Source organism: Corylus avellana, chromosome 6, assembly GCF_965113065.1.
Source record: "Corylus avellana chromosome 6, dhCorAvel1.hap1.2, whole genome shotgun sequence".
In the NCBI taxonomy this organism is placed as follows: Eukaryota; Viridiplantae; Streptophyta; class Magnoliopsida; order Fagales; family Betulaceae; genus Corylus; species Corylus avellana.
This window is the reverse complement of record NC_142495.1, coordinates 22,147,517-22,219,605: the sequence shown is the minus strand read 5'-3', so window position 1 is coordinate 22,219,605 and position 72,089 is coordinate 22,147,517. Positions and strand designations below refer to the sequence as shown.

The window sequence follows — 72,089 nt, the reverse complement described above, 5'->3', positions numbered from 1 at the left end:
CTTTTTTATATTTTTTCCCAATTTTTTTTTTTTTTCATAAAAGGGCATTGTAGTAACTTACCCATAACAAAACGACGTCGTTTTGCAGTTTCGGTCCAAACTAACGGTTTTGACTAAGGGAGTGGCCAAAATGCAATAGTTTGGTAGTTTGGAGGGCAACTTTATCACTTTTGGAATATTAGGGGGCTAAATCGAAAACGGTTGATAGTTTGAGGAGCTTTTTTATATTTTTCCCTAAAATAAAATAAAATAAAATAAGAAATTAAGTGGGTCATGTCATGTTTTAGTTTGTAATATTTTAATTAAGATTTTAAATATGCTACATCACTTTTTTTTTTTTAAAAAAAAAAAAAAAAAAAAAAAACGGCCTCCTGATCTCATTTCATTTTCTTGGAGTGGAATTTTTCCAAGCACTATCAAATTCACAGACAACAACATGAGTAAAATGTGATGCTTAACCATTCTGATCGACAATGTGTATACTCCAAGGCTGTAGAAGGTCCACCGCTGTAATTCTTAATTCAGAATCAAGCGGAACAACCGTGATTCAACAGAAAATACCAATTATAAAACTTTATAAATTGGAAAAAATGTAATTTAGCCCCTAAACTACCTGTCATTTCTATTTTAACCTCTTAATGTTCAAAAAGTGATAAAGTAGCCCCCAAATTATCAAGCAGTTGCAATTTGGCCACTCCGTTAGTTGTTACCGTTAATTAGAATGAAAAATTCAAAACTACGTCATTTTGGCAAGGTTAAGATACTAAAATACCCTTTTAGAAAAAAAGAAAAAAAAAATCAATTTAAAAAATGGCCCCCAAAACGACGTCATTTTGAGGAAAAAAAAAAAAAAGAAACGGTGGTTTAGGGGTGGCTCGCTGGCCACCCCCATGGCCTATGGGGTGGCCGGGAAGCCACCCCTGACCACCGTTTTTTTATTTTTTTTTTCTCCCTCAAAACGACGTCGGGCATTTTTTAGATTGATTTTTTTTTTTTTCAAAATGACATTTTAGTAACTTAACCTCAAAAACGACGTCGTTTTACATTTTCCATCCAATTTGACGGTGTTGACTAACAGAGTGGCCAAATTACAACTTTTTGATAGTTTGAGAGGCTATTTTATCACTTTTTGAACATTAGGGAGCTAAAATAGAAATGGCTGATAGTTTGGGGAGCTAAATTATATTTTTTTCTTATTATAAATTAATATTTGTAAGGGAAAAATATAAAAAAGCCTTCCAAACTACTGGCCGTTTTCGATTTAGCCACCTAATGTTTCAAAAGTGATAAAGTAGCCCCCCAAACTACCAAACTATTGCATTTTGGCCACTCCGTTAGTCAAAATCGTCAGTTTAGACGGAAACTGCAAAACGACGTCGTTTTGTTATGGCTAAGTTACTACAATGCCCTTTTATGAAAAATTTTTTTTTGAGAAAAATATAAAAAAGCCCCCCAAACTACCAGCCGTTTTCATTTTAGCCACCTAATGTTCAAAAAGTGATAAAGTAACCCCAACAAAACGACGTCGTTTTACAGTTTCCGTCCAAACTGATAGTTTTGACTAATGGAGTGGCCAAAATGCAATAGTTTGATAGTTTGGAGGGCTACTTTATCACTTTTGAAATATTAGAGAGCTAAATCGAAAACGGCTAGTAGTTTGGGGGGCTTTTTAATATTTTTCCCTATTTGATTATCTTATCATTGTAATTTGTAAGTTCCGCTTTTCAACATAGCATTATATAATTCCCCTTCCTTGTTTTTTGTTTTAAGAGGGATTCGGTATGAGAAAGGAAAGGAGGGTGAGGACATACCTTGATTTGGTAGGCAACCACCAATTACATTGCCGGACAGATTCAGACTTGTTAGCTCCTTGAAAGGCGCCAACAGTGACACGTTTAGCAACCAATGCTTCTTCTCTTTATATTCTATGTAGGGAACAACTTCACTTCGGTCGTGGCAAACAAGGAGGGTTTTTTGCCCTCCAATAGCTGAATGCCAAATCAGCTAGGAGCAAGAAAATAAAATGAGAACACATGCACCTGATTTTTATCCCCTCACAGCCCCAACCAACCCTGCCTCCGCCAGAGCCGCCGTCGCCTCTCTCCCTCTATCTCTTCGTCGGCCACGTGGGGTGGCGCGGGCCACCCCAGAACATTTTGGGGGTGGCCGGCGAGCCACCCCCGGCCCATGGGGTGGCCCGCGCCACCCCAAAATGTTGTTGGTTGAGCCACCCCTTGGCCTAGGGGTGGCGTGACAGCCACCCCCAAGCCATGGGAATGGCTCGCCGGCCATCCCAGATGGCCTAGGGGTGGCCGCGCCGGCCACCCCTTGGCCTAGGATGGTCAGCGCAGCCACCCCGTGGCCTGAGGGTGGCCGGATGGGGCTGACGGTCCTCCTCTACCTCCTCTGATGGTCCTCCTTTGTTCTTTGTTTTGGTGTTTTGTTTCCATTTTAAGTTTTTGCATTTTTCTTAAAATGCTGATGTGTCATGTGGTGAGTGGTGGGCAGAAAACCCATGTTTTCTGCCCCAACCGTATAGCAGCAGCTCTCTTCTCTTTCTTGTGTTTAGGAAAAATTTTTAAAAAATCACAAAAACTCACCCACATCATTTTTCCTAAATTTAACTAACATCCTTGACTAGCTAGAGTGTTTTGCAATGTGTAGGGAACCAAAAGTGGTTCCTATATATTATTTTAATATAAATATTTCTCTTTCCTCTTCTCTTTTATCTTTTTGTCCTTCATTAGAGATTGTGTTGAAATTTTGTTGAAATGTGAGGGTAGGTAGGGAACTTATATTTTGTAAAGAAATAATATTTTAATAGTATACGAAAATGTAAAGGAAGATATTGTGAAATATATTTTGATAGGAAAGCAAAAAATAGTTTTGTTTCCTAAACTTAGGAAAAATAAAAAAGAAGACGTTGCTAGTGCTGCAAACCGTATTTGCTTTGGGCCTCATTCTGGGAACTTGTAGCTTATATGGGCTTAGCCCAACTATAAGATGAGTGATCATGTCATCTCTTTTAAGCATATGATCCAAAATGAAATGAAAGATAATGTTCTTTCTTAGGGGGGTCAAGTTTTTCCTTTAACTATGACCAAGCTTAATATTGCAGTAGGAGTACTGTTTTTATTATCTAGAAATTGATGTGGCTTTTAAATTATTATTGAATTTTGGATAAATAACTATAAATTTTGATCTAATGGTAATTTTAAAACTCACATCAACTATGGAAAGTTAAAAAACGCATAAAATAATGATCCATAACATTACTTGTTGAAGTATATGATGTAGAGAAGAAACTAAGCCATCAGTAAAAATAAGACTGAAGAATATAAAGGAAAGATGAGGACAGCATGGGCAACAATTATTGAAAAGATAGTAAGACAGGGAAAGTATATTTGGAGCATTCTCATTGGGGCTAGCCCTTCAAGAAATTTCCTACAATCCAATTTGTAGAGAATTTCTATTGGTAGTACAATTGAGCAAAAAATAAGCGGCTATTCATTTTAACTAAGAAAATCGTTTAATTAGCAAATAGATTGAGTACTATGAGGGCGCAAGATCAACCCAACATAAATAGTCTACGAATACATACTTGCATATAAACCTCCAAATAAATCAAGTCAAAACTCTTACAAATAAACTAGTTACCCACTTGTATCCATGCCTCTTAGAAAGGAATAGTGCATAATATTCAACAAAGTAAAAGTAATTTTACAGTTAACATATATAAACTTGAGGCAGAGAGCAACACATATCTGAGATGCATGAATTATGTAAAAAGTATCGAATCAAAAACAAACTATGGGTACTAATTATCATATGCCCAAAGCATCATATCTGTATATGGATGATTGCAATATTTTACCTAATATACTAATTATCTAAACGTATCAAATACATGTTTTTAACAGTTATAGTCCTGATTCATCTGTTTCCTCATTCTCAATAAAATTAATTTGTCAAATATGAATTATATAATGCTAATCTTACATATGCGGTTTAAGACCACTCAAGAATATCATGCATTGTGCTCATAATATGTGATCTCACCCAATACATTACAAAGAGACATAATAGGGGATAAAGGATATCTTCAATGCATGGCAACCACAACCAAGATAAAGTTAAATAAACATATTAAGATTGCACCATTCCGAGTTAAAATATTGGAGCTCCATTTAATCAAAGAAGGATATTGAGAGAGTGATCAATCAGTATTTTATTCATAAATTTGAGTAAAAAAAGCCACATATTACAACTCTTATCTTAATAATTATAATAAACTTGCAAGTCATAACATCTATATGGACAAAATATCCCAGCATAATTTGAGAAGGATGTTGTACATTAATATACATATATGGATGCTACTCTAGTCTAAAAGCCTAAGCTAATGAGCTTGGATTTACTTAAGTATATTAACTACTATTTTTCTTTATATTTTATCAATATAAGAGTACATGTTCTTTTTCTGGATGAATTGGAGTACCTTATTTGGATTTTTGTGGTTTTAATTGTACAGAAAATTGGAGAAGGAATTGCGAGGGGGAAGGACTCATTTTGTGGAGGTGTGTGGTCTGCCCATAAGCACCTATTTCAGTGCAGTGAATTAGCTGCTCTGGTTGAAGGAAAATGTGGAAGCTGTTAAGGAAGCTGTGAAAGCAGGGGATGCTCTTTTTGATACCATAGACACTTGGTTAATCTGGAACTTAACAGGTGGCATAAATGGAGGAATGCATGTGTTTCCAAGTCAAAGTTGTGTTGGATTCAATGCAGAAAGATGCAGGGGAGGGAGGTGCTACTTTTAATAGTCTTTTGATGCAGATTCAGGTTTGGGCTTTCTTGTTTCTTTTGTCATATTTTTTTTCCCTTTTAGCTTAATATTGTTTATGTTTGTTAAATTTATTAAGAAAATATCAGAATGTCTTAATGTTGGTCTATAATCTCCGTGTTTGTTATTAGCTGTGACACAAAAGGAGTTGATATCGTAGTTCCATTTTCACACTGAAAAGTTGTCCTCACAGAGAAAAAAGAAGACAACAGATCGGGGAGGATGGTTCACCATTCTTCTTTTCGGCCATTTTCCGAACTACTTCAGATTTACAAAATGATCGGACGGGGATTTAGAAAGGAGAAATGCGAGAGGTCAATATTTTCTCTATATTTAGTCAATCTCATCTTACAAATCAACCATTAGATTTATGAACTTACGTGAACTCCACATAAGTCAATAGTGGACCCCACAAACTTATCTCATGTTTGAGACAATATTTCTTTTGTAGCAAGAAGACACTACCATTTTTAATTGAAAGTCTTTTGATGAGGAATTGCATATTCCTATTCCTAGGTAATCAGCATTTCCACACACCAACGTAACCTAAATAATGAATTTTAACATTTGTTTAGCAGTCTAGGCTAAGATTTCTACTTCTTCTTTTTACTTCTTGGGTAATTAATTCTCAACTATGAATTTTAGTCACTCCATGGAAATGAGAAAACAAATTGTAAATAGGATAAAAATTAGATTATGGAAGGTGTATTATTTAGGGGATTTCGCTTTGGTGCAATTTTGATTTTAGTAAAGTTTTATATCTCTTATGTCTTATTTTATATGTATTAATTTAGATACCACAAATTTATTAATTTCACATTCCTATGCGTTTAATTTGATTATGCTAGAGAGAAGTGATTTTTTAGTTAGCTACCGGTTAACTAAATTTGGACAATTGCCAGTAATCCTATTAAACTAATTAAGGCCATTTTTGGAGGCATGACACTAACAAACACTAACAACAATAGTGGTAGAAAAGCACTTGAAAACCCAAATTATCCATCCATTGTAGAAAGAAGTAATAGAGACTTAGCTCCACGTGCAATCCTTTGCTTAGCTTATGACACTAATGAACCCAAAATGTTTTGAAAGTCATGGCGGCCAAATGTCATCAATAGTTGATTCAAATAAAAATTTTTTAAAAAAAGGAGAAATTTTCTTATGGATTTTGTAAATGAGTAAATAATTCTCAAGCTCGTCATTTATTTCAACTTTCTTCTACCTATTGTGAACTAACATCCACCGAAAAAAATGGTGAAATATTATACTGACGATAAATAATAATATATAATTAAATATCAGTTATAAAAATAAATTTTATTTTTACCTTTAAAAGTATAAGAGTTGTTGCATTTATGCCTAATAACCCTTACCCACCGTTGGGAGCCTTATTTATATATTTAAGGGATCTTGCTCTCAAACATTTGGACTACTCAATTAGTTTTCTCACAAAGCCATTCCTCCTTAGCTAATTTTGATTTTTTTTTTATTGAATGAAAATAGAGTAATTTTTATTTTTTATTTTTTATTTTTATATTTTAACTAAGTTTCTATCTCAAGTTTGTTGTTTCCACTTGCCAATATAGTCACCTCAAGCTTAGAGTGATTAGCCAATAAGCTGAATGAGAATAGACCCTCAAAAAGATTATAACTAAGATCAATGTATCCAAGTGATATAGGGCTGGCTATTAGAGATGAAGAGATATTTCCAGCGAATTGGTTCCATGATATATCTAACAATCGAAGATACGTCATATTGTTTAGGCATGGTGGAAGGATTCCTTCAAATAAATTATCATAAAAGTCTAACTCTTCAAGCTTCTTTAGTGCGCACAACTCTGTCAAAAAGAATAATATTATAGCAATGCCCACCTTAATCATGTTCCACTTTAAGAATTAGCAAGACAAATAAGCTTTTTATTTATCGGGACTTTTTTTTAAAAATAAAAAATTGTGAACTGTGAATTGTTGTGCTTCCTAGCGCATTCAACTAGTTAAATAAACCATGATCCCCCTTAAAAAAAAAAAAAAAAAAAATAGATAAACCATGATCCTTCACCTTTTCTTACATTATTAATCAATTGAAGGTCATTAATTATAGGTAAGACTAACAAATTGTAAACAATTGGTTCTAAAATCGATTCTTACCTTTAGGTAAAGTGCCATTGAGCTTATAGCCAGCTAATGATATAGCCTTTAGAGAAGATAGTGCCCTGATATATGGAGAAATACTTCCAGTGAAAGAATTTTCACTCAGCTCTAAAATCTCCAGCCTATTGAAATTAGACAAACCTACCACAAGCGATGAGAGATATTGTAAATAAAATCTTTAAGATGGCATATTCCCTGATATTAAATAAACTTTATCTTTCAATTGCAATTTATATTAGTCTTGAAACAACATGATGGAATTTTTTACTCGAGGTTGGTAGCCGTCCATTAAGTTGATTATCTCACAAGACTAGGACCACATGATAGATAGAAATTGTAATACAAATAAGTATTCATGAGGATAAATAATGCTTATCAGATTCCAATTTCGTATAACTAATAAATCAATTTCATCTAGCTTTCCTTGAAATAACTTCATGGTAAAGTTCCTAGAATAATATATAATAAGTTTTTCTTAAAAAAATAAATAAATATTCTACATTTTGTTATATTAACATTTACCATATTTAAGATACAATTAAGAATTCTCTAAATATGATAAAAATAATGAGAGAAGATTTGAGAAAAAAGGGAAGTCACAAAAGGCCTTCCTATTAAGGAACATCCAACAGTTGAAGTACAACAAATCTCTTCAATCAGGCACAGTTGCATCCAAATGCAACTCTTGTAATTATTTTTTGTAATTATCTTTAGAGTAGTTTTATCTCTTCTAATTATCTTTAGAGTAGGTTTATCTCTTCTTATTAAGTTCTTTAGTTGTATTAGATCTACTAATTATTATTGTAATAGTTCTCATCATTGCAATTGTAACTCTTCTTCCTATATATACAATGAGAATGAAGTTGGAAATTTATTTTGCTAAAAGCAAGTTTATTTGGTTTCTTTCCCTTCATTCGTATGAGTGTTACTTTCAAGACTATTATGCCAAAACAAAGTCTCAATTAAAAAAAATGATTAGATTTGAATAATTAAAAAAAAAAAAAACATACTTCTTAATTAAAAATATAAAAACTTCTTAGAAAAAACTTGAATAATGGGAGAACGCGTGAAAGATTTAGAAAAATGAAAAATTGGACTTTGAAAGTTGGATTTTAGTGTTAGGAATTCCACGTGGACATAGATTGATTAGATTAGACATACAATTTTTCCGCAAAGTCATCGGCCAACATGTTCAATACCCCTTAATTTCCACTCTGACATGGATTGGCGGCCTCAATTTCCACATTACAGTGATGTGCCTCCATTTTGATAGTTAAATTACCTACAAAATCACAAGATAAATAAAAAGAAATTGAGAATTAATATGATGGATATTATTATGTTACCGAGGAAGCATCTTTGCTACCATTTCAACGTATGGGACAAGCACCTCCACACTTTGTTTTAAATAATATTTGTCACCTTATATGGAAAAATAACTTCTACTGGTCTTGAGCAAAGTCAAGGTAAATTGTCCCCTACCAGTAACCGAGGGTTAAATAACAATTGGAGCATTTTAATTGGGTCTAACTTTTTTTAGGAAATTTCTTACAACCTTGTTTGCAAAGAATTTATGTTCGCAGTCCAATTGAGCCAAAAATAAGGTTCACTAGGCTATTCATTTTATGTAAGAAAATGGTTTAATTAGCCGACTGAGTACTACGAGGGCACAAGATCAACCCAACATAAATAGTCTATGAGTTTAACTTTGGTCCGGATGAGCCTTAAAACCCAACATTTACAGCATCCAATCAAAAGCTAACACAATAGCAAAAACTAAAAAAAAATGCACAGAGTCAAGACGAAACGCAATACATTGAATTTTTTCTTTCTTCTTCTCTCTTCTTCACCGGATCTTCGATCTTCTCTCTTTCTCTGGTTCACCGAAAATTTCTTTCCTCCTCTTTCTCTCCCACTTTCTCTTCTTCTCTTTCTCTCCCACCATGCACCAACCACATCTCACGGCAAGCAATAGCAACATCCACGGTAGCGTTAGGCGGCATCCGTAAAGTGTTAACATTCCCCTCTAGGTTTTAGTTTTGAATCCAAAAACGAATTTTGAGACATTAAAAACAAGTTTTGAAGCTAGGTTTTGCAGAAAAGTGGCCGACGGTGTGGGTCACGCCACACCTACGTTGTGGGTCTGGCCAAACCCACGTCGTGGGTCTGGCCAGCTGCACGGCTCACCGGCCACCCAGCCCATCCGGCGACCAATTTTTTTAGATACCTTCTTCTTTGTTGGTCTTTTCTCACTTTGATCTGGTACTTTTGTTCTCATTTTAATGTTATTGCATTTTTCTTAAATGGATGAAGTGTCGCATGCTGATTGGAGGCTGTAAAAGGCATAGTTTGCAGAATTTCCAAACCATAGTGGCTCTGGGGCTCTCATAGTCTATCAATACATACTTGCACATAAAATCTCTAAATAAATTAAGTCACAAACTCTTACAAACAGTTTACCCATGGGTAAAATGCTTCTCAGAAAGGAATAGTGCATAAATATTCAACAAATTAAAGGCTGAGTAATTTTACGATAAACATATATAATTCATAATAATAAGTAATTTCATAATATATATATATATATATATATATATATATATATATATATATATTAAGTAAAAAGTATCGGGTAAAAAGTATTGGGTAAAAAACAAATGGGTACAAAGCACCATGGCCATCTAAGCAAATATATGCTTTTAACGATTACGGTCCTGATTCCTTTGTTCCCTCTTTCTCAATGAAATCACTTGTTTGATTTCGCCAAGTATCAAAATCAAAAGTTTTACAAACAGCCACTACGGTGAGAAATGAGAGGATTTTGTAGAATTCCATTGCATCTCCCAATTGCCCATAAACCACTTTTTTTTAAAAAAATTCTCTTTTTAAAATATGAAAACTCGTCGTTGAATTGTAAGATTTATTTCATTAGTTATTTTTTTTTAGTATTTTTAATTAATTGTTTTTTACCAATTGTTTTATCTTGCCACCTATGAACCAACCTTTGCCACGATCGTAACAAACACTTGACTTATATATATATATATATATATATATATATATATATATATATATATATATGAAATACACGTTACTCTGTTTTGGTGTGCTAACCAAAACAATTCTTACAATCTTGAAAGTCCCTCAAAACCTTTTTGAGATTGTATTTAGTATTAGTTCAGCTTGACTTAGAGCATGTTTGGGATTGCGTTTGAGAAATAGAGTTTTTAAATAAAAAATCACTTTTTGGCAAATGATTTATTTTTAAGATTTTGCCAAAAATGCGTTTTGGCCATTTTTAGACTTTTTGGATCCTTAAAAACACTTTCAATCTTTTTTACCAAACGGATACTTTTTTCTTCAAACGGGTACTTTTTTCTTCAAACGGGTACTTTTTTCTTCAAACTGACTTTTTGAGTGTTACACGCACTTTTAATTAGGTCCTTCAAACATACACCTAAACAAGCCCTCAGATGATCTAAAGTCATTCTAGGCCTACAATGTATGAAGTAAAATGAATCGGGTAAAAAACAAAATGGCTACAGTACTATCAACTTATAAGAGTAGTCGAGTACAAAGCGTGATGGCTCTGTAAGAGCATTCACAATGGAGAAGCAGGAGCCAAATGATACTTTTATCTAAAATGACTAATCATATTTGTAAAAAAACCCTACATTGGATTAGCAAAAAAAAAAGCAAAATGAATATTTGATTGGATTAGCCAAATAAAACGCTACATGTATCAGCACTTTTCAATGGAGTTATTTTTTTTATTTTTTTTTCTCACATATTTTCTTTTTTTCCCAAAACTTTTCACACTTTTCAAGGGATCATTATGAGAATATTCTTTCACAAATATTTCATAAATATGATTGACATTACTATGAGAATATGGTGTTCATACTTAATGTTGGCAAATACGACATTTGAAAAATATAACTGTTAAAAATATAATTATTATAAAATACAACTGTTTCTAAAATATTATAGTTACAAAACTGATTATTTGAAAAATAATAATCGTTAAAAAATTATTGTGCTAAACAAATTACGATTGAAAAACTAAAGAGTAAAATACAAATTTTAGAAAAAAAATAATAATAAGAATCTTAATCTACAATAATATTAACAAACACCAACAATGGTAGAAAGACACCCGATATCGCTATAATTCATTGTAGAAAGAAGTAATTGAGACTTAGCTCTATAAGCAATCCTTTTTGCTTAGCTTATGATACTAATGAACCCAAAATGTCAGCCCATTGTCATCAATAGTTAATTGGAATTATAAAAAATAAAATAAAATAAAATAAAAGGTGAAATTGTGTTAATTATGACTTTTCCAGACAATTTTTCCCCATAATCTTGAAAGCAATTAATAACACAATATTTTTTTATTCTGTATGTCAATTACGAACAACAATTATTAAATTCATCGTTATCCTTCAAAAAAAAAAAAAAAAAAAAGTTCTCATTCACGGACATAGGAGTTTTAAGTATATACAAATGCACTCAATATATAGCAACATTCATGGTCATGGGAATATCCTATTCTTATAATGAAAGAAGTAGAATTTGAGCTGGCTATAAACATGTATGAGTGTTAATCATATTAGCATATATTATTTTTGGGTTTGAGAAAAAGAGAAGTCACAAAAGGCCTTCCTTCATATGAGTGTTACCTTCAAGACTATTATGACAAAACAAAGTCTCAATTAAAAAAAAAAAAAAATGATTAGATTTGAATTTTTTTTTTTTTTTATTTTTTTTTTAAAAAAGAGGTACTTCTTAATTAAAAATATAAAAACTTCTTAGAAAATACTTGAATATGGGAGAACGCGCGATAGATTTAGAAAAATGAAAAACTAAGACTTTGAAAGTTGGAATTTCGTGTTAGGAATTCCACGTGGACATGGACTGATTAGATTAGACATACAATTTTTCCGCAAATTAAGTCATTGGCCAACATGTTCAACACCCCTTAATTTTCACTCTGAGATGGATTGGCAGCCTCAATTTCCACGTTACAGTGATGTGCCTTCATTTTGGTAGTTAAATTACCTACAAAATCATAAGATAAATAAAAAGAAATTGAGAATAATATGATGGATATTATTATGCTACCACTCCAGCGTATGGGACAAGCATCTCCAGACCTTGTTTTCCAAATATTTGTCACCTTATATGGAAAAATGACTACTCGTCTTGAGCGAAGTCAAAGTAAATTGTCTATTTCGGTGACTGAGGGTTAAATAACAGTTAAAGTCTGTTTAGGATTGCGTTTGAAAAATAGAGCTTTTAAATAAATAAAAAAATTTTTAGACAAAACCTTCATTTTTTAAACTTTTGCCAAAAGTACGTTTTTGTCATTTTTAGGCTTTGTGGACCCTTAAAAGCGCTTTTAATTTTTTTTACCAAACGAGTATTTTTTTTTTCAAACTGACTTTTCGAGTATTAAAAGCACTTTTAAGTCCCTCAAACGCAATCCCAAACATGCCCTTAGAACATTTTAATTGGCCAAGCTATTCATTTTATGTAAGAAAGTGGTTTAATTAGCGGATTGAGTACTAAGAGGGCACAAGATCAACCCAACATAAATAGTCTATCAATACATACTTGCACATAAATCTCTAAATAAATTAAGTCACAAACTCTTACAAACAGTTTACCCACCGGTAGAATGCTTCTCGGAAAGGAATAGTGCATAAATACACAACAAAGTATGAGTAATTTTACAATAAACATATATAATTCATAATAATATTTTACAAACATATATACATTTATCCGAAATATATGAATTAAGTAAAAACTTAGGGTAAAAAACAAATGGGTACACTGTAGATTTGTGCGAGTAAAAAGCACGATGACTATGTAAGCAAATACTTGCTTTTAACTGTTACGGTCCTGACCCTCTGTTTCCTCATTCTAAATGAAATCAATTGTTTGATTGCGCCAAGTACCAAAATCAAAAGTTTTACAAACAGCCGCTGCTGTGAGAAATGTGAGGATTTGTCCATATACCACTTTTTTTTTCCCTTTTAGTACGTAGTGTTTTTTTCAATTTCCCATCTACTGTCACATACCAAATAGTATTTTTTGCTCTCAATTTCATAGTTTCACACAATCTCTAATCACAAGGTTACATTACTGCAAATAGTTTTTCTTTTTTTTTTTTAAAGAAAAAAAAAAAAACGTTTGAGATATGTAATCACATTTTTATATGGATTTATTTTTAAATTTACTATCAATTAATAGACTTGCCCATATAAAATTTTATATTTAAATTGCAAATATTTCAAAATATGAAACTCGTCGTTGAATTGAAAGATTTATTTCGTTAGTTATATTTTTTAGTATTTTTAATTAATTTTTGTTTAACTATTGTTTTATCTTGCCACCTATGAACCTAGGGGTGCAAAGGCGGTTACGGTTAGCGGTTAGTGGCAATAACCGCTAACCGTAACCGCCCTAGCGGTTAGTAAATTTCACTAACCGCAACCGCTAACCGCTAGGCGGTTAGCGGTTAGCGGTTAGTGGCCGGTTAGCGGTTAGTGAAATAGATAACCGCCCGCTAATCGCTTTTTTAAAATTGGGCTTTTTTTTTTGGCTTTTTGGGCTTATTTTTTTGGGCTTTTTTTACCCTCATTTTTTTTTCTTGTATTTTTAATATCTTCTTGGGCCCAATTGCTATAAATATTTGAATTGTCATTGGATCATATGATTAAGTGTTGATCTTATAAACTTACAAACAAACAAAAATACTTCAATTGTAGTTATAAGTAACACATTATTTAATTCAATGTCAATTACTTAATTTGATATTATATGAATCACATTGTCATTGTCATTGTACATGAATAATTGATTAAGTATTGGAATTGTAATTGGATCATATAGTTAAATATTTATCTTATACATTTATATTATTCAATATGCATATAATATAACTATAAGCAATTATATATATATATATATATATATATATATATATATAAAATTCAAAATTGTTCAAAATTGTTAATTTTCTTTTTTTTTTTTCTTTCAAAAAATGGTTAAATTTCTTTTTCTAAAAAATGTTCAAAAAATACATTAATACTTCAATTGTGATTATAAGTAACACATTGTTGAATCTAATGTCAATTACTTAATTTGATATTATATAATCGTATAGTCTCATTAAATTATATCATATGATTCATATGATTAATTATTTAAATTCTTATCATATTTACTTATAATCTTTTTTCTTTGAATTGAACTTAATATCTAATGGTAAATGGTAATGTTCAAACTCCTAAATCCTAAATTCCTAAAGTATCTAATAATGCTTTAATTAAATTGTAGACTTGTAGTTATAAGTAACATATTGTTTAATTCAATTGAATCAATTGTGATTATCATTGTACATGAATCATACGATTAACTTGTAGACTTATGACTTATGAGTTATGTCATATTATATATGTATTATTTATTATTATATAATCATATGATTTAATGATCAAGTCATCATGTGATATAATCATATCAATTATAGTGATAATATATAAATTACTAAAATTATAATGATAATACATTAATACTTAAATTATGTTTATAAGTAACACATTGGTCATTGTTTAATCCAATGTCAATTACTTAATTTGATATTATACGAATCATATCATCATTGTACATTAATAATATGATTCACTTGAAGTCTTGAATAAAGTATTTGAATTGTCATTGAATCATATGATTAACTATTGATATTATACACTTATATTATTCATATACATATGTAGATTTATATAGACTTATAGGTTTATAACATACATTGGAAATAAGTCTCTAGATATTTAATTGTTGTATTAGTATGAATTAGTATACTTATGAGTTATGTCATATTATATATGTATAATTTGTTATTATATAATCAAATGATTTAATAATCAATCTCATGTGATATAATCATATAAATTATAGTGATAATATATTAATACTCAAATTGTGATTTAATTATTTTTTTAAAAAAAATTGTGATTTAATGATCAAGTGATTATATGATATAATCATATAAATTATAGTGATAATATATTAATACTCAAATTGTGATTTAATTATTTTTTAAAAAAATTGTGATTTAATGATCAAGTGATTATGTTATATGTATAATTATAAAAATATATTATATAAAAAGGCGGTTAGCTACGGTTAGTAGACCCAATAACCGCTAACCGCTAACCGCTAGGCGGTTATGGCGGTTAGGCGGTTAGCGGTTAATGCGGTTAAACGGTTAGGCGGTTAGGTGGTTGGCGGTTATAGCGGTTAGCGGTTAGCGGGCGGTTAAAAACCGCCCGCCTTTGCACCCCTATATGAACCAACCTTAATTTGCCACTGATCGTAATAAACACTTGACTTATATATATATATATGAAATACACGTTACTCTGTTTTGGTGTGCTAACCAATTACCAAAACAATTCTTCCAATCTTGAAAGTCCCTCAAAAACTTTTTGGGACTGTGTTCGGTATCAGTTCAGCTTGTCTCATTGCATATTTGGAATTGTGTTTGCGAAATATAACTTTTAAATCAAAAATCACTTTCTGGCAAAAACTTAAAATTAAGCTTTTGTTAAAAATGCGTTTTGGCATTTTTTAAACTTTTCGAACCCTTAAAAGCACTTTCAATCTCTTTTACCAAACTAGTACTTTTTTCTTCAAATAGACTTTTTGAGTATTAAACGTGTCCTCAAGCACACACCCAAATAGGCTCTTAGAGGATCTAAAGCCATTCCAAGCCTACAATGTATGAAGTAAAATGAATCCGGTAAAAAACAAAATGGCTACACTGTCAACTTGTAAGAGTAGCCGAGTACAAAGCATGATGGCTCTCTAAGCATGAAGTATCATATGTGATATGCCCAAAACATTAGATACGTAAATGAATGCGTGCATTTTACCTAATATACTTTTCTTTTTATCTGATATACTAAACAAATCAAATAGATGTTTTTAATAGTTACAGTCCAGATTCCTTTGTCTCATGCTCAATGAAACTAATTTGTCAAGAAATAGAGAGAGAGCTTCTCCTTGAAGGGGGACGAAAAGTGCGAGTAGAAAGGCATACCCTTTAAGTGAGAAGAAGATAAGACCTTAGAGGCCTTGTTGGGCCTCTTGCTAGGACTTAGTAGTAGCTGGCCTTTTATTAGGTTATCTTGGGTCTCTTGGGCCATAGCTAGAGTGTAGGCCTTATTTTCGGTTGTCTTGGGCCTCAATAGAAGTGGTTTTATATTTGATCGGGTCTTGTGTCTTCCGTACTAAGGTCATTTTTGGGACCTATCACTCACAATGTATTAAGTTTCTCGCTCGGCGGTGTTATGAATTATGATGCCCATAACTTTTGAATTGGGTTCCCAAGGTAAACAATAGAGGCTCATGCAACTTCAATTGCGTTCGAGAGTATGCGTATGGAGAAAGAAAGTGTATTCTTAAAATTAATAATATTTTCAGCTACAAGGACAATATCCATAATTAAATGACAAGAATTGCAATACAAAATAAAGCAAGTGCAAGTGAACACCCTGCCTCATATATATTACAACACTATAACCATTATTCATAATCAAATGTACGACGAGCTATCATCATTACCATCAAATGTTTCCATGGAAACTGAATATATCTAAAGATACAGACGGCATGACAATCTTTTTAAGGTATCAAAAATAGAATAATAACAACCGTACTTAAAATCCTCAATTAAACTGAAGCATTGTCATTGCCAATAAGGATGAATATAATGGAGAGTAGCTACACCCAAGAAGAAAATAATATAAGATGCAGTAAAGCTTGTAAAGAAGATTTGGAGATCTACTTCATACCATTTCCCTTCACTAGCATTTGAAGGTTTTGTTGGTGATAGATGTGACTCATTTGCTTTGTTGCAGATTTTCTCTAGCGGCTTTCCGCAAAGAAAGGGATTTCCTTGGTAACTACTCTTCTCAAATGTTGCAAACTAGGCTTTCATGTGTTGCGTTATATCCGATAAATTGTTGTACGACACATTGAACACTTCTAGAAAGTTCAGATCAAATTGTTGTGAGAAAGGTCTAAACTCTCCAACACGGTCAAATTTGATAATTTTTGTGAAATGGAACCTGTCAATTGATTGTAAGACAAGTTCAATGCATGAATTGAAGATAGCTCTCCTAATTCCGGTGGAATTCTACCTATTAGCTTATTGCATGACAAATCCAATCCAGACATGTAATCAAGGATATATATCACCACTATAGGAGTTAGACCTGTATTTTGTTACAAACTCAACCTTAACATGTTGACCATAATTTATCTCCATGTTATAGCTTTCTTTATTCCATTTCAAGAGCCTTTGGAATGTGGAACCTATTGGCATGAGCCACAACATAAAATAATATTCTTTATAGACAAGATCAGTAACAAGTATCTTTCCAAATGATATGTTGTGAAGATGCAGTATTGTCCCCAAAAGAGAGTTCTTGGAAAAATCCATTATGCCTAACTTATTTAGCCAACATAGCTGATTTGGAATTATACCACTGAAATTGTTGCCACTCAACAAAAGTATTCTTAAGTTAGAAAGTGCACCGATTTCATCAAGGATGATGCCAAAAAAGTTATCTCTAATGTCCAATGTCAAAAGAGACGATGAATTGAAAAAAAGCTTTCGGTATTAGTCCTCTAAGTTTGTTTCCTTGCAAATGCAGGTGCTCAACAAGCTTTAGACTCAAGCAAGAAGGTAATAGTCCTAAAAGAGAGTTATAAGAAAGATTGTAAATTGTCATGTTTCCGATCCATTCGGTAATTGTTCCTGACATGTTGTTGCTAATATCCAAATACATTAGTTTAGTAGAGTACCTCTGAATTGATTGTTGTTTAATTTCAAAACTGATAATCTTTGCAACTTGAAGTGCTTTTAGAATAATTCACCATCAAAGTGATTATTGCATAACTTCAAAACGAGCAAGGAGGTGCAATTGGCAACAAATTCCATTGGTAACTCTCTAGAGAAATTATTAAAGGACAAGTCCAAATTCTCCAAACTACTCATCTCACCAATTGAGGATGGAAGATATCCTTCAAAATGATTTTAGGAAAGACTTAGATATCACAAGTATTGGGTTATCTTTCCAATATTTTAATGAAGTTGCCCATTTAAGTAATTTTCAGATGCATCTATAAACCAAATATTCTTGTAGCGATCTGGTGGCAAGTGAAACTTACCCATGAAAGAATTATTCTGAAGATTCAGCACTTGTTGTCTTGTATTATTTTCAAGCAACCAAATGGGAAAGCTTCCTTTCAACTTATTGTGAGACAAATCAATTGTTTCAATTTCTCTTTGGTCATAGAGAAACTTTGGAATATTGTCAATGAGCTTATTCAAATTACAATTACTAAGATCCCTAAGGGGTAGCTCAAATTACAATTTGAACGTAATGATAATATGCAGAAACTCGTAGCCACTTTCTAACGCTTGGAAGCATAATTGCAAAATGGGTGATAATTCGGAGAGTTGAAGTATATTTTCCCCTTGAACTTTTTTTTTTTTTTTTTTTTTTTTTTTTTTTTACTTTTAATTATGGTAGTAAATTGGACTCTTTTTTTTTTTTTTTTTTTTTTTTTTTTCGTATTGATGGTCAAAGATTCCTCACATTGTCTAGAATTGATCGTTAATTGAAAGCGAACAACCTTATTCATCAATTGAAAAGTGTGATTTTTGACATTTTCAACATCATAAGTTGAACTCAACTAAACCGAATAACTACCGGCGCTTCATGTTAGACATTGGTGGAATGAAAATTGAAGTTTAAGGCAAAAAATTAAAATAAGACATTTTCAATTTTAAAATATTGGTATAATAAATTTTTAATTAAATAATAAAAATTAATTTAAAATCATTCTTCTAGCTTTTTGAGATTTAAAATTATTAATCAAATTTTCATGTTCAAGTCAATGACCGACATACTTCCCTGGGCCAATTCCAAGAATTTCTGTGCCTTCGCCTCTTGCACGACTCTGGGAAAGAAGTGTTGATTAAACTCGTGCTTAAAGATGTCCCACGTGATGGCAGTCTCTGAACCCAAATTAGCGATAAGCACGATTTTCTTGTCTTGCCACCAGCGTTTAGCCTCCCCAGTTAGCTTATAAGCAATGTAAGCCACCTTCTGCTCATTGGTGCACCCAATAGTAGTAAACAGTTCCTCCATACCATTCAGCCAGTTCTCCGCACTGATATAACCGCCCCTTCCATCAAAACTGTCCGAATGATGGCTACAGAAGTCCTTTAGAGAACAACTGGTCCTGTAACTAGCTACCTTACGACCTTATCACGATCTAAAGCCGACACCAACTGACCAATCGCATCCATCACTTGATTTCTTCCCGGGGGCGCCGCTTCGTAGACTGAATGTCCACTGGTTCTAGATGAACATCGTCCTCGGCATTCCCGATTTCTAGGGCATTAGGCTCGGTTGCTAGGTTCATTCATGGTGGCATTCTCTGCAACGAAGAGCAGAGTTAGAACTGACTTAATTAGAATCGAGCGACCATCTAGAAACTACGTCCTTGCAACTATCTAGCTTATACTCTGGTATGATCATTACCTAAGCTTTTTTTTCCTTTTTATCCTATAGTCCTTCAGAGCATAAGGCTTTGATACCAACTATAACGACCCCGATGTAACAATCAATTAACTGATAATTGACTCCATGGTTTGTCTCCCAGCCCTATTCTTCACGGGACAAGACTCAGGGATCACAACCTATCCTATACGAGAGACTTTAGTAAAAGACTTTTAAACTATAGGAATAGAGAGCAGTAACTAAAACAACCGCACATTTATACACTAGAGTAAACATAATACCTCTTAGTATAAATATGTCACCAAAAGTATCGGTCAACAGACCGTCATAACATATTATAAACCACCGGATAATTGTCTTACAAAAGATAAAAAGATCAAAGCCTAAGTTTAAGCAATGCCAAAGAGATGACAATCTCAATCATTGCCCCCTACGTGGTTCCTCCCTCATCCCACATGGAAGTCAACCAAATAGGGTTCATGTCTTCAAAAACCACTTGGATTACGTCCTGAGCAATCACCCAAGTCGGGTCCGTAGGCATATTATATGCTAGCTAAACTGCACAATTATTCATGGTGGAGGGAGAAACATAAAAAAGGGGGTAAGTCCAAGGACTTAGTGAAAATTAATGCACATAATGCCCATGCCATTATTTTGTGATGAACTTCATTTGGTAAAGTGCAATAGTTTAATCATGATAGTTATACAAGAATGCGATATAGATATAGTACATGCTTATAATCATGAGTAATAGTGATAGTTTAACAGTATGGTCTACCCAAAATATTACCCTTTCTCAGCAGGGTTAACACTGTCCCGAGGGACCTGTAATATAATGCTGGTGTCTCAACCATTGTAAGCTACCGTCCATAACACTAGCGACCAGATCGAGTTCGACCTCGGGTGGCCCATACTACAAATGATGTCCGTCCTGTAGTGACCTCCCGTTAAGGCTATGCCGATTACGAAACAGCCATTGGATCCAAGGCCCATATATCAACAGACACATTTGACCATAAAGTTAACATGCATAGTAAGCCCATGGCCGTTATTCCGCACATACCGGTGTACTATGTCATACGATGCAATAAATCTTGTTCATATTTTATATGCATACTTTTACGAGTCTCAATGTCATTATCTTGTTAAGTAACATATTTTCACAAAAAGCTAGAGTTCATGGGCAACAAGGAGTATATTGTAAGAATTGTAAATAGGTTTGTTTTGGTACACAAAATAAACATGCAATACGGGAAAATAAATAGCGAACATTATGTGATTTAAAAATCACCTAGGTCGTAAATATTATTCGAGTATCCTTCCACACATTTCGGGTTTTCCAAATCTATGGAAAACCTACTGTTAGTCTTAAGTCCAGCTAAAACAAACTTAGAACGTAAAGACAGAGGCTATCGGACGATTGGTAAAAATGGCGTTCACTGGAACGCTTCTGACCATACGTCCGGTTCCCTGGCCGTATGCCTGCCAGAAGGCTTGTACGTCCGGTCTCATGGCCGTACGTCCGCACAAAAGTTTCAGGTAGAACCTCATTTTTTCCCAACGTCCTCCTATCCTCTCAACATGTTCTAAAACTACCCAAAAGTTTTTCTAAGATTCTCTATCTCAAAATAAAGCCCTCATGCACAAGAAAATACGTTCAATGAAGATGAAACACTAACCCAACCCAAATGAAGATTAAAGCTCAACTTAACTAGAAACTCAAACCAACAACTAAGCTAGTATAGAAAAACATTATAACAACTAAAGAGAAACGTAAGCGTACAAGTTACATTCTAGAAGCAAGGCCTTCAAGAAACCAACTCTCCTTCTTCACAAAACTGTAAAAACTCACAAATACACTCATACAGGGTGATGTAGAGAGCTTGGGGGTGAAAATGAGCATGAGATGGCGAGGGGTAAGAGGTATTTATAGGTGAGAAAAAGCTGAGGGCGGTACAAGTGATTTTGAAAAGTAGTGTACGGACTGTACTATTGGGGCGTACGTTCGGTACTGTTTACCTAGCGGACCAAAAGCTGCGTTGTACGTTTAGGCATTATTTAGGGGTTATCCAAAAGTCAACGCACGTCCTCGTACTATTTGCAGGCGTACATACAATGGTCTTAAAATGTGAAAAACATCCATATATATATATTGAACATGCAATTCTCTAAAATTACAAATGAACCTCACTACGAAAATATCTCAAAAACAATGCATTAAAGATTAGTGCCTGAATTTCCAATTAGACACTTTGGTGGTTGACTGAGACTCATGAGATTTCTTACTAACTAAAGTTACATTAATTAACCATGAGCTTGCTTTTCTTTCCTTCTTTTGCGAAACGTTGTGGCTTGTACAACTGAAAATGTGTCGGAAGACCTTAAATAAATTAAAAAAATATTTAAAAATTCTTGCAAAAGCTTAAATAATGGGGAGAACGCACGAAAGATTTAGAAAAAGGGCTAAATACTAAATTCTCTCCTGGAGTTTCATTGTTTTATTTTTTTTCTTAGGGTTTGATTTTTATTACAGGAGATCCCTGTGGTTTTGATAATAGACTAAATTAACCTTCTGTCACTTGACCGTTAGTTGACTTAACGAAAATCCACGTAAACCAATCAAATGTTGACACGTGGCTCATACTTAATTTTTTTTTTTTTTTAGATTAAAAAAATGTATTTTTTTTTTTGAAAAAAAAAAAGAAAAAAAATTGGGGGTGGCCGAGCCAGCCCCTTGGCCATTTGGGGGTGGCCGAAACCATCCCTAGTGGGTACTGAGGGTGGTTTCGGCCACCTGCTAGGCTCTATAGGGGTGGCTAAGCCACCCTCAGTACCTGGCCACCCCCTTGTTGCCCAAAGGGGTGGCCGAGCCACCCCCAGTACCCACTGGGGGTGGTTTCGGCCACCCCTTTGGAGCCAAGGGGGTGGCTCGACCACCCCAATCCGGCCAGATGGGGGTGGCCAGGCCACCATTATGGCCAAAGGGGTTGGCCGAGCCACCCCCAAATGGCCAAGGGTGTGGCTCGGCCACTCCTTTTTTTTTTTTAAAAAAAAAAAAATACATTTTTTAATTAAAAAAAAAAAAAATTTGAAGCAGGTGCCACATGTTAACATTTGATTGGTCTACATGGATTTCCGTTAAGTCAACTAATGGTCAACTGACAGAAGGTTAATTTGGTCTTTCATCAAAACCACATGGACCTCCTGTGATAAATATCAAATCCTAAGAAAAAAAAAAAAATAAAGCAATAAAATCCAAGGGAGAATTTAGTATTTAACCCTTAAAAAAATAATAATAATTAGACTTTGAGAGTTGAATGCATGGAATTTAGTGCACTAATTCCACGTCGACATGGACTGCTTTGATTAGACACACTTTTTTCAGAGTCATTGAAAATATTTCACCCATTAAAACATCAATGCCCCTTAATTTCCACTCTGACATGGATTGGTGGCTTCAATTTCCACGTTACAGTAAAATATCTAGAAAATCATAAGATGGAAAGGATAAATACAAAGAAATTGATATAAATAATCTCATGGGTATTATATGTTAGCTAGGAAGCACCTTTGCTAGCAAATGGGACAAGCTCCTGGAGGCCCATTTTTAGTGTTTTTTTTCCAAATCTTGGTCCCCAGTGAAGTCTACGTAAACTGTCCTCTCCTGGTTACCGTGCCCAAAGGGCTAACTACCATAATTGTGTGTTTTTTCCATAAACTTTCACATCTACTGAACCAAGAAAAAGAATGAACAATAAATTATACATTTTCTTCCCCTTTGAAGGTTATAAATTTAACTCATGTATGTATCCGTAACCGTTAAAAGAGACTATCTTATTATTCATAATTTAATGAAGCAATTTTGGCTTTACAAGGGCTAAATTTACATAATTCATCGAGTTGTGTTATGCAAACCCTGTTTAATTTGGGCATCATTTTGGGAACTTGTAGCTTATTCGGGCTTGGCCCAACTGTAAGATGAGTGATCACGTCATCTTTTTAAGTATATGATCCAAATGAAATGAAAGATAGTGTTCTTTCTACGAAGGTCGAGCTTTTCCTTTTACTATGAGTTAGAAGCTTAATGTTAGAGTATGAGTAATAATGATATGATTATCTTTTTATTCTTTTAAAGTTGATGTAACTTTTAAATTACTATTAAATTTTGGTTGAATGATTATTGGATTTTAATTTTAAAACTCAAATCAACCATGGAAGGATAAAAAGAAGATAAAATTATGATTCCTAACATTACTCGTTGTAGTATATATATGATGCTGATAAGGAAACTAAACCATCTGTAGACCAAAAATAAAAAAAAAAAAACAAAAAAAACAAAAAGCTAAAGAATATACACGAAAGATGAGGATAACCGTTATTGAAAAGATAGCAAGACAGGATTGAGAAGATTCAACAAATGAGGGAAAGTATATTTGGAGCATTCTCACATGGGCTAGCTTTGTAGAAAATTTCTTACAAGCTAATTTGTATAGAATTTCGGTTGGTAGTACAATTGAGCAAAAAATAAGCTTTATTGGGCTATTCATTTTAACTAAGAAAATGATTTAATTAGCAGATTAAGTATTAAGAGGGCACAAGATCAACCCAACATAAATATACTACCAGTACATACTTGCACATAAATCTCTAAATAAATCAAGTCACAAACTCTTGCAAACAGGTTACCCATCTGTATCTAGGCTTCTCATAAAGGAACAATGCATAAATATTCAACAAAGTATATGTAATCTTACAATAAACACGTATAAACTTGAGGCTGAGAGCAACATATATCTGAAATGTATGAATTATGTAAAAAGTATCGGGTCAAAAACAAATGGGTACACTGTAAACATGTAAGAGTAAAAAGCACGCAAATACATGTTTTTAACAGTTACAGCCCTGATTTCTCTGTTCCCTCATTCTCAATGAAATTAATTTATCAAATATGAATTATATAAAGCTAATCTTAATTGTACGTGTTGAAATTTCTCTGATACCACATTGAAATAATGATGACGCAGAAGCAATATAGAAAATAACACAAAGAACTTATAGGTGGCCGGTTCGGTGTTAGACATCTACGTCCACTACTCGGAATACTCCTAAGGGTTACATTGTGCTTATTAACTTAATATGTCTACAATTCAAAGGTCCATATTTATAGGGTACTGCATAAATACAAATATAATAATTAAATATCTTTGATTTGATTACAATCTACTCATAAATAGAGAATATTTCAATATCAACCCAATTATGAATATACGGAAAATATTATACTTTTCGTATATTCTAACATCCCCTTAAATTCAAGGTGGAATATTCATAATGCTATGAATATAAAATGCGGAATAATAAAATACCGATAATATAATAGAGAAGAGACAAAATATTTTTACGTAGTTCGATTTATAACCTATATCCACAGGTAAAACCCTAACTCTAAGAGTTACATTATACTTTTATTCAATGAATTGTCTACAATACAAAGGTCCTTATTTATAGGGTACTACATAAATACAAATATAGTAATCAAATCTCCTTGATTTGATTACAATCTCAATATTTGATTACAATCAACCCATAAATAGATTGATAATATTTCAATATCAACCTAATTATGGAATATACAAAAAATATTATAGTTTCCGTATATTCTAACATCTCCCTTCAAACTTAAGGTGAAATATTATGAAATCTTGAGTTTGAATCTCTTTTTTTTTTTATTTTTTATTTTTTATTTTTTTTTTTTTTTGTTTTTATTTTTTATTTTTTATCAACACCCTTTTTATAAATCTGTGTCGAGTTCTCCTTTACCCAGTCTTTCTTCCTTAATAAATATGATTTTCTCACTTTTCAAGGACTAACAATTGTTCTTTCCTAGATATTTATGTTGGCTTTTTTGTTCTCGTGTCATAATTTTGGTCTCTTAGTTGTTGTGATCTCAGAAGCGACCATGAAAAGTTATAATTGGCATTTTCTCCAGTTTGTGTCAGATGTCATACACTCGTGGATTTTCACCAAACAAAGTTTTTGGTCCTACTCTATTTCTTTCATTCCAAGTAATGAAAAGTGTAGAATAATTCTTATTTTGTTGTATATCATTGTGAGGCACATAATACATTTATTAGTCACTCCTTGGACCATTTATGCTGCATGCTTTCCTCAAATTGTGAAAATCGTTTGCAACCACATGGTTTTGGTTTTGGTTTTTGGTTCCTAAAAGCCTTGAACCTATACAGGACGGAACTAGAATTTTAGGTCGGACAACAAGAAAAAAGATATTTTTGGAGGATAAAAATTTAATTTTTGAGAATCTATCTTATGAAAAGAGAAAACTTTTCTAAATCTTAAAATTTTGAGAGGGCAATAGGGTCTAGGTAGTTCTACCCCTTAACCCACAACCTCACCCTTCATCCTATTCTAATAGGGAAGGTGGAGTACATTTTGAATTAGAGTACATTGACTTATTTTTTTCATAAATTTTGGTGAATAATTATGGGCAGCTATTCTATCTTTGCTTAATCATTTCCTTCAAGTTTTTAGTTACTTCTTTACACGTTCACTTATTTGATAATATGTGAAAGGAGTGGTCTTTCGGTTTTTTGCTTTTGCGCTAACCAATTAATGTATCTTGGGTTGGAAATGATCCTTCTATCTGATTCAAAGCAAGATCTAGATTCTTAAGAGATACGACAGCACTCAAAGATTTTATGATGCTTTATTGAAATTGTTGCAACTAAGATATAAGGTCTTCAGATTCTCTAATCTTGACAACCTTTTAAAACATGCAGTAGATCTATTAAAAAAAAGAAAAAAAAAAAAAAGAAAAAGAAAAACCAACTATATAAGCAATTCATAGTATTTAGATGAAAAAAGAATAAAAAAAATTAGGATTGCTGGAAAACATCACTTCATAGTCGCAAGTAATTTAAATTCAAAATATATCTTCGCATAGTAACAATGGCCACCAAGACTCATTGCATTTGTAAGAGATAATAAAGAAGTGAACATAATCAGAAGATTAAGTACAATTAAAGAGTCTCCAAGGAGTAGCTCAACAGCTGTGAACCACGCCTCATAAAGTAGAGGTCACTAGTTCGAATTCTCCCTCCCCCTTCCCTTGTGTGGACATATAATAAAAAATAAAAATAAATAAATATAAAAATAGAGTACAATTAAAGAGAGATTTGGCATGATAAGCATAACTATAAATGGAAGAAGTAGCTATATTAGATTACTTGTCTTAAGGGACGCAAGTCCACTTAAAGATGATATAATGTTATAACCAAAGGAATTAAGACCAAGGTTCAATATCTCCAATTTTCAAAATCTGGAAGGAAATTATTGGGAGACCCCAAAAAGAACTACATCATAATATCATATGATTCAATACAAAAATTTCAAAAGTAACAAGATAATAAAAATCTTCGGAGATTCAAATTGGTTTCAATACTCTTGATGTAACGCCCCAAGTTCTAGAGGTAGAGCGATTGGGAGCAATTGTAACATATTCATATTTAAACAAAATAAAAATAATTCTCCTAATATAAGATCATAACGTCACCAGAGTACTATAATTATTCATTTATAAAATCACAAACACATAATGTGCTAGTATTCAATAATCTCATAAGCAATAAAGTTACACCATCTATGCTTAGCCCAAGCCGTCTAGTTATAGAATGGAGTCCCAGACACTTCTACTGTGACTGCTTTTGCTAGTCCATAAAGCAGCGATAGGATCTTTAACAACTAAGAGGCCAACTGGTACCCATGTCTTCAATATTACGATATATATAGAGAAATCTGAAAAAGATGTATAGGGAGAAGGGGTGAGTTCGACAACTCAGTAAGTAGCCACAACACCAAGATGCTATAAAACATGTTATACAAATTTCTATGCCAAAATCTCTGTCATGCACAATAACAATTTATGCAAAATCACATAATTAACAAAATAAGCAAGATAGTTGCAAAATGAATAAGCATTTCCTTTTACTTTCCCTTCAAAATAATTGTTTTACCCTTTGACCCGATATCACAAATTTACCGTGAGCGGCGCACGTTGGCTTGTTTCGAATGACCTATATGCTAATCCTGTCGTCACAGGGGAGAGCTACCAGGTTGGGAACTTCCCTAGGTGAAGGCCACCTGGCCGGTAGCACACACCTTCTTGTAACCGTCCTTCGGTGTGCTTGCCATGCTACCCTATGCGGTACCGATTGTCACTATAATCATGTATCGGGTTAAACATTTATAATCATGAATGCACATATAACATTTCATATGATCTGTAAACTCATCTGTAACTGTACACTATGTCATGAATGCACATATAACATTTCATATGATCTGAAACTCATCTGTGCCATGAACTTTGAGAACTCTTTTCATTCATAATTGCAGTCATGCATAAATCATGAAATATGGTAACTGTATCAAAATTCTTAAACAATGACATATGAATAAATAAAACTTGTCATTAAAATATGGAAGGAAGTACAATTAAAAATCATGTAAGTGGATTCTTTATAAAATCCCCAACATTTTTCAAAAGATTTATAATAAAAATTTGTTGAGATTTTTGGTGTTGTGTCCCCTTACCTGGTTTTGGTGTTGAGTTTCCGTTGAAGTGTCTCCTACCTAAACATTTTGCAATAATGAGCTTAGAGGAGTATTTTAAGATTTTAAGTTCAAGATTTAATAAAAGATAACCTATATATATATATAAGAAGAAATATTCTGTATTTGTATATACAACAGGCCTTTAAGTGATTCACATATATAAGAAAAACTGTTCTAAGAATTGCTGAATATATATATATTCAATATCAAACGTTAATGTAAAAATTTTCACAAACTCAATAAATGTGTATAATCTGACTAGAAAGACATCAGGCAATTAATTAAGGTTCCACGTCAGTTAAGTGGAGCAATCATTTAAGCAAACAAAAGACGTGGTTTAATAGGCATTAACAGAAATACAGAATAATATAATAACAGCACCAAGTATCTCCATAAAAACACACCATCACTGAGGTTCTACTTTTAATCTAATGCTCAATTGTTCACATCAAGAAAATATAGTAATAAATTGACTAACATGTTTTTACTTGGAGGATTCCCTTTTTACTTACATTCTTAAACTCAGATACATCAGTCAAAGCAACAATGCAGATGAGCCAATATTCCATTCATTTGAATTTTTAAGATTTTATTCTTGGAACAGAAAACTATAAATAACTTGTAACAGGTTCCATAAAATTCTTAAACCAAAAACATTATAGTGACATCAAACCCCACCATGCTTGATTTATATGCTTCCCATAAAATTCTAATAATCAACTCAACTAAAGCCTTATTCCAATCCATTGCTTTACACTAAAACACTAAGGTTATAATATTCTTATAGAATCATCAAGAAATTTATCTAGCCATACTATTAATCTCCTCCTAAGCCATTTAATTTAGCAACTTACTCCCAATATCAAAAGCTTAGAAACATTTACAACAATCACTCCAATTATCATAAGACGTATTAGCATCTAAACGCAGTAAGCATCAACTTAATATTAGGAATTTAGCTACATACTAAAAATACCATAAAAGATATGAAAATATTACCTTGGAGAATTCTCATATTTTTTTATTTTATATTCCTTCTTCCTCCTCTCTCTTTCTTTCTCTTCTCTCTTTTCTTTCTTCTCTCTTTTCTTTCATTCCTTTCTTCTCTTTTCTCTTCTCTCTTTCTTCCGGTTCTCTCCCTCATCTCACGCTCACTTGAGCTGTGAGCAATTGAGAGGATTTGCTCTCCTTAAATACCCACTGTATGTGGGACATTTTCCCTTGAGAGCTTGCCACATGTTTGTTCCACATGCATCCAATTCCTTCTAAACCACAAGACAAGTGTCCACCAAGTGTCCCACATACATTCAATTTCCTCTAACCACAAGACAAGTGTCCAGGAATGTCTTAAGAAAATGACACCTTAGAACCCCAGGTGTTCACCGAGGAGGCAAGGGAAACATGCTATATAACACCTGTACCTTTCGGTGTCAACCAAGCAACTTATCATGTAAGCTAGGCATGTGTCATCTTGAGCTTGATGACTTGTCAAACAAACTCCTCATGCATTTACATTAAAATGTGATCATAAAAATCTACAATTAATCCTTAATGAACCTAAACCTTTTGACTAACATATACCAAAAAAATCGTGGCTTACAGACATCATTAACCCATCCAATTAATTTCCCAAATCGCAGGTACTTCAACTACTCCGCAGCTTGACCTATTAAACTTGGGAAAATCATAACTTTTTTCAATTTATCTCCAAATGACACGAAATTTAGCTTGAAATTTTCCTCATTCAAAGATCCGAAACATATCCAAAAATCATAGCAACCCATAACATTTTGGTACCTCAAAAGTCCCTCGAAATCCTATGCCTGTGTTTGACTGGAATTCCTGTTTTGACACTTGAATTTTCTAAAAATCATAACTCCTTCTACAAGTGTCAAAAAATCATGAAACCACTTTTAAAATCTTCCTTTCTCATCATTCTATAAGGTCTTAAGACAGTTTTATTTAAGGTCACTCATAAAATTTTTGGCGTCCAAAACAATGTGACTTTTCTTTCAATAACCCACTAAAATTCTAACCAGCAATTTTCCATCATCTTTCACATTAAGTCTATTTACCTAACTCCATATAAATCTTAATAAGATTGCAAATCCTCCTTATCCTTGATGTTAATATCACCTTTATTCTAGGGTATAAATTCCGTGGTATTACACTTGAACCTTATGTAAGAATTTGGGAGAAAATTATATAAACATAAAAGAAATACTAACCTCTGGCCATTGTTGTTTAAGCACTTGAATTGAATACTCGTTAAATGTTTGCAGAATTCACAATCCCAGAACTCTCAATTCGCAATCCTAGAACCTTCACTTTGTTGGAGAGTGATAGATAAGGATTTTTGGTCTATTTGTTTTTCACGTTAAAGTTGTGATCGATGGATATCACAGGCTTGCCTTTTATATAGGCCAAGACCCCTATCCACTTATCTTACGTTGCTTCCTTCCATCAAGGGAGACAACACTTGGTGAAAATAAAACACCTTTTCACCTTTAGTAGTTAATTGTACTTTAATTACCCAAAGTTGTTTTGTTTGATAAAACTATATATAATAAACTATATATATATAATATATGTGACATGTGGGCCACCTTAAGTCTCCTGATAGAAGATTAATTCTAATATTCTCCCACTTGGCTCACATGACACATTTTAAAATCGTTTGGGTAACTAAAACTGTATATGGCCAAATTGAAAACTACTAAAGCTTTAGTTTCGCTTTAAAGAGAGATACAATACATGAATCATGGCGGTTATGTTATTATATCAACATTTCCTTCCATGTATTACAATGTATGAATCTTTCAAAAATAAAATCTGTAATGGTATAATTCTTTATGAATAACTTCCAATAAGTTATTCTGGGTCTAACTGTATTGGAGCAAATACTTTATGTGCACAAAAATAAATATTGTTTTGACAATGAACGAGTACTCCAAATAACAAGAATTTAATCAAGCATAAAATGAGCTCACTAATCTCATGCTCTCTACATGTTTCGAAAATGTCTTTATTGAGAGCCCTTTTGTCATGGGATCTGCAATCATAGAAGTTGTACTTGTATGCTCTATAGAGACTTCTTGTTCCTTAATTCTCTCTCTGACAGCAAGATACTTTATGTCAATATGTTTAGTTCTGCTCCCACTTTTGTTATTCTTTGAAAAGAAAACTACTGCCAAATTATCAGAGTAAATTCGTAGCGGCTTCGATATTGAATCAACAACTTGAAGCCCTGTGATAAAATTTCTTAACCATTTTGCCTGTGAAGTCACTTCAAAGCATGCTATGAACACTACCTCCATAGTAGATGATGCAATTATCGTCTGTTTGTTGCTCTTCCATAATATAGCACCTCCTGCCAACATAAAGACATATCCCAAAGTGGACTTTCTAGAGTCTTTACAACCCGCAAAGTCTGAGTCTGAATATCCAACCACTTCTAGATAATCTACATTCTTATAAGTCAGCATATGATTCTTGGTTCCTTGTAAATATCTCATAGCCTTTTTAGCAGCCTTCCAGTGTTCCATTCCAGGATTACTTTGATATCTTCCTAACTTTCCTACTGCATATGCAATGTCAGGTCTTAAACAAACTTGTGCATACATTAAACTACCAATAGCAGATGCATAAGGAATGCTTTCCATTTCTTTCTTTTCCAAAACATTTTTCGGACATTGACTTAAATTGAATGTATCACCCTTCAATATGGGTGCCGCATTGGGTGTACATTCATGCATTCTGAATTTTTCCAAAACTCTTTCAATATAGGCTTTATGACACAGACCTAACATCTTTGGAGACCTGTCTCTATGAATCTCAATGCCTAAGACATAAGAGGCTTCACCTAAATCCTTCATGAAAATTCTATATACGACTCCAAACGACACCTATTCTGAATGTATAGGTGTTTCACACAATATTATGCAGAAATAGATCTGACCTAACAAATAATAATTAACCAAAAATAGATATGCAATGAACAATAAAGAACACAGATATTTTTGGTTACGAAGAGGAAACCAATTAGAGAACTCTCTAAAAGTAAAACCTCTCTGGGGCAGCCAAACCCAAGAAATCAACTAACTCAGTAAAAGAATAAAGGATTACAAGACGTTCACACTTACAAAACCTTTGCAATTGACACGATCTTGTATAAGACAAGCGACCCACTTGCCTTCTACCGCAGTAGCCTTTTCCAGAGACAGCTGGCACAATCCTTCTACGTGATCTCCCTTCACCGGAACTCCGGTTAACTTCACTTCAACAATCAACAAATAAACACAAACGATTACTCTAAGAGAGAGAACATACTCTCTATGTCACAGACTCTCTTAGCACACAACGGCGAATTCTAGATCAGAAATTCGTCTTTTTCTCTTCCTATTGAGATGTATTTATAATAGTCTCATCATTCCTAGACCTAGAAAAGAGTTTATATTCATTTAAAACTGTTACAGGTACGCGGCGTCCGGACGGGAACATGTGCCGTCCGGATGGGACAACAAAATACAGCCAAAACGTGTTTTTAACACATGGCCGTCTGCAATCTCGTCCGGACGAGATTGCACACGAGCCATTCCGCCCAACTTCGTAGTCTTCTCTTTATGGCCCGTTTTGACCCAGTAAACATTGGAATTAGCTAAACCTTGTGAAACATGACTTTGTAGATCCTTGAGTTAGCTTTCCAACGCCGCAAAGATTGCTCTAATTAGAGGCCTGAAACTCAAGATATGACCTTTTTAGTAAAAGTCGTTCGGACGGAGTTCAGACGAGACTCCAGACGAGTCTCTCGGGAATTCTTGTTTATCGAGCTCGTCCGGATGGGATTGCAAACGTGATTGTAGACGAGGCTCTCGGGGAAAATAGAATTCTTCGAGCGTCCGAACGGCATTTCTTCTCGTCCGAATGGTAATTGAATGGATGATGAATCTTGGCACTTTTGGTCACCATTTTGCTTACGAATCAAGCCAACAAGAACTTACAAACTCCCCCTTTGGCAATTCGGTGACAAAATCAATCGGACGAGTCACCATCATCTCCCCAATTTTATACTCCCCCTTTTTGTCACAAATTGACAAAAGGTATCATATTTCCTGAAACACTCAACACAAAAACATCAAGGCATATGTGGAACAGGAAAAACAATAATCAAGCATTCATGATCACATATAGGAAAATGCATGAAGATAATGCAAGATCATGAATAACAGAAACTCCCCCTCAATATAAAACTTAATAATCAACAAGAAACTCTTTTTTTTAAAAAAAAAAAATTTTCTCCCTCTCAAAAGTCAAATGAGCACACATGATACACACATCAACAACTCATGTATTTTAGCAATGAATATCCCAAACATACTCCAAATATGCAAAATATACATGAGACTAGAAATGGCAAGAAACTCATATTGTTTAACCCAAGCCAAGAAAAATGTTCCATTCAACCCATGCTTGTGTGTTGTGTGTGTAAGCCATTCAATGAGAAAAAGAATACCAATTTACACAAAGAGGAGAAAGTTTCACCAACACGAGGTTTTGACAAGTAAATTCAATCGAAAGTCAAACCTTATCATACTAGGGCCTAGCCACTCTCATCCAATATAATCCGCTTTTTAAAAAATAGCACAAGTTTGACACAGTGAAAGTACATTCCATAAGGAACATGTTCTTTTTATTTTGTTTCACTATTTTGATTCTTTTTCTCTTTGAGAGAGTGTCCTTACACAATTGGTGCTTTATACAAAAAGAAAGAATGCAGGAATTTTTAAGCCCTAGGTTCAACTAGTATATGGTCAATTTGAAAAAAAAATATGACTAGTCAAAAACACCTCGTGTAGTTACCTAACATACCTCACTTTTCAAAAAAAATTACCTCAAATTAAGCTTAAATGTGCATAAAAATTAAGCATAGGTAAAACGTACCGTATACGCTCATGCTTTAGGTAACCACAAAAACAAGTCCATTGAAACAATTTTTTATCTCATGCATATTTAGAATATTCCAAGATGCAAGGAATTAAATCCATGAAAGCAATATAAGAAATTAATGGACTATTTGGGTACATAAGACAAAAGAGAGAAAATAAAAAACAACCAAATTAAAATATTTGTCTTTTTGAATTTTTTTTTTTTTTTTTTTTTTTTTTTTTTTAAATGCACACAAAACAAAACATGTTAAAAGAAACAAAACACAAACAACAAAAACAAACAACAACAAAAGATTTAAACCAAAAAAAAAAAACAAACACCCAACAAACTATGATGCTAGGACACAAATATATATATAAGCAAAGTCTGTCCTAGGCATGCAATGTGCCCACCTAAACTAGGTGAGTCCAATACCACTCCCCCTCAACGGGTGAACGGTATCAACCTTCTTAACCCAAACTTTCTTCATTTTGGGAACAGAAGTGCGACTCTTGTCCAAGTCATTTAACTGGGTAATAACACCCCTTAGCATGTTGAATAATTTATCATGACTATCCCTAGAACGAAAATAGTCTCTATTTCAATCATGATTATTCAACTGAAAACAATTAGGGCGAATATGCCCAATCTTACCATAATGATGACATGTAGGAATGAACCTTTGAGAAGGTTGGTTCCTTGGCATATGAGCACGTCTCGGTGTAGAACGAGACACATAGGAATCAGTTAAAATTCCCTTACCTTTCTCACCTCTTGAAACTGGAGGATACATTTCCTTCTTCTTAGTCAAGCTTTCTTCTTTACAAACTGGTTTCACAAAAATTAACTTTGAAGGAGAAGAAACATTAGTAGAAGAAACAGCAGATTTATCAAAGCCCAATCCAGTTCTATAAAACGAATGTTTCTGATTATGCAACATGTGATTTAGCTTTTCACTAGAGAATGTTTTCAGATGATTTCTTGATTCATTAAGCTCATTCTCTAAGGATTTCACTTTGGCAATTAACATGTGATTTTCAGACATCAAAGTATTATGAATAGCATGTAAATCAATTAAAGCAACAGAAAGTTGATCATTTTCAAGATTAACATCTTTGAGTTTCTACAAGTGTTGTTTATTCAACTTCTTCAATTTAATGCATTCCACATACAAATCATTATAAGCATTTTGCAGATCACCCTCCTCTTCTGATTCATTATCACATATGCCATGTTTACTATCTAGAGAATTAGACTCACTAGCCTCATGTTCACTATCATAAGAAATCCCAAAAGCTATATAATTAGCAATATTTTCAGCTTTTTCCTCATTGTCTGACTCATCACTTTGAGTCACATTAAAGACCTTGCCTTTTGAATTTATCAAATTTCCACAATCAACACGAATATGACCAATACCACCACATTCATGACACTTACGACCACGAGATAATTTATTTTTCTGATTTTCATCATTTTTGCCTTCATAATTATCTCTAACCTCATGACTAGGATTCACAGAATTTTTTGATTCCCTACTTCTAAAATTTCCATTGTTTTTGAAAAATTTTCTAAACTTCCTAGCAATAATAGCTATTTCTTCATCGTCTCCAGAATCCTCATCAGAGTAAACTACAGATTTACCTTTAGCAGCCTTGATCTTAAGAGCAAGATTTTTTGAGCTTTTGGGCTTAGGTAACATGAGTTCAAATGTCTAAAGAGAACCAACAAGTTCCTCTACTCTCATTGTCGCTAGATCTTTGCTCTGTTGTATAGCAGTAATCTGAGGTATAAACCTCGCAGGTAGAGATCTTAAGATTTTCTTTATTATCTTAGCATCAGTCATTTTCTTTCCAAGATTAATAGTAGAGTTTCTAATAGTGCTAAGCTTAGAATAAAAATCATCAAATGTCTCTTCCTCTTCCATCCTAATCTCTTCAAATTGAGAAACTAACATCTGAATTTTTGAAGCTCTCACAATTTTAGTTCCTTCGTGAGTAATTTCCAATGTTTCCCATGCTTCTTTAGCTATTACACATCGAGAAATTCTTGAGAATTCTTCGATGGAGATAGATGTGAAGATGGCATTTAACGCTTTGTCATTCGCTGACGAAGCACTCTTTTCACCCTTTGAAAATTCGGCAATTGCCTTATCAGGATTAGTCCATCCAGATTCAACAATATGCCAAACATCCACGGATTTAAGATATGCTTTCATACGAATTTTCCAAAACGTATAATTGGATCCGTCAAAGATAGGAAGTGAGTTAGGTGCAACTGTGTGAGACATATTATGAGGAGTCTAGGATCACACTCACGAAATTAATCCAAACAGAGTGAACCTGCTCTGATACCAATTGAAAATTCTATATACGACTCCAAACGACACCTATTCTGAATGTATAGGTGTTTCACACAATATTATGCGGAAATAGATCTGACCTAACAAATAATAATTAACCAAAAATAGATATGCAATGAACAATAAAGAACACAGATATTTTGGTTACGAAGAGGAAACCAATTAGAGAACTCTCTAAAAGTAAAACCTCTCCGGGGCAGCCAAACCCAAGAAATCAACTAACTCAGTAAAAGAATAAAGGATTACAAGACGTTCACACTTACAAAACCTTTGCAATTGACACGATCTTGTATAAGACAAGCGACCTACTTGCCTTCTACCGCAGTAGCCCTTTCCAGAGACAGCTGGCACAATCCTTCTACGTGATCTCCCTTCACCAGAACTCCGGTTGACTTCACTTCAACAATCAACAAATAAACACAAACGATTACTCTAAGAGAGAGAACATACTCTCTATGTCACAGACTCTCTTAGCACACAACGGCGAATTCTAGATCAGAAATTCGTCTTTCTCTCTTCCTATTGAGATGTATTTATAATAGTCTCATCATTCCTAGACCTAGAAAAGAGTTTATATTCATTTAAAACTGTTACAGGTACGCGGCGTCCGGACGGGAACATGTACCGTCCGGACGGGACAACAAAATACAGCCAAAACATGTTTTTAACACATGGCCATCTGCAATCTCGTCCGGACGAGATTGCACACGAGCCATTCCGCCCAACTTCGTAGTCTTCTCTTTATGGCCCGTTTTGACCCAGTAAACATTGGAATTAGCTAAACCTTGTGAAACATGACTTTGTAGATCCTTGAGTTAGCTTTCCAACGCCGCAAAGATTGCTCTAATTAGAGGCATGAAACTCAAGATATGACTTTTTTAGTAAAAGTCATTCGGACGGAGTCCAAACGAGACTGCAGACGAGTCTCTCGGGAATTCTTGTTTATCGAGCTCGTCCGGACGGGATTGCAAACAAGATTGTAGACGAGCCTCTCGGGGAAAATAGAATTCTTCGAGTGTCCGAACGGCATTTCTTCTCGTCCGAACGGTAATTGAATGGATGATGAATCTTGGCACTTTTGGTCACCATTTTGCTTACCGAATCAAGCCAACAAGAACTTACACTTCATTTCAAAGTTTTGGGAAAGAAATTGTTTAGTGTCATGCAGTAGACCCAAATCATTAGCTGCAAGTAAAATATCATCAACATGTAGGACTAAGAAAATAAATTTACTCCCACGAAATTTTTGGTATATGCAATTATCCACAATGTTCTCCGCAAATCCAAATGAAGTAATAACATTGTGAAATTTTAAATACCATTGACGGGATGCTTATTTTAGTCCATATGTAGATTTCTTTAACCTGCAGACTAATTGATCACCTTTATCAGAACAAAACCCTTCAAGTTGTTTCATGTACACCTCTTCTTCAAGACTCCCATTAAGGAAAGTCGTTTTCACATCCATCTGATGTAGCTCTAAATCAAAATGAGCTACTAATGCCATGATTATTCTAAAGGAATCCTTTTTAGAAATTGGAGAGAAAGTATCATGGTAATCAATACCTTCTCTTTGTGTGAATCCCTTAGCTACAAGTCTAGCCTTATATCGATCGATGTTACCATTTGAGTCTTTCTTGGTTTTATAAACCCATTTACAACCAATGGCTTTAACTCCTTTAGGTAACTCGACAATTTCCCAAACTTAATTTTTAGCCATAGATTCTATTTCTTCTATCATGGCATTATACCAAAATTTTGAGCTTTCATCACTCATGGCGTGTGAAAATGAAATAGGGTCATCCTTAGGTCCGACATCAAAGTCAGATTCTAATAGGTATACATAATAATCACCAGAAATGCTTGGCCTCCTTACTCTTGAGGATCTTCTTAATTCTACAGTCTCACCCACATTATGTAGATATTGATTTGCAGACTCCACATTGACATGTTCCTCTTGAGGTGGTGGTAGTTCTTGAATTGATTGTTCTTCAAGGATATCTGGTTGATTTTCCTGAAAAACAGTCAACTTATTTTGATTCACGGATGTTGTATCTGAATTCCGTGTTTCCCCCCACTCTATCTTTTGAGGAACATTACTCCCACTAATGTCAAGAGCCTCAATAAATTTTGCATTTCTAGCTTCAACAATTCTAGGCGTATGTGAGGGACAATAAAATCTATAACCCTTTGAATTTTCTACATAACCAATGAAATATCCACTGACTGTTCTCAGATCCAATTTCTTTAATTGTGGATTGTAGACCCTAACCTCAACTAGACAACCCCATATATGAAAATGTCTTAAACTAGGTTTCCCTCCTTTCCATAACTCAAATGGTGTTTTGGGAACAACCTTAGATGGAACTCTATTTAAGATATGTACGGAAGTTTTTAAGGCCTCACTCCACAAAAATAAAGGAAGATCACTATTGCTAAGCATACTTCTTACCATATCCATAAGGGTACGGTTTCGCCTTTCAGCAACACCATTTTGGTAAGGTGAACCCGGCATTGTATATTGAGCAATAATCCCTTCTTCTTTGAGAAAATTGGCAAATGGACCCGGTCTTTGCCCTGTCTCTGTGTATCTACCATATATTCTCCACCCCTATCAGATCTTACGATCTTAATTTTCTTTTTTAATTGTCTCTCTACTTCCCTTTTATATGTTTTGAAAAGCATCTAGTGCTTCAGACTTATTAAAAAGGAGGTAAAGATACATAAACCGTGAATAGTCATCAATAAATGAGATAAAATATCTCTGACCATTCAAACATACGGTACTAAATGGTCCACAAATGTCAGTGTGTATGATTCCAAGTATTTCTTCACTCCTCTTGGCACCTTTACTGATCTTGTTAGTTTGCTTTCCTTTTATGCAATCCACACAAGTACCAAAATCTGAAAAATCTAGAGCCTTAAGGACTGCATCATTTATTAGCCTTTTGATTCTCTCTACGGAGATATGTCCCAATCTCCTATGCCATAACATAGAGGATGACTCATCAATAATGTTGTGTTTACTGCCAATATCATGCATAGTTAAGAGACTTTGTTCATAAATGGGATCTAACTTTAATTTACATAAACCATTGACTAAGATTCCTGAGCCAACATCTGTAGAGTTTTTAAACAAATAGACATTTGACCCAATAAAATTAAATTCAAACCCCAAAGGTACTAGTTTAGATATAGAAATTAAATTTTTTGAAAATGAAGGAACATAAAAGGTGTTTACAAGGTCTAAAATATATCCATTTTCTAAAACAAGTCTAAAGGTTCCTATAGCCTCGACATGCGAACGCATCCCATTTCCTGAATAGATGCCTTGTTCACTTCCCATCGATTTCCTTAGGCTGAGAAATCCCTGCATGATATTGACAACGTGAATTGTAGTACCCGAATCAATCTACCATGTATTATGATGAGTATCTATGAAGTTAGATTCATAACACACTAGAGAATCGAGATTACCTTTTTTCTCGAGCCATTTTTTGTACTTTAGGCAATCCTTCTTTTTGTGCCCCTTTTTCTTACAGAAGAAACATACATCTTTATTTCCATAAGGCTTGAATGATGCTTGTCCATTCTTCTTCCATTTAATTTCAGCAACTCTGCCCTTTTTCGCTTTGCCCTTTTTATGAGTCACAAAATGTGCACTCTCCAAATTTTCATGTTTCAACCTCTCCTCTTCTTGTACACACATTGTTAGAAGTTCATTAATGGACCACTTTTCCTTATGTGTGTTGTAAGAAATCTTAAATGGTTCATATTCAGCAGGGAGAAAATTGAGTATGAAATGGACAAGGAATGACTCTAAAATCTCAATTTCTAGGACTTAAGTTGTGCAGCAATGTCCCTCATCTCCATTATGTGCTCACACACATTCCTAGATTTGTCATGTTTCATAATTGACAACTTGTTCATTAGAGTGCTAGCTAATGCCTTATCAGAACTAACAAATTGTTTTTCAATGGCCTTTAAGTAGTCCTTTACCTTATCACTTGGAGGAATTGAACCTTTAATGCTTTTACTAATATGTGACTTAATGAGCATTAGACTTAATCAGTTTGACCGTTCCCACTTTTCATATGTAGTTTTTTTCTACTAACGAACTTGTTTCAATGGGCACGGGTGGTTCCTCCACACGCAATGCAAAATTTAGGTCTGTGCACCCTAATGTCAAGAGAATTTTGTCTTTCTAGTCCAAAAAATTATCTCCATTTAAAAATGGAATATGAAAAGTTTCATTATTTAAAACAGATGAAACAGTAGCTACAATAACTAAGAATAGGCATCAACGCTTGAAATAAACACAAACTATAGTATGAATCAGCCAATGTCAAATTCATAAACAAATCAAAATCTCGCTGTAGGTAAAGATCGCATTATGCATAAGATTTGTTTGTATATCTTCATAATAAGACTAGTAAATTTTATAAATGCTTAAGAAAAATAGATCCCGCACTTGTGGGTATTAGGTATCCAATTTTTCTAATATCTTTTTTACTATCTTATTCTAATTAAGTCACATAAAATGATCACTTCTCTGTAGGGCCAAGTAATCACTATGACAACTTAATTGCAATATGAAATGCCATTATAAAATTTCACATCATTGTGTTTTAAGATGCTGTGGCTATTCTTAATGCACAATAAAAGGCACTTTCCATCATTAAATTTGTAATTCAGAATGGCATAACACTGTATATATAAATAAATAAATGTACATCAAACCAAAATGACACATTGCTTTGATGCTAAAGTCGGCCATGCAAAAACAAGGGCTGTGGGGTCGATTTATTTATTTTTAAGTGGCGCGTGTACTGGACGCGTCCAGCATTCGGGTAGGGAACTTCAACAGGGTCTGGAAAACGGATCTGGGTCAGGTCTCGCCCTAAACGGGTTTAAAAACGGGTTTTCTCATTTTTCATCAAATTTTCGCACTTTAACCCGATTTATAACATGGTTTTGGTTCGGAATCATGAAGAATACTAATTTATGGGTTTGGAAACATATGGGTATTCAAAAACAATGAAAAGAAATCATCATTTTAAAGAAAAATGGCATGGCTGAAAATCTTAATCTCTTTTTTTTATTTTTTTTAATGATTCCAAAAATTGTAAAAATAGACTATTTTGCACAATAAAAAACAACAAGATTAATCTCAGAAGATTAATTCTGAATAAAAGTTGAATAATTCTCAGAAGTGCCTTAATATTGCGACATGTGGCGTGAACCCTTTTTATTTTAATGCTAAACCGGTTTTTTAAGGCATAATTTGTGAACCGATTTTTTAAGAGTGAACTGGTTTTTACTTTAAAAATCGTTTCATTAAATTAGCGTAATTAATGTCATTTAATTATATTTGAAGAGTTTTCTATAAATAAATTATTCGATAAATTAAATATTATTAATGTCAAAATCAAATAAGGAAACAAATAATACAAATCTATTATTATGTTTAATCACTTTAATATGTATATAACATAATATTATATGTTATAGTTGAAAATTATTGGATGTAGAAACAAAATAGAAAAAAATTTCATTTCATTATTTTTGTTTTTAAATATATAATTGTATATTAATTATTAATTATATGGATTGTCAGATTTTTACTCAACATAATGATTAGGCATTTATTTTTGATTTCATTAACAAAAATAATCTTTATTAATAATATACATATATACATACACGCATACATATAATTAGCATCTTACGAGCAATTATATATTCGATGTCCAATCCAAAGTGTGAAATCACAACGGTCATCTTGGGGCTTATTTTTGCTTAGTGTTTATTAGTTTATAAAATCGTTAATTGTTCGATATAACATGCTTCTTATTTGATATTTGCCCGAGGCCTTTTCGCCTATGAGATTTTTTGTTTATTTGTATAATTTCCCTGGATTTTCAGAAATTTTTTTAAAGTACTTTTTATGCTTTTTGTTTTTTTTTTTTTTGTTTTTTAAATTTTTTTATGCTTTTGAAACCAAAAGAAGGCAAAAATTTATTTGACTATTATACAAAAAAGGAACTTCGAAACACCTAAGAGATAGTTAAAATTGAATATAATGTGGGATGATTATTTCATTGCATTGTTGACTAAAATATTTTTTATTATTTTGCTGTGTACTTTTTTTAAGGCTCATAAGTATATGTGTTTTATAATTTGTATGAAATATAGTAAGTATAACACTAATAATATTTATGATTGTTACTAACTTTCTATTAATGCTTTGATAATCACAATCCAAGTTTTCTTTCACTATTTTTTTTCTTTATATTTTTCATTTTAAACTATACATATGGGAACAAAGATTTTAACATGTTTTAATTTATATGAATTAAACTAATTAAAGTTAAAGGCCTTATGATATATAGTTAAATTTTATGCGACTTATACATTTATACAATGTTCTGAGTATGATTGTGTGTCATTATGTTGAGTAATATATATTGGTGTATAACCTTTAGTATGTCTTTTTATTTAAAAGGTCGTGATAGTTATTTTTATTTATTTTTTTACAACCTATAATGAAAAGTTTGATAGAGATGTGTTTGAATTTTGAAATTAAACTATAACAAAGAATCACGCGCATATTTTTTTGTACAGCCTAAGTACTTTTTCAAATGTTCATAATTTTGAGTTTTATTTGTGTTGAAATCTAATAATTACTAGACCAACAATATTAGAGATTCTTTCTAATTATGAAAAGTAGGATTATAATATTTTTAAATTTTATAATTAAACTGTAATGAAAAATCTCGCGCATTGCGCGGGTTATAAGCTAGTTACAATAAAGAAGAAAGCAAATACATGTGAACACCTTGTCTCATATTAGAGCACAATAACCATTATTCATAATCAAAGGTACACCTAGCTACCATCAATACCACCATAGGTGTCCATGGAAACTGAATATATCTAAGGACATAGACGGTTTGACAATTTTTTTAAGGTATCAAAAATATGATAATAACATCGATACTTAAAATCCTGAATTAAATTGAAGCATTGTTGTTGCCAGTGAGGATGAATATAAAGGACAGTAGCTGTACCCAATAAGAAAATAATATAAGATGCGGTAAAGCTTGGAAAGAAGACCTGAAGATCTACTTCATACCATTTCCCTTCACTTGCATTTGAAGATTCTGTTGGTGATGGATGTGATTCGTCTTCTCTGGTGCAACTTTTCTCTAATGGTTGTCCACAAAGAAATGGATTTCCTTTGTAACTACTCTTATCAAATGTTGCAAACTGTGCTTTCATGTCTGGAACTTTACCTGATAAGTTGTTACAAGCCACAGTGAACACTGCTAAAAAGCTCAAATCAATCAATACTAAAGGAATTTCTCCACTCAAATTGTTGTGGGAAAGATCTAAACTCTCCAATAGCTTCAAATTTGAGAATGTTGGTGGAATGGAACTTGTCAAATGATTGTAAGACAAGTTCAATGCACGAAGTGAAGATAGCTCTCCTAGTTCATGTGGGATTCTACCTATTATCTTGTTGCATGACAAATCCAATCCAAACATGTAATCAAGGATATCACCACTGTATGAGTTCGACCTGTATTTTGTGACAAACTCAATCTCAACTTGATCACCATATTCTATCACCTCGAGATCTTCCTCATTATTCAATTCTATGAGCCTTTGGAATGTTGAAGCTATTTGTCTGGATAACAAAATAACAACACTAGAATTATAGGCATGATCACTAACAAGTGTCCTTCCAAAGGATATGTTGTGAAAGCAATCCGGTATTTTTCCAGAAAGAGAATTCTTAGAAAGATCCATTATGTCTATCTTATTTAACCAACACAGCTGACTTGGAATTCTACCACTGAAATGATTGCCCCTCAATAAAAGTATTCTTAAGCCAGAAAGTGCACCAATTTCATCAGGGATGCTACCAGAAAAGTTGTTATCTCTAAGGTCCAACGTCAAAAGAGACGCTGAACGTGAGTTTAAAACAACTTTCGGTATTGCTCCTGTAAGTTTGTTTCCTTGCAAACGTAGGTGCCTAGCAGGCAAATTCAAACAAGAAGGCATAGATCCCGAAAGTAAGTTATGAGAAAGGTCTAATAAGTAAAGTGAATTCTGTCCACAAGGAATCTGACCTTCAAAAGAATTGTGACCCATGTCAAGATACGACAAGTTTGTCGTGTTTACAATCCATCTAGGAATTGTTCCTGACATATTGTTGTTGCTAATATCCAAATACCATGGTTCAACCCATTGGGAGGGTAAAATTGGTAGAGTTCCTGTGAACTGATTGTCGTTTAATTTCAAAAATTGTAAATTTATCAGCTTCATATGCTTTGAGAAAAAATCACCATTAAAGCGATTATTGCATACCTTCAAAATCGTCAAGAAGGTGCAATTGGCAAGAAATTTCAGTGTTAACTCTCCTGAGAAATTATTGAAGGACAAGTCCAAAAACTCCAAATTACTCATGTCACCAATTGATGGCGGAAGATAACCTTCAAAATGATTTCGGGACAAATTTAGATATTGTAAGTATGGAATAGTCTTTCCCCAATTTTCTTGAAGTTGCCCATCTAACTGATTGCCTGATACATCTATAGACAGAATATTCTTGCATCGATCTAGTGGCAAATCAAATTTACCCACGAAAGAATTATTTTGAAGCTTTAGCTCTCGCAGTCCTGTATTGTTTTGAAGCAACCAAATGGGGAAGCTTCCTTTCAAGTTATTGTGAGATAGATCAATTATTTCCAATTTGCGCTGGTGAAAGAGAAACTTGGGGATATTTCCGGTGAGCTTGTTCAAATAACAGTGACGAAGTACAAGAACCTTCAATTGAAATGAGGGGTCCCAATCCGCGGAATTTTCAGTTTCTATCTCAAGTTTGTTGTTTCCACTTGCCAATATAATCGCCTCAAGCTTAGAGTGATTAGCCAATAAGCTGAATGAGAATAGGCCCTCAAGAAGGTTATATTTGATATCAATGTACTCAAGTGATGTAGGGATGACAATCAAATATGAAGAGACGTTTCCAACGAATTGATTGCTAGATATATCTAACAATCTAAGAGATGTCAAATTATTTAGGCATGTAGGAAGGATCCCTTCAAAGAGATTATGATAAAGATCTAGCTCTTGAAGCTTCTTGAGTGCGCACAAATCTGTCAAAAGGAATAACATTAGAAATGTCTATCCTAATTATGTTCCACTCTAAGAATCAACAAGAAAAATCAAGTTTTCAATATTGGGTTTTTCAAAAAAAAAAAAAAAAAAACAAAACAAAAGAGTGAATGGTCAAGTGTTGAGTTAAATCAACCATGGTCCTTCACCTTATCTCACATTTTTAGTCAATTGTAGATAATTTATTATATAGTTAAGACTAACAATTTGCAAACACTTGATTTTATAGTCAATTCTTACCTTTAGGTAAAGAGCCATTGAGCATATTGTTAGCTAATGATATAGCCTTTAAAGAAGATAGTGCCCCGATACATGGTGAGATACTTCCGGTGAAAGAATTGCCACTCAAATCTAAAATCTCAAGCCTACTGAAATTAGACAAACCTACCACAAGTGAAGAGAGATAGTGTCAATAAAATATTTAAAATGACATACCGACTAATAATAAATCGAAATTATATTTCGATTGCGACTTATTTTAGCCTTGAAATTAGATTACCAAATGTTTTTTAGTCGATTACTAGAATGAATTAAGAGTCCTAGTCCTAGTCGGTCAGGTAAGCGCAAGGGTACCAAGAATTAATCGAATTGCTATGCCCGTTTACCATGAGATTGGAAAAGGAGCTATTCAATCGTCTGAACAAATCTTGACTTATTTTAAAGAAGAAAAAGGCCGCTTGAGTCTTCAAATAGCATCTGACAAAGCAAGCCTAAAGTTGATAAACACACAAATCTGTCAAAAGAATAAAGTCGTCTGAACAAATCTTGACTTGTTTTTATTGGGGTTTTCATGCCTACCAGATTCTTTTTACATGATTCAAATTTACTATAGGTTTTGTACACCTTATGTGGCCCTTTCTTCTTGTGTTTTTAATACTTTCTAGTACTCTTTTTTTTTTTTAATTGCAAGTGACACATGTTACATTCTAATTGGTACTGATGTAGCATATTAACCGATTGACCAACTTTTCTAAATGGAAATACTAATTTGTCTTTTATGATTATTTCAAGGTGTGTTTAATCACTTTTTAAAAACTAAGGTAGTTATTTGTTAAAACTTCAAACCACAAGGACAAAAAATACATTTATCCCTCAAGGCTCAAACTTAAGTCTCGCTCATTACCTTGGATTGTTAGGGGGCCATAGAAATCATTCCAACTTAAATCCAACTTCTCCAAGTTTTCAAAAGCCGATAATTATGCATAAAACAGAACATAGAAAATTTCAAACATGTTTAGAAGTTTCTATAAAGTAATACGGCTAACGTTTAGTGAGCTTTTTTATATTTTTTTCCAACAATTTAATATGAACTTTTTGTTTTTCTCACGTAGAAAATGACTCCCTTTGAAACAATGTTCGATAAATCCCTATGGAAATGGAAAGTCTGACAATTTTAACTAGGCCATTTGAAAAAATCCCTATCAAAATGGAAAGTCCGACACTTCAATATTTTAGTTTGATGTCGAACAAATTTGATAATGTATGTTGACTTTTATTGTGTACATATAGCCAGAGATAGAAACCCAATTTGTACACGAGAGAGAGAGAGAGAGAGAGAGAGAGATTTGTCAACCACTCTACCTATTTGTTTTTGTTTTTGTTTTTGTGTTTTTATTTTTAATGCTTACTCAATGAGTGTTTAATTAATCACTATTTAAAACTTAGAGATCTAATTGACAAAACACCAAACCACATCAACCAATTTTACATTTACCCCTAATAACCATTATTCACCGTTGGGAGCTTAGATTATAAATGACTTCAATTTGTTTTCTCAAAAAACCATTCATCTTTAATTAATTTTGAAATTTTCTGTTGTTTTTATTTTATTGAAATTAAATGCAGATTTTCGAAGGTCTTTTGCTTCCTATGGGAGGGAGAGGGAGGACATAACTTTTGGAATTGGAAGACAAAATTGAAAATGGAAAATCTAAAGGTCTAAGAATAGTTCTGTGTTAAGAAAATTCTAAGTATTTGCTTTTTATTGCCTGGAGGGTGAGTGATTAAAATAAATTAATGTATCGATTGAAACAAAGAAAAATTTTGCAATATTTTGAGTGGGGAAGAAATCTAGATAATATTTCCTAAAACCTTTGAATGTGTATGGAGCAAACTGTGAGTTGTGTCATAGAAACTAAACAAGTAGTTACAAGAGCTTCTCAAGAAGACTGGAAAATCCTTGAAAGCTAGCTTGAGTACTATCCAAAGTCTTTTTTGGGCACTATGAGAATGAGGGGAAGAAGATATTAGATCCTAGCTAGCTTGACCGCATATGATTCGCCGATGGAACAAGATATTCTTAGTGGCTTTCATAGTTTCATTGTTTTTAACACTTTTTTTTTTTAATTGAAAGTGACACATGTTACATTTTGATTGGTATTGATTCAGCACATTAATGGATTCGGCCAACTTTTCTAAACACAGATACTAATTTGTCTTTATTTTTCCATTTGATTATGTTTTCTGTCATGTTATCAGAACTATAGGCTAACACCAATTTTTCAACGGTTGTATCGTCCCAACGAATCATATTCACTCCGTATAAATATTTTCTCCCTAATTTTCATCCACCTAAACCCAATTTTTTCTTTCATTCACTAATTAATACGAATGCATAGACTAAGCATAACCTTTGAATGAAGCGTTGGTCATCCAGACCATTCATATCCTCTTGGTCTTTGAAATTTTTTTTTTCCTTTTTGTTTTTCTAACCTTTTCCCAACGTTTAATAATCCTTGTGACGGATCAAGAGCAATACATATCAAAGGGAGATCAAGCGAACAGAACTCTAAGGAAAAAAAAAAAAAAAACGCTAATTACACGTCTATATCACAGATTTTTCCTCCAAAAACTTGTAAATTTTAATCAATTATACACAAAGTGTCTGTAGTTCTAGAATAAGATCTAGTAATTGTAGATGTGATGTCAAATTCAGTTCAAGAAACCCATAAAAAAGAATTTACAATGGCTGATTTTTACCGCGACATAGGATGACAGTCGTATACAAGTGTATTAAAAAATATATATCAAATGAAAATAAAACAGAAATTTCTTTTTTAAAAAAAAAAAAAAAAAAAAAAAAACAAGAACTTAATTAAAAGTAAAAATAAGAATTGTGAAAAGAAAGAAGCAATCAAAATTAGAATATCATTTCTCCTCCTTAGAAGATAATGTTTAGACGCACATAAAAGTTAGAATTTGTTAGTTACTCCATACACATACAAGTTATTTCTTTTATTTTGCTTCTTCTTAATTTGTTGATGATTTAAGAGTCCTATTTGCATTAGTAATTCTCTTTATTACCCTTCTATTAAAAGGGAGACCGTTAATGAAGTACTATGCTTGAGAAAATTATGTCCTCGAGTTTGTCCAACCAGCAACCGGCAACCGCTGCCATTTAAAAACCAAAAGAAACCACGAACCATTCATTTGCGGAAGAGACCAAAGCTCCAGAAGCGAGTGCGGCAGAAGCAAGGTATGGCTTGAGGAAAGAACATCAGGAAACCAACAAAGATTCACTCTCGTTCTCGAAAACGCAGAATGAAGAATCAAACCCAACTGTTATGCACATTTACCATGACATTGGAAAAGGAGCTGATGATGCTGGGAGAGCATAGACGAAGAGAAAAGAAAAAAATTAGAGAAGGACAAAGGAGTTTTGTTAAAGAAGAAAACAGGCCACTTGAGTCTTCAAATGACATCTGACACAGCAAAAAAGCTGAAATGAGAGTTATAATGGTACAATGGTTTATCTTGAGAGTGAAGTAGTTGACTTTTATAGAAAATGGAACAATTCAATATGTACGACTTCAGATGATGAATTGGGCCATTTGATAAAATCCCAATAGACATGGAAGATCCGATGCTTCGATTTTTATTTTCAGATTTCACGATGATATATATTGAATCAACAAATTAAGCTTGACGCAGTCAATGGGAATGGTGAGATTAAGCATAAGGAGCTTCTCAAGAAGACTGGAAAATTCTAGAAAGCTTTTGAGTACTATCTAGATAGTTTTTTGGGCACTATGAGAAAGAGGGGAAAAAAATATTAGGTTCCAACTAGACGGCATATGATTCGCCGATGGAACAAGATATTCTTAGTGGCTTGCTTAGCTTCATTGTTTTTAATACTTTTTAGTACTTTCTTTTTTAATTGAAAAAAGTGGCATATGTTACAGTGTGAATGGCAGTGATGTAGCACATTAATGGATTCAACCAACTTTTTTAAATGAAGATACTAATTTGTCTTTTGTGCTTATCTCAAGGGGTGTTTAATCATTTTTTTTAAAAAAAAAAAAACACTAAGGTAGCTATTTGTCAAAATTTCAAACCACAAGGACAAAGATTATATTTATCCCTCAAACTTTAGTTTGGCTGATTACCTTGGATTGTTAGGGGGCCATCGAAATTATTCCAAGACAAATCCAAGTTCTCCAAGTTTTCAAAAGCTGATAATTCTGCATTGTTAAACAGAACATAGAAAATTTCAAACATGAATATTGGAAGTTTCTATAAGTAATACGGAAAATCAATATACCTTTGGCAGGAAAGGATCCTCTCCTAAAATTCCAAGCAAGATTCAAATTCTTAAGGGATTTGATTGCGCTCAATGATTCAATGATGCTTTTGTCGAAATCGTTGAAACTAAGATCTAAGGTTTCTAAATTCTCCAATCTTGACAAGCTTTCCAAACCTGTAATAGATCTATTAAAAACAAAACTATGCAATTTGCAGTGTTTAGAAGAAAAATAGCGTTTTATAGCTTAAACAAATTTGGCTACTCTAGTGTTAAAGTCAACAAGAAACCGTAACTGATATGTAATGTTGATTATAATGCACGTAGGGAAACACACTGATGCATTTCATGCTCCACACAACTTTCTTTGCATATTTCCGACATGATGGACATCCAAGAACAATTGTTGTGATTCAAGTCAACATCAACAAAATGGGATCGATGTAGCAATGCAATCTCATAATGTTTTACACTGCTTTTGTAATTATCTTCTATGAGCTACATGGGTGGCTTCTATTTTGCATTTGTCATCGTGTAGGGTAGACTAACTGTAATACTGATAACAACATATGGAACCTTAACAATTTAGGATTTTTGTATTGAATGTTAGTGATTGATTGAGATACAATAAACATCATCCCAACCCTACACTTGCAGTTGTAATTGAAATTATATTCTTTTGATCGCAAACTTTATAGCCTATGTGGTGGTTTTCTATTTTTGGTAAAAAAAAAATTAAGATAGATTTATGTATAAATTGGAACAAAGAAGAATATGGTATAGTTTTCCATTATTTTGTGTGGGGAAGAAATCTATATAACGTTTCCTAAAATCTTTGAGTAGTAAAAATTTGAAAAAATCAAAAACAAAACAAAGGATTGAATGCAGGTGGAGAAAATTGTGACTTGTGTCATAAAATAAATAAGTAGTTTAATAGAAATATGAAAGACGTGTGTAAAATGGTTATGAAGTAATTGAAAATTTAAAACTTAAGTGTGTGTCTCTCCCTCTCATTACCTTGGATTGTCAGGGAGCCATTGAGCTCATTAAAACTTAAATCCAACTTCTCCAAGTTTTCAAAAGCCGATATTCCTACATAAAGCAGAACAAAGAAAATTTCAAATATGATTGTAACTGCTTCCAGTTTCTATAAAATAATTCTGAAGATCAACATATGTACCTTTGATTGGAAAGGGTCCTCCTATGAGGTTGAATCGAAGATTCAGATTCTTAAGGGATTTGATTGCAGGCAATGATTCTATGATGCTTCTGTTTAAATTGTTGTCACTAAGATCTAAGGTCTCCAGGTTCTCCAATCTTGACAAGCTTTCAAAACCTGTAGTAGATCTATTAAAAAGAAAAAAGAAAGAAAAAAAAAAAGCAAGTATGCAATTCGTAGTATTTAGACGAAAAATAGTATTTTACAGCTTACTAACTAGATATGCACAATTCAAACTTTTGGACAACATCACTTGATAATCACTAGTATTTCGTGATAATTATTTTAAATCAAGAATATATGTTCAGCTTTAGGGGATGTAAGTCCGCTTGTAAGAGATACTAAAGAAGTGACCAAATAATTACGGAAAAAGTACAATTAAAGAAGCTTTGAAATGATGATCATAAATATAAAGGGAAGCGATATTAGATTACCTGTAGTTGTATTGCACCTTCCCAAATGATTGCCTTCAAGACTCAATGTCTTAAGGGACGCAAGTCCACTTACAAATGGTATAATGCTATAACCAAAGGAATTATAACCAAGGTCCAATATCTCCAATTTTGGAAGTAGTGCTAGCCTTTCAAAACCTATAAGAAAATGATTGGAAGACACAAAATAGAACTCCATCTTATGATTCAACACAAAAAATTCAAGATTAATTTGATACCTGTAGTTGTATTGCACCTTCCCAAATGATTGCCTTCAAGACTCAATGTCTTAAGGGACGCAAGTCCACTTACAAATGGTATAATGCTATAACCAAAGGAATTATGACCAAGGTCCAATATCTCCAATTTTGGAAGTAGTGCTAGCCTTTCAAAACCTATAAGAAAATGATTGGAAGACACAAAATAGAACTCCATCTTATGATTCAACACAAAAAATTCAAGATTAATTTGATAGAAATATTCAATTTCAAATTGATTTTCATACTCTAGCTTGAACCTTATGATTGATGCTTATAACCTATGGTTATAGAGCACTTGTCAAATTGTGCATTCGAATGAAAATTAGTAAGAAGTAAGTACAATGGAAGGTATCAAATTGTGCCCTCAACAGAATTTGTTCTCTATACGTGACGAATAATTCTACAATACATGCATGCATGCCATCAATAGATAATAAATAGGTGAACATAATCACGGAACAAGTACTATTAAAGAGAGATTTGAAATGATAATAATAAATATAAAGGGAAAAATGCCGGCTATAGAAGTAGAATAGCTTCCAATGTATTCCAAAGTTCAAAAGAATTCCTTGCAAGACTCAATGCGTTAAGGGACCTAAGTCCACTTAAAGATGCTATAATGCTATAACCAAGGTTCAATATCTCCAATTGCGAAGTAGTACTAGCCTTTCAAAACCTGGAAGAACATTATTGGAAGACCAAAAAAGAATTCCATCATATATATATATATGCTTCAATACAAAAATTTCAAAAGCAACTCGATAAAAATTTTCGGAGTGATCCATTCAAATTGATATTCATGCTCTTGAACCTTATGATTGATGCGTCTAACCCGCGGTTAAACTACTCTCTCCATGACAGAAAACTTGCCTTGCAGTGGTAGGGAACCATTATAGTAATTCCAGCTTATATCTAGCTTGTTCAAGTTTCTCAATGCAATTAACTCTGCATTTCAAATTAAAGATAAATGAAAATTAGTAAGAACCAAGTGGAATCAATGTATCAAACTATAAATCCTCTCATAAGATATAAGATAGAAGAAATCGCCTTGAGCAGGAAAGTATCCTTGCAACTTATTATTAGTAAGAATCAAAGTTTCAAGCGATGTCACTGCACCCAAAGACTGTGGAATACTAGTATTATCAAAGTAGTTATAACCAAGGTCTAGAATTCTCAGATTCCTTAAGCTTGACATCTTCTCAAATCCTACAAAAGTGAAAAAGAAAAAGTTACTGGTTGAATGAGGAAAATTAATTAAAAAAATGTTGCTAATTGTCAACGGCGTTTGTTCACTACATAATTCTTGTACTATACTTCTAAAATATTCATACAATACATGCATTCCTTCAGACTTCAGTACGTATATGTGTAACAACCCATGACCATTCGTCTAATGGAATGCAATAGTAATCAAGTTTTACATTATATGGCTTTCATTTCATTTTAAGTATTGTGGATTTACTTAACATGGAAATTATCCAATGGTTTACTTGGAAGTGTAGAGGGTGAAGGAAAATACAGAAAAAGGATAGGAGGAGAGCGAAGTAGGAAATTTTATTTTTATAATAACTTCAAGGTTATATGTTTTAATTTTAATTTTTTAACAACTTCAACGTTAAAAACCCTGTGGGGAGGAGGGAGCTCTTGCTTCCTCCTTTCCCCTCCCCCCTACTCCCCTCTTCTTTCCTCCCTCTCCCCTTAGCTTATGCTGCCCTGCCTCCATCCGTCCTCCACCATGCTGCACTGCTCTTCTCCTCCCCATAATCAATTGGGCTTTAGATCTAGTTTTTCAAATCTAGATCTAGTCTACTTAACTGGTTTCGCTCAACCACGTGTCGGCCCACCGTGCTCCCTGGCTCCTCAGCTGCCCATTGGCGTAAAACATCTCCATCTCGTCCATCACACGCCGGCCAGTGCGCTTCGCCTCCCTTGCCCCTGCTGTTGTAGCTGTTTGCTGGCTTTTTTATTTTTTTTGAATAAGTGTTTGACTTCTCCTTAGATATACTTTCATGAGCAATCTCTGGAGTGAAAGTTTTTATCTTGACCTTTGAGTCGAAGAGGATTAGTTTCGGTGTGAGGATTTTGCTCCCATGACCGAGAAAATCAAAGTTAGGAATATGAGCTACCTATGTATTAGATTGAGTCTGTTTGGAGCAAATATATTCTATAACTGAAGTTTAGACATGAGTTAGTGAATGTTGAAGTTATAAATATGACTTGATTATAAGATTTTTGTATTGTCTTTATGACATTGTAACCACATATATAGCTTTATTGTAAAAAAGAGACCTGTAACTTGTCAAAAGGCCTCCTGATCTCATTTTATTTTTCTGGAGGTCTTTCACTTTTTTTCCATCAATATGGTCCCTCTTGGAGTGGAATTTATCCAAGCACTATCAAATTCACAGACAACAACATCAGTAAAATGTGATGCTTAACCATTCAGACTGACAATATATATGTGTATACTCCAACTCCAAGGCTGAAGAAGGTCCGACCCCTGGCTGTAATTATTAATATAATTCAGAATCACGCGGGACAGCCGTGATTCAACAGAAAATACCAATTATAAAACTTTATAAATTAATATTTGTAATTAAAGAGGTAAATCCAACCCCTGCAATTCTTAATTTTATCACCCAAGAGAACAAAAGGGCTCAAGGAAATCTTTTCGCTTTTTATTTCTTTTTGGGTGGAGGGGATTAGATAGAATAAAGACGTTCATAATATAATTCTTCGATCTGCCCCCGTTTTTTATGGAGGGGGTCGGTGGTATGTATGCATAAGAAAGGAAAAGCAGAGGGGCGGGAGAGAACATACCTTCATTTGGTAGGCAACCACCAATTGAATTGGCGGATAGATTAAGACTTTTTAGCTCCTTCAATGGCACCAACATTGACACGTTTAGCAACCAACGGTTCTCATCATAACTTTCTGAAAATTTATAATAGTGACTAGTTTCATAGTAATGAGGATCATGGTTTAAGTTGTAGAGGGAAAGGTTGATGACGTGAGAGTTGGTGGAGTTGCACGTGACCCTCTCCCAACGACAACAATCACTCTTTGCGTCGTCCATCCATGAGGGAAGAACATCTGCATAAATAATATTGGATTTCAGAAACGCCTTCAGCTCAAGCAGAGCAATCCTCTCTTCATGAAAGCAGCCTCTGTGCTGATGAAATTGAAGAAACACAAGTAAACCCCACAGCAAAGCTTTCACAAAACTAGGCCACTCCATTCTTGACAAGAATTGTTTCATTATTTGGTAACTATATAATAAACCAGTGTACACCGAAGGGAAACGCCTCTCATATATATAGGTATATACAAGTTTGACGGTTTCATTTCCGAATCCATGATTAATGGGTCCACAGAAAAAGTTGTTTGTCCAAAAAATTATTTTCTCATGTGTAGAGTCTTTATTTGCTGAATCACTATTAAGCCGTGTCCTATTAATGTAACATGGTGGATAAAGAGAATTTAATTATCCTAATTTAAATATTTAATTTTGAATGTTTAATGTGAAAACCAAAATATATATGTGCTTATTCCTAATTTTTTTTTTTTCCCCTTCTTCTAGGCGTAGATTGTAGGCTTGTAGCTAGAGCCTTGGTAAATGTAAAATCCTATTAAAGTTATAAATGATTTTTTATTTTTTTTTAAACAAAAGACTTGCGTGAGATGAGTGATTCGCACGTGGAAGATTCGAAGGCATCACTGGGTAACTCAACGACTAAATTCAAAAAGAAAACAAACTTTTGATTTTGTTTGATGACTTACTTTTGTAGTTTAAATACATGGCAACTGAATTCACCATTTATTAGGCTATTCTATCTAAGGCTGACTTGGTAAATTGAGATTGGTTTTGTGAAATTGACATGCCAGAAGATTGTCCAATTGAGATTGGATTCGTAAACTATAGACAGTCTCGTGGCAATTCATATTTTAAGGAGTGACATTATAAGTATCACATAAACTTTCATATCAACTTGTAAATAATTTATAGTAAAAATTGATGGTACTACTCTAATACTACTGTAAATGAAATGTGATGATCTAATCAACCCATCAATGGTAATTTTCGAAAGTACCATTTGGGTATTTCCCGTTTGCGTGGGATGTGTCCAAACTAAAAGAGGTCAAGTCATAAGTCGGAGACTTAAGTAATTTTTAAAGGACAAAGTTTTCCTTCAAATTGGGTTTGATGAATTTTCTTTAACCTAATCTATAAAAATGACATGTGTCCCTTTTTTTAATAACATGTAAGATGCACATGAATTTTTAATACAATTTATTCTAACATTGTTCTTACTATTAAAAAAACATGTGATTTTCACATGCTCAAAGGACACATATCATTTTTATAGATTAGATTAGAAGAATTTCCTCCAACCCAGTTAAATGAAAACTTTGTCCATTTTGATAAGAAAAAATTTTAGTACTAGCTTCCTCGCTCAAACATTGAGCACTGCTTTGGAATTTGACCTAAAGCTGTTGGTTTTTCCTAATTAAAAGAAAATCATAATGGAGTAATTTAATGCTAGTGGATCTTTTTGGGAAGTGATCGTTCAATCAAGGTATAGGTTCTTAAGTTAGTAAAATGTCAATAAATAACTCTTAAATTTTTTTAAAAGAAATATGTGAAAGATGACACTTAATTGTCTCATATTGAAGTAAGTTGAATGAAATTTCTTCCAAATTAATTTAGAAGAAATTTATGCCATTTTTAAAAAAAATTTCAGATCTCAATCCTCTCTTTGCTGGATCCGGATCCTCTCCAGTCTATTTTGGATTGGAGAGTATCCAGTTAATGGCCAAGAGATCCTGAGGCCATAAATTTGACATCTGTCCTATTAATAAAAAAAATAATAAAATATTATAAATATTTGAAAAATAATTAAAAATTAAAAATAATGGGGTGACTAGTCACCCCCAAGGGCCAAATCTTAAAAACCAACAAAAAAAAAAAAAAAAAATTGTTTGGCTCTTGTGGGTGGCCGGACCACCCCTGTGCTGGGGGTGGTCTGGCCACCCCCAAGGGCCGAATAAATTTTTTATTTTTTATTTTTTTAGTTTGGCCCTTGGGGTGGTCTGGCCACCCCAAGGGCCATAAGGTGGTCCGGCCAACCCTGGCCGGCCATTGAGGATGGCTCTCAAGCCACCCCAACTAAAATGGGGTGGTCCGACTACCCTCTATGGCCAAGATGGGGTAGCAACTACTCCTTTTTTTAAAAAAAAATTATTTTTTAACATGAAATAATATTTTATTATTATTTTTTGTTAGTGAAACAAGTGTCCCATTTGAGGTTCTAAGATTTTTAAGAAAAAATTTTGGTCATGAACTAAATATTCTTCGGTCTATTTTAAACTGGAGGGAATCCTATTCCTTCTTTGCTCTCTTCCATCAACATTAAGTGCCAAATACCATTCTCTTTCACCTCCATCTATTGCACCTTTGAAAATAACATTCATCTCTGGCCCTTGATTAATCAATCCCCATCAATAAGAGCCATTGAATCAATCCCCTTCAAAATGACCCATTGAGTCTAAATCCTGTGCATTTATGCCCACCTACGACTGCCAACTCCCATTTTCCAATTCAACCCTTTCTAATCTCAACCTTCCAATCTCCCCGAATTTAATCCAAAAAACCGTTCATAATTTTTACAACTCCAGACTTTCAAAGGGTGAAACACCGAGGGCCCACCTAACTAGATTTTTGGTAAAACAATAATTGCAGGTCCATTTATAAGATAGTACTATGATAGAGAATGGATCATAATATAAATTACTAATTAAATGAATAATTTTTTTTTAACAAAGTTAGAATGTGCGGAAGAATGGTAATTACGTTTTAAAAAAAAAAAAAAAAAAAAAAAAAGACTGTGTTGGAAAATTGAACCAAATCCAAGAGAAGTCAACAAAAAGATAAACAGAAACTGAGATTTTGATTTTTTTTTTGGTAATTATTCTTTCCCTCATGAACTACTACTCGATTACCATATACCCCATTAACTATTAACTTTACATTACAATCCCATCAAACTGCCATTTTGTTACTAAAACCTCCATTTTCGTCAGTTAAGGTCGTTAAGTCCGATGGTCAACCCATCACGTAAGCGTAAAGTTGGTAGTTGATGGAGGTTTATGGTAATCGAGTGGTAATTCATGTAGGGAAATAATAATTACCCCTCAAAAACTGCATATGCATTCAAGGCATGTGTTGCTTGTCCGACTTAACGACCTTGACTGTCGGAAGGGGGTTTTGGTAACAAAATGATAGTTTGATGAATCGTAATGTAAAGTTGGTAGTTGATAAGAGTATATGATAATCGAGTGGTAGTTCATAGCGGAAAGAATAATTACCCCAATTATTTTGGAGTTTGAGAAAATAGAAGTAACAAAAGGCCACCCTTAGTATGACTGTTGCCGAACTTGCCTTCAAGTGAAATTGATTTGTAGGAATAGCCATTATATTCCAGCACATGTGCTTATGAAGAGTCCCTACTTAATTTCACTTTCATTATGAAGAGTCCCCATTTCAGAAGTGTCAGAAGGCTATCTCTGTCTGGCCATTGCCTTAAACCTTCAAACACGGCAATCAATCCCTCCTTCCCATAATTATTTGACCAAATAAAGATCACAAAAAAATATCTCTCGGTTTGAAGATAAGAAAAATATTATATTTCAAGAACTTATGAGAAAGAATACCAAGAACACACGTTGATATAGATAGCTAATAATAATAACTTCATAAGATTAAGATATAATAAGATTATTGACCATATCTAATAAATCAATATTTATTCAAATAAGCGTTGCAATACAAAAAGAGAAATGACAGGTGTTAATATTTTTCTCATCTCATCTTAGAAATTAACCATTAAATTTGTGGACTTATGTAAACCCTACATAAGTCAATGGTAGATCCCACAAATCTAATACTTGATCTATTAAATTTGTAGGAAAATATAGAGAAAATATTGACAAATTATTAAGACTAATCATTTCTCATATCAAAACTGACTTGCATATGTTAGACTTCAACAACAAAATAACAATTTCTTAAAATTTGAAAAAGGGGGGGGGGGGGGGGAGGTTGTAAATTATCCTTTCCCCCCATGAACTACCACTCAATGACCATATATGTACCCCTATCAGCAACCAACTTTACATTACGATCCCATCAAACTACCATTGTGTTACCAAAACCCCCTTTCGACAGTCAAGGTCGTTAAGTCGGATGGTCAATCCATCACGTGCGCGTCACATGCCTTGAATGCATATGCATTTTTTTTTGGGTAATTATCCTTTCTCCCCATGAACTACCATTCGATTACCGGCCATATACCCCCATTAACTACCAACTTTACGCACACGTAATGGGTTGACCGTCCGACTTAATGACCTTAATTGATGGAAATGAGGTTTTGGTAGTGAAAGGATATTTTGATGGGTTCGTAATGTAAAATTAATAATTGATGAGGGTATATTGTAATCGAGTGGCAATTCATGGGGGGGGGAAAATGATAATTACCCAAAAAAAAAAGTAACCAATCAATTTCTGAAAAAATATTAATTTATTAGATATGGTATACCTTATCTAATAAATTAATATTTTTTATATATTAATCTCGTGATCTTATATATTAATCTTGTGAAGTTATTATTATTATAAGGGATAAATATTGCAAAATTGGTCATTGTGGTTAGCTTAAATTATAAATCACACACACTCAGATATAAAAAATAATTTAGAGGTCCATGTAATTGGCCTAAATCACAAATCACTCTCCGTGGTATAAAAAATAATTCATAGGTCTTCAGGGTAGACCAAAATAACAGTTTATTTCTTAAAATCAATTTTCATGCTTTAAAGACAAATGTCACTATAATAAATGGACTAAACTGATTTTCTTCAACTTAATTTGAATTAAAACTTAGTCACAATGTACTAACTTGAATGTTGTTTTTATTTATTTTTCAAGGGTTAGAAGATGTGATGGTCAAATTCTCGCAAAATGCTCTCAAACCATGACGAGGAAGGTGAAAATGAGAGAGGGTTATACACATAGTAAAATTTTAGGGATAGAATAGATTAGGTTAATTTACTTTAGCAATATAAAGTAGAATGAGGGATGATGTGTAATCTTAGCTGATGTGAAAAAATTTTGTTGTCATTTTTTAAAGTCAAAAATTAATAATATGTGTCGCGTTTTTATTGGGTATGACGTGAAAAAGTTACGTATTCTGTTAGGTTACTTAACATAAATTGATTTTAGGAAGTTAATTGTTATTTTGGCCTACTTTGAGGACCTATAAATTATTTTATATATCACAAGGAGTAATTTGTAATTTAGGCCAATCTTAAAAACTAATTTTACATTTATCCCTTATTATTATTAGCTATCTATATCATCCCGTGTTCATGGTATTCTTTCTCATAATTAAGTTGTTGAAATATAATATTTTTCTTATCTTCAAACTGAGAGATATTGTTCGTGACCCTTATTTGGTCCAATGATTATGGGAAGAAGGGATTGATTGCCGTGTTTGAATGTTTAGGGCAATGGCCAGATAGAGATAGCCTTCTGACTCTTCTGAAATAGGGACTCTTCATAATGAAAGTGAAATTGAGGAGGAATATGCATTCATTATATTCCAGCACATGGGACAAGCACCTCTAGACTATTTTTTGTGTTTTTTTTTCTAAATATTTGTCATCTTACATGGAAAAATGACTTCTACTGCCCCAGCGAAGTCGAGGTAAATTTTTCTCACCGGTGAACGTGCTCATAGGGCTAACTAACCGTTTTTATCCACAACTACCATTATCTTTCTTCTTTTTTCTTTTTTGCTTTTTTTTTTTTTTTTTGGAAATATCACAAGTATATTTGACAAATGACAATAACTCAAGTGCCACTAGCAAGCCTTAAATCATGCAATACTAGCTGTTGCTCCATGCGATATTAGACTCTAGACCTTATTAATTAGTTTCCTTTCTTTTATATTGTAATCCCATTCTCACTAGTGTATATAATGTCTGGTAGAATAAGTCTTCCAAAGACGAAAATCTCTTTTTATCTTTACATTCAAAGTAAATACATGTTCATCTATCTTTAATCTACTATTGGAATTCAGTTTTTATTTTTTATTTTTTATGAAAGTAACACGTGTGTGTAAATAATTATGTAAGAGTTAAATGCTTTTTTTGGTAGTTGTGGTAAGAGCCATTATCAAATAGCTACTTTGGTTTCAAAATGTATTACATGTGATACCTGTTGTAAGCTAAAATACTAACTTGCATCTTTGGTTCAGGTTTTGTCTATTTTTCTAACTAAGATTCACATCAACACGCTTAAACGCGATACATGTACTAGATGAATTTTTAATATTTATTGAAACATTAAAAAATAAAAAGTAATTTTATGGTTTTCCTTTCTTTGGCCTTTTTCCCAATCGTTACTTCTGCCTATAAACCATAAGATAATACTAGATATCTCAACACTTTTTCCCAAATCTCTTTTCCCAAATGATTTGGTCCATTCAATAAATAAATAGATTTATATTGCTTTTTTTTTTTTTTTTTTTTTTTCTTAAATGAATGTGGGGTCAAAATCATTTGGAAAAGAGAATTTGAGAAAAAGTGTTAGGTTGCCTAGTAGCCCTCTAAAGCATATAATTTTCCTTAGATCCGGTTAAATGAAATGGTGAGGATCCTTATCCTTTGTTCTCTTCCATCAACATTAAATGCCAAATATCATTCGCTTTCAGCTACATCTATTGTCCCTTTGAAAATACCATTTATCTGTCACCCTTGATTAATCCCGTCCAATATGAGCCATTGAATCTAAATCCTTGTGCATTTAATCCCCACCTGCAAACACACATTTTCCAATTAATCCTTTTAATCTCGAACTGTCCCTTCCTTGTGACCCTGCCCGGCCAGAGGCCTATCCACAAACCATAATTTTTTTTTTTAATTCTTATAAAAGTTTACTAAATAAATAATAGTTCAAAGTGCTAAATTACATTTTTTCCTAGAAAATAATAACAAACCATAAGTAAACTATCTAGCTACTAAGCAATTAAGCCTAGCTTTAACACACTACCAAAAAAAAAAAAAAAGGGTTCTCCAGGCGCCCAAAAAGCACTAGGGAAGAGAAAACAAACGTTGTGAATTGTAATCTCGGCATTTGGTGTTAACACCGTGTTAAACAGTGTCGGCAAAGCTTTTTCCCGTCGTTTTGAGCGAACATTGATGAAAATAATCTCAAGGACGATGTCTTCTGCAAATGCTGGAGAAGGAATATGTATCAGTGTCATCTGTCAACGCCGGCAAAGGAGGATGCCAGCATTTTCTACAAACACCGGAGAAGGAATATGTGTCGGCGTCATTTGTTGACGCCAACAGAGGAGGATGTGCCGGCGTCCTCTGTCAACGCCAACAAAGGTTGTTGTGCCAGCGTTTTAGTTTGGCCGGACCACCCCATTGGGCCAAGCTAAAAAAAAAAAAAAAAAATCAATGGGGTGGCCAGACCACCCCTGCTGGGCCATGGGGTGGCCGAAGCCACCCAAGGCCAACAGGGGTGGTCCAGCCACCCCTTATGGGTTGTCCGGCCAACCTTAGTTTTTTTAAAAATATTTTCTAATTTTTTATTATTTTTATTTTTATTTTTATTTTTTTTAAATCTAAAATAATATTTTATTATTAATTTTAGTTAGTGGACATGTGTCCTATTTATGACTTTAGAATTTCTAAGAAGAAATCTTAGCCATAAACTAGATATTCTCGTCCATTTTGGACTAGAAATGATCCTATTCCCCAAATGAAATGGTGAGGATGCTTCTCCTTTGTTATCTTCTATCAACATTAAATGCCACGTACAATTCTCTTTCAGCAACATTTATTGCCCCTTGAAGCTAAAAAAAAAAACATTTATTGCCCCTTCGAAAATATAATTCATCTGTCGCCCTTGATTAATCCCCTTTAATGCCCACTTGCCAACACACATTTTCCAATTCAACCTTTTTAATCTCAATCTTCCAATCGCTCAAAATTTAATCCAAACTATCCATAATTCTTACAACTATAGACTTTCAAAGTCTGATACAAAGTAATTCTATAAGTCATTTTTGTACTTCTCTTGCGTCCTTCCAAGAATGATGTGCCTATTAAAATCACCATTAAGCTTGTAATTGATAATTATTGAACTTTGATCAAATAGTGATGTTAATAGTCACATCATTTTTGGAGGGACTTAAGAGGAATACAAAAGAGACTTTTAGAATTACTCGTCTGATACACCTTCCAATCACTCTAGAAGTCACTCTTATGTTCATCTTGTGTTACTCTAAGAATGAGGTGGCTTTGAAATCACAATTTCATCAAAATTCAATAATGATCAATCACAAGCTCAATAATAATTTTAGAAACCACATTATTTTAAAGTGACACAAGAGCAATACAAGAGTGACTTCTAGTATTACTCCACTAATAGTCTACCAAACCAGCTCTCACAATTTCAATTTTAATGGGTAAAACAGTAAACTCAACTCAGATAGAGGGGTTTAAAGTAAGTGAGGTCTATTTCTGAGATAGTACTATAATAAATAATTGATCATAATATAAATCACTAATTAATGAATAATTTGTTTCAAAAAAGTTTTTTTTTTTTTTTTGGTTAATAACTTTTTTGGTACCTGATTTTTCACTTTTTTATTTTTTCTCCCCTGAGTTTTAAAACATGACAAATCTAGTACCCAACCTATGGGGAAAAGACAAAATCAATACCTCTGTTAGTTCCGTCAGTCCTAATTAACGGGTTTAGTAGGAAAATCAACAAGGAAAGCTTAGAACTAGTCTCTGAAATTACCCGAAAGAACTTGGACATGTAATAGTGTCTGAAATAAAATAAATTCTTGTCAACTCGGCAACACATTCTTTCCCTTGTTTTCTCGGCAACCAAACAGTGGCAGCTCGGTTTTTTTTTTTTCTTTTTTCTTTTTTTTTTTTTTTTTACTTTTTAGGGTTCCAAGCTTTCCTTGTTGATTTTCCTACTAAACCCGTTAATTAGGACTGACGGAACTAATGGAGGTATTGATTTTGTCTTTTCTCCATAGGTTAGGTACTAGATTTGTCATGTTTTAAAACTCAGGGGAAAAAAAATAAAAAAGTGAAAACTCAGGTACCAAAAAAGTTATTAACTCTTTTTTTTTTTTTTTTTTCTAATGTTTCAACAAAGTTAGAATGTGCAGAACAATGGTAATTACATTAAAAAAAAAACATAAAAACATTAATGGAAAGTTGAACTGAATTGATCAAGAGAACACAACAAAAAGACAAAACGAAACCTGAGGAATTTTTTTTTTTTTTTTTTTTTTTCACTAATCAAATTTTAAGAAATTGTCATTTTGATGTTGAAGGGGCACATATGCCCGTTAGTTTTAATATTTTCATATTGCAATGTTCATTTGAATAAATATTAATTTATTAGATATGGTAATTGTGATCTTATATATATTAATCTTCTTAAGTTATTGTTATTAGATTAGTTATCTATATCCTCGTGTGTTGGAGGTATTCTTTCTCATAAGTTGTTGAAATCTAATATTTATCTTATCTTGAAATTGAGAGCTCTTCTTTGTGGTTCAATAATTATGGTACGGAGGGATTGATTGCCGTGTTTGAAGGTTTGAGTCAGTGGCTACGGACAGTCTTCTAATCTAGCTAGGGACCCCTCTCCTTAATTTCCACTCTCACATGAATTGGTGGCCTCAATTTCCACGTTACAGTGATGTGCCTCCATTTATTCTATCACCTTAAATGGAAAAATGACCTCTACTGCTCCCCACCCAAGTCAACATAAATTAATTGTCCCCTCCTTATGACCCTGCCCAGATGCCTATCCACAAAAATTATAATATTTTATTTTATTTTTTTAATTTAATTTAATTATTTTTTTTAATTTCTTTGTTATACTTTTTCATAAACTTTCGCATCAACTTAATCAAGAAAAAATAAAAAAGGGAAAGCATTTGAGTTATTGTCAAATTATACCATATTTTCCATATTAAAAGTGTCACTTTTTAAAATTTAAAGGTGTAATTGCAAAATAAATAATAATTCATATAGTTAAAATATATATATTTTTCGAAACAAATTAATAACAAACTTCTACTAACACTAAGTAAGCTATCTACGTACTAAGCAATTAAGCCTTTAACATCTTTAAACTGCATATATATACAGACTCAGTAAGGTACATGCATGATCACCACTATATATAAATAGAAATTAACAGAGATTTTTACCCAACAAAAAGAAAAAACAGAAACTGGAGAATTTATTTATGTCTTTCTCATAATATTTTCCTTGTCTTCAAATTGAGATCTCTTTCTTTGGGTACTTATTTGGTCCAATAATTATTGCACGGAGGAATTGATTGCCGTTTAGTGTTGCCTTCAAGACCATTATCCCAAAACAAAATCTCAAGCTCATCATGTATTTCAATTTTCGCGAATATATTAGAGAGAGTCATAATAGGGAATGCTGGAGAGTGAATTAAACTTACCCTTTTGTGCAGACATGTCACAAAAAAAAAGAAAAAAAATTAAGTCAAGTTGTCTCCGGATGAAACTCCCTTTAGATCGGATAAGCTCTAGTACTCTTGTTTCTTCTTGAACATATAATTAATTTGTTAAAAAAAATAATAATAAAAAAAAAACACTTTAATAGGGAACCGTTAAACAGCAAACAAGAGTACATGAACAGATATATGACTAACCTGAACTCATAATAGTATCACAGATGTCCCAATTACTAACAAGCTATATATCTATTATCGCACGCGGGAGAAATACTAGAAATAGAACAAGGCTCAACCCGACATGAACCACAATGTCTTGATTAGGAGCAATTTATTTTATTTTTATTCAAAAAAGATTTGAGGGAGAGATCAATTATGGTTATTTTACCTGGGCATGACCATAGTAGCACCAATCAACGGGAGACTGCTCATGAGTGACCTAGACGGCGGAAACCGCAAGCGCACCTTCAAGACCAACCGAGCCATAGCTTAACCACCAGCCCCACCAGTGCATCAATGAGAATCAGGGCAGTTTATACTTATCAGACATAAGGATTCTCTATTGCGGAAATTCGAGCCTACACCCTAATACTTACCTAACTACTTGAGAATTTTCTTTAGCCATTGAACCACCACAACCACTTGATTAGGAGCATTAATTCCACATAAACATGATTTGGTTAGGCATACGTACACTCTTCATATTGTTACTGAAAATATGAGGATTAAGGTTTCTGCAATTCTCTAAAATTGCAAGGCTAAGAGTTCATTCAATTGAGATCATTCATTATAAATGAATGGTTTAGAGTATGTCACGTAACCATTAATAATAATAATAATAATAATAATAATAAAACAGAAAAAGGTTAAGGGAGATGGTTCAATTATCCAGTAAACTATTTTTGGGTAGTTGGCCACCGTGATGTGGGACAACACAATAAATAATTGGTCTTTTAATTTTATTTTCGTTTATTTATTAATGAGACTGTTAGGTTTTTAAATTGGCTAATTCATTGACAAAATAATTTTGGATGTAATTTGTTTTTGGGACAATTTAATCAAGGCATAATTGTGAAGGACTTCCCCATAAACTCATCTGTGATAGTGTCTGAAGAGCGTACAGACGATGTGTTCTTTGATGACCACCGACACACTCGTCTATAAACTCATCTTATGTACATATGAAGAAGATATCTAGAGAAAATCTATAAGATGTGGTTAAGCTTAATCAATCAAAATAGCAAACAATTATGATGTGGTTAAGTTTAATCAATTAAGAAAATGAGCAAATCGGAATTTCTTTAGTTGAAGTTAAAATCTTATTTGATTTATTTTCGTATTCTGCACATATCTTCGTATTTTGACCACAACTTTCGGCTCAAGTATTGAAACTAGTGGCATTGGAAAGTTAACTCCAAATTCGACAAATTACTGTGAAATAAAATTTTTCTAATTCGGATGTTTACTATACCAAAATCGTCATGAAATACAAAAACGAAAATATGGATGAATCCTATTCTAATTAGTATTAGGTTTTCTTCTTATTTCAATTAGTCTATATATAGGGAACTGCTATGTACAAAAAAGTAAAGATTTTTAGACTAGAATACATGTGCTAAGAAAATAATTAAAATATTGAGTGTTAGGGTTAGTTTCTCTTAAAGTAAAAGGTCGTGCCTTCATTACATCATAGATCGTGAACAAATTGGAGGTTCCGGTTAAGGAGGTACACTATAAGAATATTGTCGAGCTAAGAGACATGCGTGAAGCTTGTTGATTTGATAGAATCTAGGATTTGCAAAGGGTTGTAAGTCTCTGTGTACCTATAATCTGAATCTTCTTATAGTGATTTTCTAGGTTTTGCAACCCTTGAGAGGTTTTTATTTTTAGAGAGTTCTCTAAAGAGTTTCCTCTTCATCACCAAAATATTTGGGTCGATTGATTTATCGCTTTTATTATTTTTGGTGATTGATTGCTGCATGATTCATATTTTTAGTTCTACTATATTTGATTAAAACACTTATTCGCCTCCCTCTAGGTGTGTTTGGATGCTAGTGTGATTTTTCAGAGGATATAAGTATTTAATTTTTAAGAGTTTGAGATTTATTTGTATTTCACAATGGACTTAATTGAACCAAAGACAATCAATTTAGGGGTAAAGTTAGGGTTAGTCAATGTTATGGAGTTTTTTACAAGATTACATTTATATACATATTTGAACAACACCCATAGATGACTTTTAAAATTATCATTGGATTAAAATTCAATAAAGATTCATCTCATATCCAATGGTTATTTTAAAAGTTACATATGAGTGTGGAAAAATTGGTGTGAAGAGGTGGGAGTAAGTGTAGCATTACTCCTCTAAAAAAATATATATATATGTAGCATTACTCAAAAAGCCTAAGTTAATGAGCTTGGGTCCACTTTTACATATTATGCACTATTTTTCTTTATACATTCTCATTGTATAATTCAATACTTATAAGTGCACTCACAACAATCTGCCCATCACTTATGAGTCTCTTCTATATTGACTAAACTCCCCCTCACTTGTGAATCTTTTTACATTTCTTTAAATAGAACACTCACAAGTCACAATAGTTAATGAGTTCTATTTTTAGTGTTTTATTGTACTCCATTGGATATAGATTTGATTGTTCTATTTAAATGTTTTATTGTACTCTATTGGATATAGATTTGATTTATTATTCAATTACTTTTGAGAAAAAAGATTTTCCTTTTTGAGGTGTGACTAAGATTTAGTGGTGAGACTTCACTGTACTCTATTGTTGGTTAGTGAAACTCCAATTGAACTTGAACGAATTCCAATCGTTATTCAGTGAGACTTTCAATTAATGTAGGATTATATGATTATGTTGTTTTATTTTATTATTAATTTTTTTTGTCATGTGTCACATTCTTAAGAAAGTGGTTGGGATGATAGTGTCCCAGGCATTCCTCTAATTTTTTTTTTTTTAAATATGCAGTCCTCTAAACCTCACTCCGAAAATGTGTGATGAATAATGCATTAAAGATGAGTGCCTGAATTTCCACATTTGTAATTGACTAAGACTAAAAATTTGCTTGCAAAATACGGTTCTCTTTCAGCTACATCTATTGCCCCTTTGAAAATACCATTCATTTGTCACCCTTGATTAATCAATCACCTCCAATATTGAATCTGTATCCTTGTGTAATTAATGCCCACCTGCCAACACACATTTTCCAACTGAGCCCTTTTAATCTCAACCTTCCAATCGCTCCAAATTTAATCCAAATCATCCATAATTCTTATAACTCAAGACATGAGTGCCTAAATTTCCACGTTTGTAGTTGACTAAGACTAAAAATTTGCTTGCAAAATACCGTTCTCTTTTAGCTACATCTATTGCCCCTTTGGAAATAGCATTTGTCACCCTTGACTAATCAGTCACCTCCAATATTGAATCTATATCCTTGTGTAATTAATGCCCACCTGCCAACACACATTTTCCAACTGAGCCCTTTTAATCTCAACCTTCCAATCGCTCCAAATTTAATCCAAACCATCCATAATTCTTATAACTCAAGACTTTCAAAGTATGAGTGCCTGAATTTTCACGTTTGTAGTTGACTGGGACAAAAAATTTGCTTGCAAAATACCGTTCTCTCTCAACTACATCTATTTCCCCTTTGAAAATACCATTCATTTGTCACCCTTGATTAATCAATCACCTCTAATATTGAATCTATATATATCCTTGTGTAATTAATGCCCACCTGCCAACACACATTTTCCAACTAAGCCCTTTTAATCCCAACCTTCCAATCGCTCCAAATTTAATCTAAACCATCCATAATTCTTATAACTCAAGACTTTCAAAGTATGAGTGCCTCAATTTCCACGTTTGTAGTTAGACTAAAAATTTGCTTGCAAAATACCGTTTTCTTTCAGCTATATCTATTGCCCCTTTGAAAATACCATTCATTTGTCACCCTTGATTAATCAATCACCTCCAATATTCAATCTATATCCTTGTGTAATTAATGCCCACCTGCCAACACACATTTTCCAACTGAGCCCTTTTAATCTCAACCTTCCAATCGCTCCAACTTTAATCCAAACCATCCATAATTCTTATAACTCAAGACTTTCAAAGTCATTGGAAAATATGTAATGCATTAAATCAATACTCCTCAATTTCGGAAAAGGATCCTCTCCATTTCAAAATCCCTCCATTTCCTCCATTTAGTGTATTTTGAAGGGTAGTGTTGTCCAAAAGTTTTAATGATGGTAGTACAATAAATGCAATACCCTTCAAAATGCACTAAATGGAGGAAATGAAGGGATTTTGAAATGGAGAGGATCCTATTCCCTCAATTTCCACGTTACAGTGATGTGTTTCCATATTCCAGCACCTCCTGACTTCTTTTTTTTTTTTTTCCAAATCTGTGTCACCCTAAATGAAAAATGACCTCTACTCCTCCCTACCCAAGTCAAGGTAAATTAATTGTCCCCTCTTTGTGACCATGCCCAGAGGCCTATCACAACAACTATAATTTTTTAATTTTTTAATTTTTTTTAATTTCTTTGTTATACTTTTTTCATAAACTTTCACATCAACTGAACCAAAAGAAAAAAAAAAAAAAAAAAGAAAAAAAAAGAAAGCAATTGAGTTATTGTTAAATTATACCATCTTTTCCCTATCAAAAGATAAAATGCATATAAGTTTAACGATGTCACTTATTAAAATTTAAAGGCGTAATTGCAAAATAAGTAATGATTAAGAGCGCTAAAATATACTTTTCCGTAGAAAATAATAACAAACTATCTACTAATACTAAGTAAGTAAACTATCTACTAATTATGCAATTAAGCCTTTAACATCTTTAAACTGCATACATACTAAATAGAGTAATGGTTAGTGGTTATTGGCTAAAATCGCTAACCCTAACCACTTAGGCGGTTAAACGGTGCTTATATATATAAGCGGTTAGTGGTTAGCGAATTTTTCAAAACCGTTAAGCCTAATTGCCTAGGCAGTTAGGAGTTTTTCCTAACCACATTCAAAAGCGGTTAACCGGCGATTAGTTATAGCCCGCATTTTCAATCCTAACCAGACCTAAGATAAAGTTAAATGAACATATTAACATTGCTCCATTCCATTAATGAATGATATTAAAAGAGAGATCAATCAGTATTTTATCCATATAAATTTGAAGTGAAAATAGCCACATATTACAACTCTTATCTTAATGACTATAATAAGCTTCCAATTGTCATATAGAAAACATGGAAGCGAAGTCATCTTGGATGAAACTCACCTTTATTTTGGCTGAGCTGTGCTCTAACTTGTTTCTTCTTGAACATATAACTTGTTCAAAAGAAATTATAACAAGACCTTACTTATCCAAAAAAAAAAAAAATGTAACACAGGAAACCATAGAATGAAGTTATTAGCACATGAACATATAACTAAACTGAACTCATAATAGTATCATAGATGTCTCAATAATTAACAAACTATTTATTATCACGCAAGGAAGACTACTAGAAACAGAACTAGCTTGAGCCTAACATGAACCACAATGTCTTGATTAGGAGCAGTAATTCCATGTTAACATGTAATGGTGGTCGTGGATAGAATGATCGACCACTCCCTTACCCTTTGAGGGGGTGGTCGGCTACTTCTAAGGAGTGTGATTAGGGTGTCGGTCACCCCATAACAGACTTGGAGGTGGTTGATCACTACCCTCTAAAGTTTTTTTTTTTTTTTGTGATTGAACCACCTCTTTGAAAGTGGCGGACCACTCATGAAACAATTTTGTGTGATTCAGCAACCTTAAAACAAGCTTGAAAGACATCCGTATATGTATATCTATATATATAAATTTAATTATTACGAGGTATATTCTACTAAATTTCATTAATAGATTAGAAAATGCCAAACTAGATAGGAAGACAGAGAAAGTAGCAACCAGCTCTGGCAACTTCATTTTTGAATGCCATGATCAAGTGAAAGACATGGTATGGAAATCACATTTATGGTTTCAGATTAAGGTGATACTTTTGCCTCGATTTTACTTCAAGGTTTGATGTGGAATCTTTGGGTACAAGAAAGAACGAGCCACGATTGCGTTGGGCTCTAATTAAGCATTATCAGGCTAGCTAATTGCTTAAAAGAAAATCAAGAGCATGCGGTGCCATTCAAAATTGGGCACCTGCATAGAATGACTAATTGCTTTATGAGAGGAAAATCGCTAACAAAAAGCCATATGTAAATCACACCATCGATCGATCACCGGTTCTTATGATCATCAATGGAATTTGTTTTTTCTTTTAAAGAAAAAACAAATTTTGAATATGGTACGATTCTTAATATATTTTG

General features: G+C 33.2%; 1 protein-coding gene and 1 pseudogene across 1 annotated transcript; both read right to left on the bottom strand.

Annotated features, from left to right (window-relative positions):
- Nucleotides 1-16,751: 16,751 nt before the first annotated feature.
- On the bottom strand, nucleotides 16,752-19,501 carry LOC148585041 (cuscuta receptor 1-like; annotated as a pseudogene).
- A 23,952-nt stretch (nucleotides 19,502-43,453) lies between these two features.
- On the bottom strand, nucleotides 43,454-55,388 carry LOC148585040 (receptor-like protein 14). Its single transcript, XM_088517394.1, has 5 exons — nucleotides 54,950-55,388; nucleotides 50,241-50,396; nucleotides 45,941-46,084; nucleotides 44,869-45,681; nucleotides 43,454-44,724 (listed from the first exon to the last, which is right to left on the bottom strand). The coding sequence occupies exons 1-5, from the start codon at nucleotides 55,386-55,388 to the stop codon at nucleotides 43,454-43,456; spliced, it is 2,823 nt and encodes a 940-aa protein (XP_088373520.1).
- Between the last annotated feature and the right edge of the window lie 16,701 nt (nucleotides 55,389-72,089).

Coding starts and splice junctions, on each gene's coding strand:
- LOC148585040 (XM_088517394.1), bottom strand. CDS start 55,388: ATGAAACAATTCTTGTCAAGAATGGAGTGGCCTAGTTTTGTGAAAGCT. Junction 50,397..54,949: donor TGGTTGCCTACCAAATGAAG/GTATGTTCTCTC, acceptor GATCTATTACAG/GTTTGGAAAGCTTGTCAAGA. Junction 46,085..50,240: donor AGGATCCTTTCCTGCCAAAG/GTATATTGATTT, acceptor CACTTGTGGTAG/GTTTGTCTAATTTCAGTAGG.